The sequence below is a fragment of the Elephantulus edwardii genome, unplaced genomic scaffold (genome assembly GCF_000299155.1).
Source record: "Elephantulus edwardii isolate Elephantulus edwardi_28Jun2011 unplaced genomic scaffold, EleEdw1.0 scaffold00008, whole genome shotgun sequence".
NCBI classification, from domain to species: domain Eukaryota; kingdom Metazoa; phylum Chordata; class Mammalia; order Macroscelidea; family Macroscelididae; genus Elephantulus; species Elephantulus edwardii.
The window spans coordinates 38095842-38167930 of NW_006399758.1; the positions used below are offsets into that span (position 1 = coordinate 38095842).

The 72089-nt window shown below is 36.7% G+C and overlaps 2 protein-coding genes across 2 annotated transcripts in view; one reads left to right on the forward strand and one right to left on the reverse strand.

Annotated features, from left to right (window-relative positions):
- The window catches only part of DECR1 (2,4-dienoyl CoA reductase 1, mitochondrial), a 74976-nt gene extending 52842 nt beyond the window's left edge, over window positions 1-22134 (forward strand). The window contains exons 7-11 of the mRNA XM_006880561.1: window positions 9548-9647; window positions 17203-17275; window positions 21333-21479; window positions 21900-21962; window positions 22075-22134. Of these exons, the coding sequence (XP_006880623.1) occupies window positions 9548-9647; window positions 17203-17275; window positions 21333-21479; window positions 21900-21962; window positions 22075-22134 (443 nt within the window). The remainder of the gene's footprint in view (window positions 1-9547; window positions 9648-17202; window positions 17276-21332; window positions 21480-21899; window positions 21963-22074) is intronic.
- Window positions 22135-31517: 9383 nt separating this feature from the next.
- CALB1 (calbindin 1, 28kDa) lies at window positions 31518-58373 on the reverse strand. The gene is made up of 11 exons (XM_006880523.1): window positions 58295-58373; window positions 57697-57773; window positions 53675-53749; window positions 42808-42891; window positions 42641-42697; window positions 38271-38348; window positions 34019-34074; window positions 33878-33917; window positions 33711-33764; window positions 32202-32273; window positions 31518-31867 (listed from the first exon to the last, which is right to left on the reverse strand). The coding sequence occupies exons 1-11, from the start codon at window positions 58371-58373 to the stop codon at window positions 31754-31756; spliced, it is 786 nt and encodes a 261-aa protein (XP_006880585.1). The 3' UTR covers window positions 31518-31753.
- Window positions 58374-72089: the final 13716 nt, after the last annotated feature.

Consider the following 72089-nt stretch of genomic DNA (forward strand, 5'->3'; position numbering starts at 1 on the left):
ATACCTCTGTGGAACTTTACTCTTTACAATGTATTTTCAAATACTAGGGTGGAAACAGTATGAAACTCGAGATTGTTATAAGCAGAGAGAAAGAAATTTAAGAATAAGATAAAAAAAAAAGAATAAGATTAAACAATGCATGATGTAGCTCTAATATATTATTTTTGTTTGTTAAATGTAAGTAAAATTTATACACAGTGAAATATTTGAATATATTTTGTATGTATAAATTGGTGACTTTTAATAAACGTATGTTGTCATAGGAATTTGAGTCAGAACTGAGTCATAGCTGACGCTCAGCAGGTCTTCAGAGGCTGGAAGTCTCATGGAAAGAGATCATTCATATTTTTCCCATGGACCAGCTGGTTGATTAGAACCACCTACCTTTGTTGGCTGCACAACTCCTTACTCCTCAGCCACCAGAGTTCTTTCTAAGTATAACCATAGATACTTATGTAACTATTACCCTAATCAAGATACAGCAGGATATAGTACATTTTCATAACTTTCAGAAGTTCTCCTTTTTCACCATCAAATCAATCTTCACTATTTAAAACATGAACTCATTTAAAAAATGGTCTGTATGTCCTTTTGTATCATCTACCTACCTACCTACCTACCTACCTACCATCTAAATTCTGTGTGTCATTTGGGTTGACTACTCAATCAAATAAATGTATCTGTTAAAATTTCCTCCCAGTCTGTAGCTTCCTTTTTTATTTTTTAAAAGTGTCTTTTGATGACCAGAAGAAATTTTAAATTTGGATGACTCTGCCAAACTATTTTCCAAACTGACTGTGCTATATTGTATTTCCAACAGTTTATAAGTTATAGTTTTTCCACATCATTTCCGCATCATTGTGGGGAACAATCTACTGCAGTCGCTCTTTTCAAATTTTAGTCATTTTTTGCATAACAGTTCTTTGTGGTTTTAACCGATTTTTTTCCTAAAGACAATTTTGAGTATCTTTTTGTGTACTTACTCATTATTCATAAGTATTGTTTGAGGGAGTGCTTTCAAAGCTTTTGTCCATTTTTAAACTGAGTTATTTGTATTCCTAGTATTTAGTTGAATGAGATATTTTGAAAAATTAATACTGAATGCAAGTCTTTCATAAATTACATGTTTTGAAAATATTTTCTCTCAGTATTCTATGAAAATTCTTTCAATGATTTTGTATTTTGTGTTTAACAAAGTTTTCTGAAGAGGAAGAGTTTTTAATTTTGATGTTGCCTAACTTGAGAAATTTTCTATGCTTTTTGTGTTCTAGCTAAGAAATCTTTGCCTAGTGCAAGGCCACAAATAATTCTCCAATTTTTTTTCCTGAATGTTTTGTAGTTTTGAATCTTACATGTTGTGTTAATGTTTGCATATGATATAAAGTTGCCTCTCATTCTCTTTTGCATATATTGTTGTTGTTTGTTGTTATGTGCCGTCGAGTCGCTTGCGACTCATAGCGATATAAAGTTGCCTCTCATTCTCTTTTGCATATAGCTACCATTTTTTCCTTATTGAATCACCTCGTGAATTTTGTGGAAAATTTAAGTGAAACAGTTTATATTGTTCTTACAGCTAAGTTAGAATAAATGTTCAGAAAACAGTTTTTGACCATCCTGCTAGTCCCCTAGATTGTGTTATATGTAAACTATAAACTCAAATAAATTTAAAAGCATTCTTACTTTCCAGTTTATGAACATACAAGTACAAGTAAGCTGTCAAGTCAATATAGACCTGTATTGAAGCTGTAAATTATACCAGAGGAGACTGTTCACCTTTCTCCCCCAGAGCAACTGGTGGAGTCAAACCAGCTGCCTTTAGTTTGGGAACACAATTCCTTACCCACTTGGCTATCAGAACTCCAGACCTATGTTGTTGTATACTGTTGAGTCAGAACCAAACCACACGATAATCTTCTAGGATGTTTTCTGAGGTAGTAAATTGCATGAGAAAAGATTGCCCATCTTTCTCCAGTGGAGCAGCTGGTAGATTTGAACACCAAGTACCTTTGAATTGGCAGTGCATTTCCTTACCAGCATAACACCAGAGATCCTTAGGACTGTAGTGGCTATTACTCTCCCCTCATTCTCCCTATTCAGATTCGCAGCCTGTCTAGACTCATTTCCTTCTGGAATCGTTACATATCCTCAAACAAGAACCATTATTCTTTCTCTGTCTAAACTGTTCAGAACATTCCCGCCCAACTCTAATCCTGCCCCTCTATGAAGGAGGTTGTAATGCACGTTTTAGCATTTATGAACATGCTCCTCTGTGTTCCAATTTAATGCGTGTAAGCTCTTCTTCCTACCCAAGGCTGAAAATTCTCTTGTTGTTGTTATGTGCCGTCGAGTCGCCTGCGACTCATAGCGACCCTATGTACAACAGCCCTAAACTCCGCTCTGTCCTGTGCCAATCGCACTGTCTCTGACACTCCATCCCAATTATCCCAGTCACTGAATCAGTCCACCTCATAGAGGGCCTTCCTCTCCTGCGCCGTCCCTCCACGCTCCCAAGCATGATGTCGCTCTCTAAGGACCGATCTCTCCTCACAACATGTCCAAAGTAAGTTAGACGGAGCCTCAGAATCCTTGCCTCCAAGGAGCCACCCGCTTTAACCCTCTCCAGGACAAATCTATTTGTTTTCCTAGCAGTCCATGGTATTCTCAATACTCTTCTCCAGCACCACAGCTCAAAGGCATCAATTCTCCTTCTATCCTCCTTGGTCATTGTCCAACTCTCTGATGCATAATAGGTGATTGCGAAGACCATGGCCTGTATCAAACGCACCTTAGTCTCCAGAGAGACACCACTGCTCTTCAGCACTTTGGAGAGGTCCCTAACAGCAGACTTTCCCATGGCAATGCGCCTTTTAATTTCCTGGCTGCTGGTGCCAAGACTGTTGACTATGGAGCCAAGCAAACTAAAGCTGTGTACAATCTCAATCTCTTCACCATCCATCCTGATGCTGCCAATTGGTCCAGTGGTGAGAATCTTTGTCTTCTTGACATTGAGCCTCAATCCATATTGTAGGCTGCAGTCCTTGACACTCTGCAGCAGGCGCTTCAGGTCCTCCTCAGTTTCAGCAAGCAGGGTTGTGTCATCCGCATAATGCAGATTGTTGATAAATCGTCCACCAATCTTGACCCCACATTTCTCCTCATAGAGCCCAGCCTCCCGGATAATCCGTTCTGCATATAGGTTGAAGAGGTATGGAGATAGGATGCATCCCTGGCGTACGCCCTTCCCAGTTTTGAACCATGCAAGTGTTCCCTTGCTCTGTTCTGACGACTGCCTCCTGGTCCAAGTATAAGTTTCACATTAGAACGATCAAGTGTTCTGGGATTCCCATTCTTCTCAGAGTTAGCCACAGTTTGTTATGATCTACACAGTCAAAAATTCTCTTACCTGCCAAAATACACTAATTTCTTCAATTCTTTCCTCATTCTTTTACCACCTTTTCTAAGTCAACACTAAAGCAAAAAAGATAGTACTTTGTCTTCTAAAGGAAGCATATTTTTGAGACCCCTAAAACAAAGATGTGTTAATAAAGCTAATTAGCACATCTTTCTTTTATGATCTTCAGCTTAAGTATTTTGAGCAAAAGAGATGGACCAGTTATTTGACATGATGAAATGAAATGGAGGTTTATACATGCACTTTCAGAGGTAGCAAGGGAAAAACAAGAGAATAATAAGGTTTTTGAATTTGTCAGTAGCATGAGTGCAAATTGTATGTTGTTATTGTTGTCAAGTGCCATCGAGTCATAACTGACCCATAGCTGATCCTCCAGCGGGTTTTCAGAGGCAGTTAATAACATGGGAGGAGATTGCCCATCCTTCTCCCACAGAGCAGCTGATAGCCTCGAACTGCTCCATGCCTTCAGGATTGCAGCACAGCTTTTTTGCCACTAAACTGCCTTTATGTAAAAAAAGAAAAAGATTATGAGAACAATATTGATATATTGATACTTTTCTTTGTATTATTCTTAAAAATATGAGTACATTTAAGTAATCTTTCAGAATACATTGGTTAATTAGTTAGACTTTATACTCTGCCATCAAGTTGGAAACAACTCGTTGCTAACCGTCAAGGAGGCTTTCAGAGGCTGTAAGTTGCAAGGGAGGAGGAGATTGTTCATCCTTCTCATGAGGGACTGCTGGTGGATTTGCACCACCAGAGAGGCCTCATCCTTGGTATAGCAGGACAATTCCCGTTGGGCTTTATTAGGACGCTTTAAAACCAAAATGCATGTGAGTTGTTGTCAAGTCGATTCTAACTCATGGTGACCTTGTTCTTGTAGGACTGTGATCGCTAGTTCTCATTAGCTGAGTTTTCTACAGTCAATTCCCCAGCTTTCCTGCCAGGATGTTCTTCAAACCTTTCCATAAGATCTGCTTTAAAAAGAAAAAAAAAATCACTTCTTTTGCTATATTTATCTTGCTAGTTTAAGAAAACATTTTGCCTCATTATTTTTTTATTTTGTTAGATAAGGTAAAGGTAAGATGGCTTAGGAATTTTGAAGGGATTTCCCCCCTCCCCCCTAATTTGTTCTTTATTCTTTTGAACTATAGAATTGGAAATTTCCTAGAGAAGTAATTTTACATAGTGGTTAAGAATGTACGCTCTAGAGTCAAATTGACCCACTTGCATCACTTGTTATTTATGCAGGCTTGTACATGTTACAGCTCTGTGCCTCAGTCTCTTATATGGTAAAATAGGAATAATTAATACCTCTACATGTCAGAAGAGACTCTGAATATTATACTAGAATGCCAAAATGCCAATAAGCCAAAACAAGGGGAAGAAATTATAAAGTAGAAGAGTTGAACCAAAGATTTCAAAGGGAAGCTTGTGAAGACAAAACTAGTATTATTAATGAAACATGCAAAGAGCTAGAGTCAGAAAATCAAAAAGGAAGAACTTGCTTGGTATTTCTCAAGCTAAAGGAACTGGAGAACAAATTCAAGCCTTTAGTTGAAATATTTAAAGATGCTATAGGCAAAATATTGAATGATGCAGGGAGTATCCAAAGGAATACACAGAGTAACAGTACCAAAAAGAATTGGCTGGCACAGAACCACATTAGGTAGTGCATATGATCAAAACCCTATGGTAATAAAAGAGGAAGTTCAAGCTGCTCTGATAGAATTGGCAAAAAACAAGACCCCAGGAATTGATGGCATACCAAATGACATATTTCAACACACGGATGCAGCCCTAGATCTGCTCACCAGGTTGTTCCAAGAAATCTGGAGGACAACTGCCTGGCCCAACTGAATGGAAGAGATCCATATTTATTCCCATTCCCCCAAAAAGATGATCCAGCAGAATGTGGAAATTATCAAACAAGATCACTAATATCACGTGTAAGCAAAAATCTTGCTGAAGATTATCCAAAAAGGTCTAGAATAGTCAGCATATTGACAAAGAACTTCTAGAACTATAAACTGGGTTTAGAAGAGGTTGTGGCATTAGGGATATCATTGCTAATGTCAGATGGATCTTGGCTGGAAGCAGAGAGTACGAGAAGAAGGTCTATCTTTGTTTTAATGACTTTGCCAAGGCATTTGACTGGCTCGTGACAAATTATGGCTAATGTTGAGAAGAATGGGAATCCCAGAGCATTTGATTGTGCTCATGTGAAACGTCTACCTAGACCAGGAAGCTGTTGTAAGAACAGAGCAAAGAAACACTGCATGGTTCAAAATCAAGAAAGAAGTGCATCAGGGATGTATCCTTTCTCCATACCTATTCAATTTATATGCAGAATAGATCATCATTCAGGAGACTGGATTTTATGAAGAAGAATGTGGCATCAAGACTAAAAGAAGACTCATCAACAGCTTGCATTTTGCAGATGACATAACTTTTCTCTCTGAAAACTGAGAACTTGAAATGTTTGCTTGTAGAAGACAAAAGACTGCAGTCTTTAATATAGATTGTATCTCAACATAAAAAAAAACCCCAAAATCTTCATTAGTGAGTCAAAAGGCAGCATCAACATTGAGGTTGTTAATAATTTCTTCTTGCTCAGATCCACAGTCAACACTATTGGCACTAACAGTCAGGAAATAAAAAGATGAGCTATATTTGGAAAAACTGCTATCAAAGACCTCTCCAGAGTGCCAAGCACACTCTCCAGAACACAGTGGTGTCAGTCTAGAGACTAAGGTGTGCCTGATTCACCATAGTCTTCTCAGTTGCTTGCTATGTATCTGAGAGCTAGATAATGATTAAAGATGACAGAGAATAGGGGAGCTCTGGTGACCTAGTGGTAAGGAGCTGCTACTACAATCCCAGAGGTGCACAGTTCAAATCCACCAGATGCTCTGCCGGGGAAGGAGGGACAATCTCCTCCTGTACCAGTCAGATCTGATTTGATGGTACACTCACACAAAAATAATAAAATAAAAAAAATTAAAGATGACAGAGAATAGATGCCTTTGAGTTGTGGTGCTGAAGAAGAGTATTGATCATACAACAGACTGCCAAGCAAACAAACAGGCTTGTCATAGAGAGATTGAAACCTGGTTGTTCCTTGGAGGCAAGGATTTTTGGAGCTCCATTACACATACTTTGGGTATATTGCCAGGAGGAACCAGTCCTTGGAGAAGAATCTCACACGTGGGAAGATAGAGAGTCAGCATAGGAGAGGCAGACCCTGGATGAGAGGGATTAATATAGTGACTGTAGCAATGGAGTCACGCTTGTCAAAGACAGTGAAGTTGACTCAAGATAGGACAAGGTTCAGAGCCATTGTTTATAGAGTCGCTGTGAGTTGTAGTTGACTTGATGGCACACACTAACAGCACCAATACCCCTGAGTTGCTGCAGCCCTTAAATAGGATTTCCTACTGTTGTTATGTACTGTCAACATATTGACTCTGTAAACAACCAATCAAAATCTTGCCTATCCTGCACCATTGTCACAATCTCTACTATACCCAAGCCCATTATTGCAAGTCACTGTACTACCTGTCTCCTTGAGGGACTTCCTCTCTTTCACTGACCCTCTGTCTTTTTTTTGGAGGGGATGAGTAAAATAATAATGATAGATTTATTAAAAATTTACATCCCCAAAGGGATGAAGCCCCCTCCCTGAAAGAAGGTATGAAGGGAAGGCCTGATCTTGTTAAGAACAGTACACAGTCCAGACTAGTGTTCAGTCAATGTTAGCTATTAAAGAAAATGTTAGCTTCCTCCAGTAAGTGTATTTTTACCACCACTTTCAGAGGGACCATCAAGTGTCTGAAATCTAATTGATGAACTGTAATTAAAGCCATTTAGAAAACTAAAACCCTGCTAACATTTAATGTAATTGAGCATGCATGTTTAAGCCTATGTGAAGGATGCATTTATATTAAAGATTTAAATGAGAAAACTCTTCATATAATAGGTGATATTCTTTTAAGAAGATGGTTATTATAGTTTGGTGATATTTTCAAAAAAGTTAAGAATTCTTTTGAAAAACTTGTAGAGCACAGATGATTTTAGAAATACTCTGTGATCTTACTGAAAAATGTCCAGGAGCCAAGTGTTACATGATATACTGCAGGAGATTAGGCTAAGGAGTGGTGAACCCTTTGAAGATTGACTGTTACTCACCTGAAATCTTAAGAAGAGATGTATTCAGGGTGGATACTGAAACTTGATTAATTACCACTGAGGGAAGGGCCAGTGAAGAAAGGAGTTCAAGAAGAAGGGGGCAAAGTGAAAAGCAGTAAAAGCAACAGAAATGGAACAAGTGTTGGGAGGCTAACTGGCTTGAATCCACTCTGAGCGAGTAAGGAAAGCAGAGCAGATTCCTATCATTTAGATTTACAGCCTGGGAAACCATGAAGGAGGGTCATCATGAGTTAAGACTAACTAATGGTGAGTCTGGTAGCTTAGTGATTGAAGTTGTGCTGTCAACCCTAAGGCACACTGTTCAAATCTACTCATTGCTCCATGGGAGAAAGATGAGCAGTTTCTTCCTATGCCATTTACAGCCTCTGAAAACCCACTGGAGGTTTGGATGGATTCTGACTCAGTGCATCAACAGCAGTGAGTGTTAGGAAATGTGAATCAGAAACAGGAGTGATGGTGAGAATTCCCAGGAAATTCACAGACATCTTTCCGCAGGCTCTTTAACCATGTTTTGTCACTCACTCATTCACTCATTGCCTTCGAGTTGGGACTGACTTATATTTGACCTTCAGGTGGGTTTTTAGGAATCTGTATATATTCTACTAGAGAAGAAAGCCTGTCTTTCCCCCCACAGATGTACTGGTGAGTTAGATTCACCAATGCGGTGCCCCCTTTCGATTAGCAGCACAACTCCCTATGGACCACTTCACCAGTAGTCGCTCTTTATAAAAGGGAGAAAGAAGACGATGATTTTCATTTTCATCATCGATTCTATGTAATAATGGATTAATGCTTCCTCTCTAAACTACAAGGAATGTTGCTGCTAAATCGTAATCAGATGCTAGCATACTTTCTGTTGGGACATTTGCTGCTATAAGCTGTTGCCTGAAATAGTTTTTGCAGTGTAGCTGTACGAATGATGTTAACATCTGCTGTCAGTGTACTGTAATGGATACACCAATGTTCTACACCCCTCTTCTTTCAGAATAAGATTTTGGAGGCTAAGTAATTTTCAGAGATTTTAAAGGCTAAGTTTGCTATAAAAAAAGAGTTACCAGTATGACTAAGATAACCATTCTTATTTCTCATATCCTCAAAGTGGTGCTCCTGCCCCCTTCTCCCGCCTCCATGTGGTGCAAAATGTACCAAGTCTGGTTTCTACTCTGAAAAATATAATATTCAAGATAAATTTAATAAATGAAAGGAAAAAAATTGAGTATACTCCAAATTAGTTTTTTGTCCTTCACATTTCAATTTCTTGATGTATACAGAATTTTACAAACTGTATGAGCATATTTTGATCTATTTACACATAACAGCCTTACTGTCTTCTCCAGTGTTGATAAATAAAAGGTAGGGAATGTTTCTTTCTCCATTGTGTGAGGTCACTTTTTTATGCTTTCATCCATTCAGTCAGTTCATGGAGGACCTACTATGTGTCAGGCATTGTTGGTCACTGTATGTACAGTGTAATTTTTTGTATAATAAATTATTTTTAAAAGAAATTTAGAAAATAAGAAAAAATACTTCCAATTTATCTGCATAGTTATTGTTTTTGATAACCTTCATTCTTTAGAAGAACTGATTTCTTCTTTTCTTGAGATTTGTATATCATTTTCCTTAACCCCCAAGAACTTTGACTTTTTTCAAATGGTCATAAAAACATATATCACAATATTTGGTGATAATATAGGTGCTCTTGTGGTATAGTCTGTAGAGAGTTGCACTGTTACACAAAAGTAGTACCTGTCTGGCAATTTGTACCCACTATTGCCCCATAGGGAAGAGTGAGCAATACCTTCCTGTGCAATTTACAGCCTCTGAAAACCCATTGGAGGGTCAGCTATGACTCTGACTCCATGGCTGTGACTTCTGTTTTTCTTATTTTTATTGTTAATCAACTCTATCCTTTGAAAATTTTAGGAGCAGCATTTCTTGCTATTACAACTATCTATGCTGAGACTGGATCAGGTTTTGTGGTACCAAGTTCTTCAGCAAAAGCCGGAGTGGAAGCTTTGAACAAGTGAGTTTAACTCTTATAATCCTGCTACTGAAAATATACTTATAAATTCTGGTGGCTGATGAAAGTAACTTCCTGATTGCTTGTCTGAATTCAGTGAGCAGTGAGATAAAGACGGAGTTAGATTGATTGGTAAATGGTATATATCTCATGGATGAGTTTTATTTGTCTGTAGCAGCATTGTCTAATAGAACTTTCTGCAGTGCTGAAAATATTTTAGAATTATGGGCTCTTTCATAGCCACATGTAGCCATTGGACCTTTGGACTGTGACTGGGAGACTGAATTTTCAATTATATTTTTGAGTTCAGGTAGGCATTTGTAGTCTCTTTGAAGGTCAGATGAGACAATGCAGAACTATAGCTTTTTAATTTTACTCTACCTGGTGTCATTATCTGACCTCTTGTCATCACTGACCTCTTGTAAACACATCACTCTGCTTTTTTATACCTTCTGTACAAGATTAATAGTGTTAACACAGATCAGTGACTGCTTGCAAGGTCCAGTGGCCTTTTTGTAGCAGTGTGTAACTGCCTTTTGAATATCTTAACTGTTGGCCTTTTCTACCATCTTTGCCATTCTACAGACTCTTGCCATCTCTTGCCTAGCTTACTATAGTAATTCTAGAATATATTTCTCTGCCAGCAGTCGTTCTCATCTTTATTTCTTATTGTACTTCTACCATACCTATTCTTCTAAAGATTATATCTGATTATGATAGTCTCTTGCTAAAAATCTTGTCTTTTTTTCATTTGTATAATTTTTATGATATTTAATAGAAAATTATTTATTGAGAATGCTAGGTAGCTGGGCTATAATGGAGAAATAAATTGAACAGTCCTTACACCCGCTGAACATATAATCTTAAAAATTTCTGTGACTTAATTTGCACTAAAATACTTTCTGTTCAGCATGCCGTATCCTTCTGTTCCTGCATTATGCTATTAAAATGTACTTCTTGTTGCTTTGTTATGTGCCATCAAGTCGCTTGTGACTCATTGCGACCCCTATGTATAAGAGCCCTAAACCCTGCTCTATCCTGTGCCAACCTCACTGTCTCTGACATACCCACTCCCACTACCCCAATCACTGAATTGATTCATTTCATCAAGAGTCTTCCTCTCCTGCACTGTCGCTCTACTATCCCAAACATAATGTCCCTCTCCAAGGATTGGTCCCTCCTTGCAACATGTCCAAAGTAGGTCAGATGAAACTTAAGAATCCTTGCCTCCAAGGAGCAGCCTGGCTTCATCCTTTCCAGGACAAACTTGTTCGTTCTCCTAGCAGTCCACAGTATATTCAACATTTTTCTCCAACACTACAGCTCAAAGGCATCAACTCTCTTTCTATCATCCCTAGTCACTGTCCAGCTCTCTGATGCATAGCGCACGATTATGAAGACTATAGCCTGGATCAGGAGCACTTTAGTCTCCAGCCTGACGTAGTTGCTCTTCAATACGCTGGAGAATTCACTTATTTATTTTGCTCACCTCAGGGTTCTCATTATATCATCCTCTCTTAGATGTTTCTTCTCCTTTCATATGACATAGTTAATTTCTCTGTACTCTGTGCACTCTTAAGGATTTACATAGACCAAACCAGTGATATGACAGACTAATAATGTCATCCAATGTTGAAGATTCTCAGTTGAAGGCTATAAAAACAGTACAGTAAGGGCAAAGAGAAGGGCAGGGTAGAATTCTGGGGAGCACAACATTGAAGCTAGCTTCAATGAACCTATTCTCTCCACTACGATGTCTTTCTCATCTCTGTATCCTTATCGTTCAGTAGGATCTGGTACAGACTTGGTACTCAATATTTGTTCAATATTGTGGAATAAACAATTTTAATAGTACCTTTCTTCCAATAGACCTTGAGAGGTGTTTTTTTAACACTTAGATCAATAGTATAAATTTACTTGAAAGAAAAAAAAAATTGCTACTATAGCCAGAAGTTAAATCTTGTTCTGAAATGAGATCTTTGCCATTTTTTAAAGGCAAATGATAAATAGGAAATTAAAGATGCTGAGTAAGTCTGATAGTGTGGCATCTTGTTCTACTATCCAAACATCCACATGAATCTGTGGGTTCGAATCAAGCTCTGTGGAGGAAAAAGATGGACCGTTTCCTAATGTTAGGATTTGAGCCTTGACCCTGATGAAGGGTCACTGTAAAGCAATGCTACTCAACAGCAGTGAGTTAAACAAACTTATTTTATTAAAAAAACACAAAAAAACCACACTAAACTAAATTTTATAAAGGTATTTAAAGACTGCTTGTCAAATGCTGAGAAAAATAAGCACAGCAAACACTAATTCAAGAAATAACAAAAATAGCAATATTTGATAAGACAAACTTTAACACTAAATCAACCATAAAAGCTAAGGAAAAGTGGGAGATAAAGGATCAACTCACCAAGAAAACCTAACAATTCTAAATATCCAGTGACAAGGCACCAAAATATATGAGACAAACTCTAACAGCATTGAAGAGATATAGCTTCCCAATAATAATAATAGTAACCACTTTGGGTGAAGAACAGAACAGTTAAAAAGAAGGTCAATCAAGATACCTCAGTCAATCGAAATACCTCAGTCAGCCAATTTGATCTCATAGACTTACACAGAACAGCAAGAGCATCATGGTTTATGGTTTTTTTTTCCCAGTGCTTATGGATCATTCCTTAGTGTAGACCACATTTTAGGACACAACCAAATATCAATAAAATAAAAAACATAGAAATGATATAAAATTTTAGTCTGATTATAGCACTATAAAAGAAACCAGTAACAGATCAAAAGAAAAAAATAAAATGCATGGAAACTTAATAATACTTTGTTAAAAACAATTGAACATAAACAAAATCAAAGGTGAATTAAGAAACGTCACAGGGCTAAATGAGAATTAAAAACATGACATTTCAAAACCTTTCAGACACATCAGAAGCTGTGCTCAGCAGATCCGTTTTTGGCAGTAAATGCACCCATTTAAAAAAAATTCAAAACTAAAACATTAGCCCTACAATTTGAACGAATAGAAAAAGAGCAAGAAAAGTAGCCTGCAGTCAGGAGAAGAAAGAAAATAGTATGTGTCAGAGAAGAAATCAATGAAATGGAGAAAAGAAAAACAATAACTTTAACTAGACCGGAAGTTGACTCCTAGAAAGGATCAATATAGTAGGGAAACTACTAGTCAGAGTGACAAAAGAAAAACAGGAACAGCAAGGGACTGAAATATGAAATGATATTACAACAGGATTAATTCTAATTTTAAAAATACTTAATAGCTACACTATGAAAAATTTTACTCCCAACAAATTTGTAAACCTGGAGGAAATGGAAAATGTCTAGGAGGCACAGGGTGGCACAGAAAGGACAGCGTTCTGATCTACTGTTCGTAGGGTTGCTCCGAGTCACACTCTACTAAATGGCACCTAACCACAAGAATTTACACTAATGTGAAGTGAGGTAGTGAAAACGGAACAGACTCCAAAACAAAAGGAGAGACTGAAGAGGTTAGTAAAAACAAAACAACTCTCTTAACTCTCTTCAATAGCAAGACTCTGGCTGAGCTTTCCTGGAGAATTCTACCAAACATTCAGAAAAGAGCTTTACATCAATACTGTTCTAACTATTTAAGGCATAAGAGAGGAAGAAATACTCCAGGGTCATTCCATGGAATCAACATAAATGTAAGACCAAAGCCAGGCATAAACACCAGCTTGGGGAGGGGAAAGGAAAACAAGAAAGAAATTTGCAGATCAGTATCTCATTTGTCATAAGCGTAGATGCAAGAATTTCTCTACAAAATTCTAGACACTAGAATTTAAGATATAAAAACCGTGAAAAAGTATGTTGTTGTTAAGTTGTGCACTGTCACGTTGGAACCAACTCATAGCCGCCCCTCCAGCAGGTTTTCAGAGGCTGCTCAGGAAGAGATTGCTCATCCTTCTTTCACAGAGTAGATGGTGGATTTGAACCATATGCCTTTGGTTTGGCACTGCAACTCCTCACCACTAAGTCATCATTATGGCCAGGTAAAATTCATAACATATGCAAGAGTCATTCAACTTTAGAAAAGGAATCGATGAAGCAACCCCCCCAAAAAAAAAATCAGATGATCTTCTCAATGAAGCAGAAAAGGCATTTAATGATATTCCAAAACCAATTCTTGATGAAAACCCTTAGCACAACTGAGTAAGAGGGGAAACTCCTCAACATAATAAAAGTTTTGTAAAAAAAAAACAAAACAAAACACCTCAACAACATATTTTTAATCGTGGTTGTTGTTAGGTGTCATCAAGTTGACTGGGACTCAAAGTGACCCTGTTAATAGTAGATCTGAACCTTGCCCGACCCTGAACCATCCTCACTGTCTGTGTTGCGATCACGCCCACTGTACTAGTCACTGTGTCAGTCCATACTGTTGAGAGTCTTCCCCTCTTGCACTGTTCTTCTACTGCTCCCAGCGTGATGTCTCTCTCCAACGTCTGGTTCCTCCTGAAATATACTCAAAGTAAGTGACCAAGTTTCCCTGTCCTTAACGAACATTCTGGCTGCATTTCTTTTAAGACATGTTTGTTCTAGCAGTTGTTGTTAGATGCCGTCAAGTTGAGTATGACTCATGACTGCCCTATGAACAACAAGCGTGAACTCTGTCCCATCCTGTTCCCACCTTTACCATCTCTGGCACACTTGAGCACGTTGCTGCAGTCACAGTGCCAATCCGTGTCTTTGGAGGGCTTCCTCTCCTTTGCTGACCCTTCTTATTTATTTCCAAGCATGATGTCTCTTTCCAAGGAATAACCTTTCTTAGCAACATGCCCAAAGTATGAAAGATGAAGCTTCACCATCTTTGCCTCCAAGGAGCATACTGGCTGCACATTTCTCAAGATGTAACTTTCTTTTGCAGTGCATGGAATATTCAGTGCTCTTTTCCAACACCACAGTTCAAAGGCTTCAGTTCTTCTGTTATCCTTCCTTACTCATTTCCAACTCTCAGATACATAGTAAGTGACTGAACACACACGTTAAGTCATTAAACTCATTTCATTGCTCCTCAGTATTTTAAAGAGATCCCGACAACAGATTTTCCCAATGTAATACATCTCTTGATTTACTGATTGCTGGTACCAGGGGTGTTGATTGTTGATGAAATAATTGATAACTTCAGTTCTTTCTCCATCTGTCAGGATAAGGTTTCAAGTTCTTTTGGTAGCCCATGATATTTTCAGTTCTCTTCATCAGCATCACAGTTCACCGATATTGATTTCTTCTTCTATCTTCTCCAACTTTCAGCTGATAGGAAGCAGTTTAAAATACCAAGACTTGTGTCAGACACACTTTAGTCTTTAAAATTATTTTATCAATGGAAAAAGATTGAATGCATTTCCATTATGAAAATGAGACAAAGGTGCTCTTTCTCACTCTCTATTCAATATTTTTCTGGGAGCTCTAGTGAGAGCAATAAGTGAGGAAAACAAAGGGCATTCACATTGGTAGGGAATAAGTAAAACTATCCTTTTTCAGAGGTCATATCCAATATACATATGATCCTATATCGTATATCTAATTATACATAGAAGACCTTATATACAACAGGTTGAAAATGAGAAATATTACTCAAACAACTCCGGCTGGATTTAGAAAAGGTTGTGGTACTAGGGATATTATAGCTAATGTCAGATGGATCTTAGCAGAAAGCAAAGAATACCAGAAGAATATCTGTATGTGCTTCATTGACTATGCAAAGGCTTTTGACTGTGTGGATCACAACAAGCTGTGGCTGACTCTGAGAAGAATGGGAATCCCGGAACATTTGATTGTGCTAACACGAAACTTAACTTAGACCAAGAGGCAGTTGTCAGAACAGAGCAAGGAGACACTACATGGTTCAAAATCAAGAAGGGGTTCATCAGGGATGTATTCTGCCTCCATACCTTTTCAATCTGTATGCAGAACAGATCATCCGAGATTCTGGCCTGTAGGAGGAGGAATGTGGCATCAGGATTGGTGGAAGAGTCATCAACAACCTGCGTTATGCAGATGACACAACCCTGCTTGCTGAAACTGAGGAGGACCTGAAGCGCTTGCTGCAGAAGATCTAGGACTACAGCCTCCTAAATGGACTGAAGCTCAACATCAAGAAAACAAAGATTCTAACCACTGGGCCAATTGGCAGCATCAGCATGGATGATGAAGAGATTGAGATATTTAACAGTTTTAATTTACTTGGCTCCACAGTCAACACTCTTGGTAACAGCAGCCAGGAAATCAGGAGACGAATTGCATTGGGAAAGTTGGCTGTGAGGTACTTCTCAAGAGTACTGAAGAGCAACGATGTCAGGCTGGGACTAAGGTGCGCCTGATCCGGGCTATAGTCTTCACAGTTATGTGTTATGCATCAGAGAGTTGGACAGTGAATAGGGTTGATAGAAAGAGGATTAGTGCCTTTGAGCTGTGGTGCTGGAGAGGAGTGTTGAATATACCATGGACTGCTAGGAGAACAAACAGGTTTGTCCTGGAGAGGGTGAAGCCAGAGTGTTCCCTGGAGTCAAGGATTCTGAAGCTTCATCTGACATATTTTGGGCATGTTGCAAGGAGGGACTGGTCCTTGGAGAGGGACATCATGTTTGCCAGAGTGGAGGGGCGGCAAAGGAGAGGAAGACCTTTGATGAGATGGATCGATTCTGTGACTGGAGCGGTGGGAATAAGTGCGTTTGAGATGGCTAGGTTGGTACAGGATAGAACAGCATTTAGAGCTCTTGTACATAGTGTCGCTATGAGTCACAAGCGACTCGATGGCACATAACAACAACAACAACTCAAACAACTCAAACATTCCAGTAATCATGGAGATGGTTCAGGATTTGGAAGCATTTCATTCTGTTAGACATAAAGTGGCCATGAGCTGAAGCTGACTAAACAAAACTAATAACATCATCAGGCTTTTTAAACAGGCTGATGAAAGGTTTCATGCTTATATTTTGCATCAGTGTGTTTAGCAAGCTTTTTACAAGCTTATTACATTTCCTCTTTCCTTTCGAGCTCAGTTCAACAATTGCATTAAAGTCTAGTTTAACATGGATGTGGTTAATAGTTTAAATCTCTGCAATCCATCTCCTCTTCAATTAAAGCATTTATGATGTTACAGCCATTTTAATTCAATGTAGAAGGCTATAAGTCAAGTTATATTGAATTTTATAAATGCAGAGCTGAAAACATGGAAGCAACACAAATCTCTTTAATTATTGTATGAATTAATTCTCTGTATTGGTATTAGACTTGTTGCTCCTAAAATGCTAATGGTAAATTGTATAGCAGGGCTGTTGACGGTACAAATTTTGAAGGTCAACCACTTGAATTTAACTCACTATCCATGTAACTGAGCATTATTTTATCTCTCTGAACTTCGGTTTTTTACATGTAACATAGAATAGTAATAGTATTTACCAGTGGGGGTGCAGTCTAAGAAAGGTAGTAGGTTGCAGTGATTGTTGGTTATTTGTATTTTTAACATGTGTATATATATAATATTTGTAATATGTTGTTTAATTTTTAGATCTCTTGCAGCTGAATGGGGCAAATACGGAATGCGATTCAATATAATTCAACCAGGGCCTATAAAAACCAAAGTAAGTTTATTATCACACTGTGAATGATTAGGGGATGTGTTTATTATTATTTTATGAGGGACTTTCTAGTCATAACTGAATTTGAAACCTCAGTGATAGAGGAAGAAACCTTTATTACTATCTGCCTTATTATCTGCTTTAACAGAGAGGTAGTCCAGATGTCCAGCAACCATGCAACTTATGGTTTTTGTTAGATGCTGTAGTGCCATTTCAAACTTATGGTCGGACCCCATGCGTAACAGAACGAAACACTTCCCAGTCTTGTGCTATCCTCACAGCTGCTGAGATGTTGGAGCACATTGTTGCAGCCACTGTTCAGTCCATCTTGTTGAATGTCTTCCTCTTTTTCTCTGAAGAAATGAGTACAGGTGCCAAGATGACAAGAAGTGAATTGTTACAATTTACTTTACCAAGTATAGTATTTGAGATTGGTACCTCCTAATAACGTGTCTCTAAAGTACTGAAGAGCAACAATGTCAGTCTGGAGACTAAGGTGCACCTGATACAGGCCATGGTCTTTGCAATCACTTCCTCTGCATCAGAGAGCTGGACATTGACTAGGGAGACTAGAAGGAGAATTGATGCTTTTGAGCTGTGGTGCTGGAGAAGAGTATTGAATATACCATGGACTGCTAAGAAAATGAACAGGTTTGTCCTGGAGAAGGTGAAGACAGGCTGCTTCGTCTGACATACTTTGGACATGTTGTAAGGAGGGACCAGTCCTTGGAGAGGGACATCACAAGAGGGTGGAGGGACAACACAAGAGGGGAAGACCCTCTATGAGGTGAATTGATTCAGTGACTGGGGTAATGGGGGTAGGTATGTCAGAGACAATAAGATTGGCACAAGATAGAGCAGGGTTTAGGGCTGTTGTACATAGGGTCGCTATGAGTCTCAGGCAACTCGATGGCACATAAGAACAACAAAAACAACAACAATAACAGTGTGTCCAAAGTGTGTTGCAATCCTAAAGGCCCACAGCTCAGATCTAGTAGCTGCTTCACAGAAGGATGGGCAGTCTCCTCCCATGATGCCTCTGAAAACTCACTGGATAGTGTGCTATGAGTTGGATCTCACTCCACGGCATACAACAGCATTATATAATTTATCTTGTTTTTGTTGTATACGATCAAATCTGAATCATTCTCAGTATATATATTTCATTTATATTTATATTATTTAATTTATAGATATATTTTTAAAAAATTTATTCCTTTAGAGAACCCAACTTAAAATAAGAATTGTCCAGTGAAGTTGAGTCACTTCATTGAGTTCAATGACATATCAACTCCCTAATGCCTATGGTATCATTCTTCATACTTTGCATGTAATTTTTGACAACTTTCAATACTACATATTCTGATTGCTAATGGAGATTGTTGACTGTTTATTCTGAGTCTGACATCAGCAAATAAGGATTTGAGAAGCTTTATTTCATTCACATCCTTAACGTAGCTTCTACTTTGAGGAGGCCGCTCTTTCTAAGGCGTATTTTGAGCCCTTTCCAACCAACCCAAAGAGCTCATCTTCTGACATTGTTATCAGACATTATTTCACTGTGGTCCATAATGTTTTCACTGGCTTACTTTTTAAAAAGTAGATTTTTAGTTCCTTCTTCTGAGTCTGTCTTAACCTTAAAAGTCTGCTGCGATTTGTCTATTATGAGTGACCAGGATGTTACCTGCTGGCCTAACTTCCAGCATCACAGCAATACTAAAGCCACCACAGTGTGACAGAATGAGAGACAAGTGGTGGTGCATCTTCTTAATAAGGCCAATTTCAACATCTGGATTTCCTGGGATCTTTAATGCCATCTTTTTTTTTTTGCATTTTGTCCAATTTGCTTTAATGTTCTGTTATTGTATTTCCTAATTTTCATCTTCACTTTGAAGATTCTTACTTTGACTAGCATTCTTTTTTTTTTAAATCATAGAAATATAAGTATATTTTTAGCTTAAGAAATATTCTGGAAATGTATACAGGTTTGGTCTTGTTTTAGGTAGATATTCTTTGGCTCATGTCTGTGCCTTTTCACTTTCAAACCCACAATTATAATGTCATCGAACTCCCACGTCTCTCTGATTAAAATCCCTTCTCATGACATATATTTCTCCTCTAATCAATAATCCTTACAGGTACTCATTGCAACTCATAATTATCGTTAACACCCTGGCAAATGTTTTTCACAATGTCCACAGGTTCTCTGTCTCTTACAGTATCCCAAAGAGTTTAACTCTCACACTTCCTTATTACCTGCTCCCTCCACTCCTCCCCATGTAAATAAAGAGTTTATAATTCAAACAAGGATTCAGCCAGCTGAAGTTAGATAACAAGGAAGTTTGGGGTATTGTGTGTTGTGTATTATCTGAGATATTATGTATTAATACAGAAACAGCTACATTAGTTTATATTAGTTTTAAGAGGTGGAAAATATAAACAAAAATTACATGCATGAGTGAAATTTGTTTGACTAATTTATTGAAGTCTGATACTCAGCTATAGTTGTTGTTTTGTACCATTAAGACAGAACCAACTTATAGCTGACCTAGCAGGTTTTCAGAGGCAGTAAATTGCATAGGAAGAGATTGGCCATCTTTTGGAACAACTGGTGGATTTGAACTGGGTGCTTTTGGTTCACAGCCCACCTTCTTACCACTAGGCCAACAGACCTTCTTCAATAATATAATGGAATCTAATAAAAGTAGTGGAAAAACATCTGAAAAATGTATGTTCATGATTTAGGGTGGCACTGTGCTAAGTACTGTTTAAAAAGAACTCCCTAGTTAGAGAGCATCTTCTTTCTTGATCTTATCCCTGTGTAGTGGTAAAGGGTAATGAACTTGGCTGATAACCAAAGGTTTGAAGGTTCAGATCTGTTCAGAGATGAGTCAATAAAAATTCCTCTTGGTCTATTCCTAAAAAAATCCATCATTGAAGGCTCCATGCAGTGCAGTTCTATGCTGAGATGCATGGGGTTGCCAGGAATTCTAATTAACATGACAGCAATTGGTTTTCTCTTGGTATTTAGTAAGGATCACCTCACTACTGGGCACAAATGTACTGAGAAAGATACAAAACCTTTGAGATAGTGTTTGTCATCAAAGAGGTTATGGCATAGTAATAGAGATACAGCTTATAAGCAAATGGCTCGGGTGTGATTTTTAGAGACATTTAAAAAGAAAAACAATGCAGAGACTCTCTAGCAAGTACTGACACAAGCAAGACTGAGGCTGATGGTTACTTATGTTCTCTTTTGTTTTGTTTGTGTAGGAAGGATGGAAGGTCCCGTAAGAGTTTTTATGAGACTCTGTCTCAATCCTGTGTTATTGAGAAACATTGTCATCTAGACTTCAAAGCACTAGTATGGAAAAGGCCATTTGCTTTTATTAATCAGTAAACATCCTTTCTTCATTTTGATTTGTTCTTTTACACCATGATTATTAAAATTTTTGGTCAATGTTATAGTTTTCCTGTCTCTAGGATTTCTTGAATGTATTATTTTTACATACTTATTTTCTTCTTTCTTCTTTTTTGGAGAAAGGAGAGGGAAAGGATTCCCTCTTAAATGTTCCTTTGAAATAAGCTTAAAAAGTGATTTTTAATAGCAATAGCACCTCTATCCCCACCACTTTGAACTGTTTCATATATCTGAGTACCTTTATATATGCTTTTTTGTCCTTTTCTCCACAACCTTGAACTTTCACATATTTTAGAGTACCTTTACCTGTATTTTTCATTTGATTACAATTTTGTGAACTAAGACAGAAACCTTCATTTTATAGATTATGAAACTCGGGTTTAAAAAGTAACTTTTTTTCCAGTGGTTTATTGTGGGGTTTTTTAAAAGTACAGCTTAGGTAAAAAGCCTTGTTTTTGACTAGAGTGAGTGGGAGACTTTTGCAAAATTTTGTTACTTATGAGGCCTTAAGTATGAAACAACTGCCATGGTACTTAGTATTTTTGTACTTGCTATTCATTTATTAAGTAGAATGGGAGTTGAATTAGAAAAAAAAAAGAAACTTATTCTTCCCTCCCCCCATCGCTTTCCATTTTTAAGGGTGCCTTTAGTCGCCTTGACCCAACTGGAACGTTTGAAGGTGAAATGATCCACCAGATCCCCTGTGGGCGTCTTGGAACTGTGGAGGAACTCGCCAATCTTGCTGCCTTCCTTTGTAGCGATTATGCCTCGTGGATTAGTGGCGCAGTAAGCATTGATGCTTTTCTTGCATTTTTAGGGTAGACAAGCACTGGGGACATGTTGTTGAACCAATTCTGACAATGCTGAATGAAAGTATGGCTTAAAATAGTTATTTAACTGTAAATACAGTAAAATCTTTTATATAATATTCTAAATTTATGCTTATGTGTTATTACTCATATTATTTAGTCGATGAAGTGAATTAATTGACAACTTTATTAAGATCCATTTGCCAGGCAGCTTTTATTTGATCTTAGTGATTGGGAAAATTGAAAACAAAAGACAATCATTTTGGGTTTAATCATCAATTTTATTTTAAAAAATTGGGCTCTTGTTGAAAGTATCAATGAGATATGGATGGGAAATGGCTAGTGGTTTGTGGCAGATTATTTTTTTGTGGCTTTTTAATCCTCCTTACTTTTGCAGGTTGTAAAATTTGATGGTGGAGAGGATGTGTTTCTTTCAGGGGAATTCAACAGACTGAGTAAGGTAATGCCATTTTGTATAAGTAATACAAGATTGGCATCATTGATAGTAAGATTTAAAACATGAAACAAACATATACAATTGATATATTTATTTTTTTTTAATTCTCTGTTAGGTCACCAAAGAACAGTGGGACACAATAGAAGCTCTCGTCAGGAAGACCAAAGGATCCTAGATCATCCTGCTGGTCGTCCTTGGTTGAAACAAATAATCAATGAACACGGTTGATCCAAACAGGATACCCTTTTTCAGGTTTTGGTTTGTATTGGGGTTTCCCCCCCAAAAGTCTAATAAAATTGTAATTCATAAAAATTTATTGAGTATGTATTATGTGCCAGGCCCAATGGGAGACATTATATAGTCAAAGATTGTATACTTTTTGTTCCTCTCCACAGAAATCTTTAGTAAAACGAGAAAAAAATTCATACTATCTGAAGAGAAGCCAGAGTATGAGATTGTATATTTTTTAAAACTCAAATTAAATACCATCAAATCAGAACTAACTCATAGTTGAACCTCCTGTGGGTTTTCAGAAATTATAGATCACACAGGAGGAGATTTCTTATCTTTCTTGAGTGGAGTTAACAGTGAATTCAGAGCAGTAGAGAAGTGTCACCTTTTGATTAGGCCAACAGGCCCCCTGCATTTCCTTTCATGTATATGAAAATGTAAGATGAGAGTCTTGATAGAGGTAAAAAATGTTTGCAAGTATAGGTAAGGGAACACATAAAAAAAATCAGAAATTTCATGGACTATAGACTATTCAAACTGATAATCCTTTTTAGCACTTTGAAAGGTCTTTGGCAGCAGATTTCCCCAGTGGAACACATCTTTTGATTTGTTGACTGCTAATACTTTAAGTGTTGATTATAGATATAGGTAAGAAGAAGTCAATGGCAATTTCAATCTTTCTGTATCTATCATGATGTTGCCCATTGATCTACTGGTGAAGGTTTTTGTTTTATTGTTGCTGAGATGTAATCCATATTGAAGGCTTGGATGCTTTGCAGCAACTGCTTTAAGCATTCTTCACTTTTAGCAAGCAAGGGTAATGTCATCTACATAATGCAGGTTGTTGATGGGTCTGATCCAAGTCCTGGTATTTTCAGTTGCTTCCTATGTATCTGAATGTTGGACATTGAATAAGGAAGACCAGAGAAGAATCAATACTGTTGAGCTGTGGTATTGGTGAAGAATATTGACTGTCCAATGGCCTGCCAAAAGAACAAACAAATCTCTCTTGGAGGAAGTGCAATCAGGTTGCTTCTTAGAGTCAAGGATGGTGAGAAGTTCATCTCACTCACTTTGGGCGTGTTATCAGGATGGGCTGGTTCTTAGCAAAGGATATCATGTTGGAAAAAGTGGAGGGTCAGTAAAAGAGAGGATGACCTTCAAATGTTGTTGTTGTTATGTGCTGTTGAGTCATTTGTGACTCATAGCGACCCTATGCACAACAGCCCTAAACCCTGCTCTATCCTGTGCCAATCGCACTGTCTCTGTAAGTGTAAGAATGGGCTGAAGTGTGGCAGAGGTCATGAGGATGGTGAAGAATAGGACAAGGTTCAGATCTCTTGTTCATCGGGTGGCTGAGTCATAGTCAGTTCAATGACCCCTGTAAGGAACGTGTGAATTAAATATTAAACCATTCCTATGGTAGTAGAGCAGAAAAGAAAGAAATCAGTGAATCTCCACTAAACTTAATGGACTCTACCTTTTACATTTACTTCCTTTTCATTAAGATTATGGATGGTCTTTAGCTAGCTCAATATTAATACAAACTAAAATATTTACCAACATCAATTTTGTAGCTATGTATTTTATTTAGTACTGAGGGGTGGGGGGAAGAATCTCTTGCCCTTGCCTCTTGAAACCGATTATGCAGAGGATAGATGAACTAATAAATAATTATTCATGATACAGTACAATAAACATCCCTTTAGTGGTATTTAATGTGTAAGGAAAAGTAATTCATTCTATCTCCGAAGTTTAGTGAAAGTAATTCCTGGGGGATGGCATTCTATCTCCACAGTAAGAGACTAGAGTTCTTTAGATAGAGGAGTATAACTTATTAAATATTTGTATGTATAGTTTCATTCCATTCCATATTTGGTCTGGCTAATTAATCATCTTGAGAATCAGACAATAAGAAAACCAAAATCTCAGGTTTATGTAACGTTCATTGAGTTTGTATTTTTTCGAAAGCATTGCCTAAGTCAGAATCACTCATAACATGCTCCTTGGACTATTGCCATTACCCAGATTACCTAGAGAGGTGATGGCTTCTCTGAAAGGACCTGCAAAGAAATATGTTTTCCTTATTTGAATTTATATGCTTTATGCCCCATAGGGAGTTGTGGTGGTGGAGAGCAGAGGAATTGCACTGTTGACCCAAAGGCTGAGCTTCTCTGGTGGTTGGAATCCACCCGCTGCTCTGCAGGACAAAGATGAGTGACCATCTCTCATGTGATTTACAGCCTTGGCCATCCAATCGATGGTTGGCTATGAGTCAGTCTGGACGCAGCAGCAGTGACACAGAGGGAAGCCCTTCAGGCAATCATTTTATTTTCATGTTGATAGATATTAAGTACATAAATCACATTTATTACACTTAATTATGTATAAATAGATAAAGTTATAGATTTAGAATAAGTAATCTTGTCATTTCCAGTGACATGGACTTTCTCTCGATGTTTTATGTTACATCTTTATTTGCACTCCTTTGTCACCACTGAATCTCTATTTTACCTTCTTAACACCATTGCTCATTTTCTCCCACTTGATAATGTCATTTCATTTTTTCCAAATCTCTTGTGGTATAAAGAAAGAAAATGTCTTTAGTTACATGATGCTGAACAAGTCTCATAATTTTATTTTCTATGCAAGTCAGGATTATAGTATCCTCCTCCCTGGGTTTTTATGAGCTTTTTTTTTCTTTGTGTGGTGGGGGAGGTACCACAAAAGAGTTAACATTTTACAGTAAAGAGTTTTACAGTTACAGATAACAGTTAACAATACATTTAATAGTCAATTCAGGTGCTAATTGAAAGGTTGGAAATTTGCAGCCACCCAGAGATGTCTTGGAAGAAAAGCCTGACAATCTAGTTCTGAGAAATCAGTCTTTGAAAAGCCTGTGGAGCCCCTTTCTCCACACAGAAAACACAAGCAGCAGCAGTATATATGCTGGAATCAACAAAACCAAGCTGCAACTAGTAAAACACTTAATGAAATGTAAATCAGACAATTGAAAAGGCTGGTGCCCTCTTGTCTTTGTCAAAAACACTCACTTTAAAGATAGGAAAAGCATGAGAATTCGGGATGCTTATCAAGGACAAAAATGAGAATATTGGGGGGGATGAATCTCACAGCAAAATAATTGACTGATCTCCCAACAACCCCTTCTGTTAACATTTTATGAAAATTTATTTCAGCTATTTACTTTTATAATGTAATTTGTCCATAAAATTTAGGTAACAAATACTAAAGCATTTATACTTTACTGTGTTATACTTTCAGAGCAGATTACTTTTTTTACTATGTATTTATTTAAATTTTAGAAACTTGTTGACTGTCTTCCATGAATGGTGAAGGTTTAGTTGTTCTGTTCACTTTCTAAACCTACCCTCTACCACCCATCAAACAGACATATACATGTGCAAACTCTTTTCCTCCACTTTGGCAAAGTTAATATGAAGTATTTACATTTTGATAATTTTATTAATATTATTTCCCCAAAATGTCTTCTCTCTTCCCCCCTAGTTCTTCCCCCACACACACACATTCTTTTAAACACAGTCAAGGTTGTTTTATATATCAGATTGTGTTATTTTTATAAATATGAGTTTCCGAATTTTTCCTCATGATAGATTTCTGGAAGCAATGTTATTAGTGAAAGACTTTTAAAGCCCTTGATACACATTTCCTTACTGTTATCAAAAGAATTGTCTGTCCCCAAAATTATTATTAAAAAGAATTTAAACTACCATGACAGTATTTGACAATTTCAACAAATCTTTGCCAGCACAGAGCATTCTCACTTTAAAATGATTTGCTAGTTGTACAAGTAACAAATGATGACTAATGTTCATTTGATTATTAGATTGAGTACTTTTCTACTTCATTATTTTCCTGCTTGTCTTTTTACCTAATGGCAACTTAATGGGTTATTATTTTTTTTAAAAAGTGACTTTAAATAGAATTTGTTCTCCTGTTAATCATTAGCTAGAGTTTCACGAGGGCGTTCTGGGGTTTTGTCCATGGGGAGTGGTGCTGCTAATCCAAAGGCCACACCTCTCTGGTGGTTTGGATCCACCAATGAGTGACTCTGGGAGAAAGATGCACAGTCTCCTTACTTGTTTTACTGCCTTGAAAACCCAATGAAGAGCCAGGTAAGAGTTGGCTCCCACTATGTGGCAACAAGTGAATGAATGTAGTTTCACTACTGTATGCTTTTATGAAAGATATAAGAGCTTGCAAACAGAGCCAAAAGTATTTTAAAAAAATAAATAGAAATTATGTGGTTAACCACTAACAAAAATTTTCCAGTGTCTTCAAGAAAAACTCAAACATTATCAATGAACGATTACTGGACTTTACAACAGACCACTTTTGGGCTGTAACCACATCTCCACTTCATTTCAAGAAGTATTGCATTGTTATTCTACTTAGTATTTCCTCTAAGCACTGCTTCTCTTGAAGAGAGTTAACAGTTAAATTAAGGTGAGGATTATTGGTAACAATGTCACTGATATTGTAATTAATATGTGAAAATGGAGACCTCTAGGAAATATTTCATGTGCTATGACAGCTGTTGATTTTTTATTTTTGTGGAAAGCTGAAGGAGCAAAAATTTAAGTCAGCATTTTAGAGCTAGAAACACCTTCAATCAGCAAAACAAAACCAGCTGTTACTGAGTCGACTCTGGATGACATAAGCAACCTCCTTTACAGTAGAGCAGAACTGGGCTCCTGAACCCTTCAGTGGCTGATTTTCGGAAGCAGTTCACCATGCTTTTCTTACAAGGTGCCTCTGAGTAGACTTGAACCTCCAGCCTTTCTATTAGCAGCCAAGTGTGTTAACCATTTACACCATCCAGGAAGTCCGGAAAAGCCTTCAGACATTACTTTCTAGTTGGAACCAACTCATACCTGACCCTCTAAGACTGTGCATCACACAGGAGAAGAGTGTTCATCTTTCTCCCTCAGAGCCATGGGTGGAATTGAATTGCCAGAGAGGTTTGAGTTGTCTTTGGGTTACCCGCACAGTTCCTTATGACCTCTACCACCAGCATTCCCTAAGAGATAGTAGCAGGGTCATTCTGAGATACACTTGGAGTTGAAAAGCCTTCAAAGGAAAAATAGCAAACTCTTTAAGCTCTTTGATTGAAGTATGACATCTAAAAGTTCACAAATCATAAATTACCACTAAATGGACATACCCACGTCAAGAAACAGAAGAGTGCCAGAAATTCAGAAACTCCTGTTATGTTCTCATCACAGATCCCCCCTGCACTCCTAAAATGAACCAATATCTTGATTTCTAATACCATAGTTGCGGCTGTTTTTTAAATTTATGTAAATCCAATGACAGAACGTGTTTTTTTCTGTCTGTGGGTTTTTTTCCAGGCGGTTTTAGTTAGGTGTCATCGTGTGAAGTACAGCTTACAGCAGCCCTAGGAACAATAGACCTGGAGCCTGTCCTATCCTGTGCCGTCCCCATCATCTCTGACACACTCGAACATTGCTGCAGTCACTGTGTCAGAACATCTCACTGGGGGTCTTTCTCTCTTTCACTGAGCCTCTACTTTTCCAAACATGATGCCTCTTTCCAAGGAGGAGCTTCTCCTAGCAACAGGCCCCAAACAAGAGTCAAAGCTTCACTATCTTTGGCTCCAAAAAGAACTCTGGCTCCACCTTCTCTAAAACATCTCTCTTTGTTCTTTTGGCAGTCCATGGGTTATTCAGTACTCTTTGCCAGCACAACTCAAAGGCATACATACATTCCTCTGTCATCTCTTCATTTTCTGGGTGGTAGTTGTTGTTATGTGCTGTTCAGTTAACCACTCATACCTACTCTTTGAGCAATAGCTCTGAACCCTGCCTCATCTTGATCCAATCTCACCGTCTCTGGCATGCCTACCCCAATTGCCATAGTCACTGAGGCAATCCATCTCCTCCAGTGGCTTCCTCTCCTGCACTGACCCTCCACCCTTCCAAGCATGATATCTATCTTGGAGGACTGGTCTCTTCTGGCAACATGCCCAAAGTATGTGAGACAGAGCTTCACAATCCTTATCTCCAAGGAGCAACCCGGTTTCACCTTCTCTAGGACAGACCTGTTTGTTTTCACCCTTTTCAGGGCATACCTGTCTTAGTGCATAGCATATTCAGTACTCTTCTCTTAGCAGCACGACTCAAAGACATCAATTCTTCTGTCATCCTTAAACGTTGTCCAGCTCTCAGATGCAGAGCAAGTAATTGAGAAAGTGATTTTTCTGGGTTGTGGTTACTTTCTAAGTTTCATTTCTATATTCCACTGTATGAATGTATTACAAATTAGTAATTCTGTTGGTAAATATTTTGGTTGTTTCTAATAACTATGGCAAATACATTGCTGATCTGAATATTATGGTTCTTATTTTTTGGTGATGTTTGTATACAATTCTCTATCAGGCTGATGATATTAAAGCATGACATTGTTGGGCTACAGGGTTTGCATTTGTTTGCATGTATTAGATCTTGTCATAACTGCTTGACACAGGGATTATAATTTCTCATCAAGTGGGACGGACGTAAGCATTTCCTTTGTGCTGCATCCTGATCATCAACCGATGAGAATTCTCCTGTGTGTACTCCATCCAGTATCTGAAATCTCTTTTCATTTTAGCTCTTCTGATGACTGTAAAGTAAATATCACTCAGTTTTATTTTCATTTCTCTGGATTATTAATAAACAGGATTACTTTTTACATTTCCTGGACTTTTATTTGTGAAACAGATATTTAACTTTATTACATAATTTTATAATTGTGCTGTCTGGTGGCCTTCTGCCAAACTGAAAGGTGATTTGAATCCACCAGCTGCTCTGAGGGAGAAAAATGAGCTTCTCCATCTATGTAAGTTACAGAATCTGAGAAACCAACACAGGGTCAATTATGAGTCCATTTTAACTCCATGGTACACCTATTTTAAATTGATTTTAGCAGTAATGTTTCTGTATCTAGGATGCATGCCTTATACCCCCAGGATCTGATTTTTCAGTCCCATGATAATTGTTTTCATGAACTGAAGTTCTTAATTTTGAAAATCAGATTTTTCAGTCTTCTTTCCCCCTCCCCCCATTTATAGTTTATTGTTAAGTCTTTCCATATACAAGACCCATGAATATATTCTCCTGCATTATTTCACAGTGAAATCAATGATACCTGGGAAATGAGTTGTATGTTAGGGTGTGAGGTCAGTGTTGAACCAAACATCTTAATTAGGCCTTTTCAGACTAATTTCCTTCTCTTCTTCTTGCTTTCTGCTCTCAGCCCCAAAACTTAAATGTAAATGTGTCCAATTTCGCTGACTTACTGACCTGTGTTTAGGGCTATAACCATTATTAGAATCAGTCCTGTAGGAGTCTCTTGAGAAATAACTCCCATAAAACTTTATTTTTGGCTTTTCTTTCCTTTTTTTCTACATTCCAGACCTGGTGTGGGTTTTGCATAAATATTGTAATAAATTGTTATTTTTTTAATGATAAAGCATAAGGAAATTCAGTCAGTTACTCTTACTCCTTTGGAAGATCTTCCTTAATTATTGACTATTTGGGGGGGGGCAATCCTGTATCTGGATATTTTTTTTTCCTTTATATAAGTCTTATTGGAGAGGGACATCATGCTTGGTAGGGTAGAGAGACAGCGCAGGAGGGAAAGGCCCTCTATGTGGTGGATTGATTCAGTGACTGGGGTAATGGGGATGCGTGTATCAGAGACGGTGCGATTGGCACAGGACAGAGCAGAGTTTAGGGCTGTTGTAATATAGGGTCGCTATGAGTCATAAGCAACTCAACAGCACATAACAACAACAACAATGTCAGTTGTACCCCTTAATCCAATGACACATCTAATAATTCATTGACTCAGGTTCTCACTTAGGTTTCTTAACTCGTTGTGATATGAGAATTTTATCTTTTCACTTTGGTTAATCACATAATACACGCCAATAGACATTTTATAGGGGGAAAAATACAAGAGATGAAGGTTATTTTCCTCTTTATTTATTCTTAATTGTTAAATTGAGCCTAAGGTCACTGCTTCTGTTTATACAATAGAGGCAAAGTCTGTCTACCACTTGCTTACATTATTTAGTCAATTTTATTTTTGGCAAATCTTTGTTGTTCTTTCATGGGGACAAGAGATAGCTCACATTTTTTTAAATTGTTACATCTTTGAGAAAATCCATGTTAAATTTGTAGAATGGGGGCATTAAAGGCGATTGTTGAATCATCATCAATTCTTTGGTGGTAATGCATTAGATTTTTATTCCAAGTTACTGCTCATGACTCTCTGCTTCACAAAAGATCAGATACCACCACCAGAACATGTCAACTATAACCAGTATAGAGGACTCTACCCACTAATATGTGAGATGGTGACTTAAGTGTGGGTCAAAAGAATGCTTTAGTTTCCCTCACTAAATAATATAAATGATTACATTAACATTTCCCTTCAGATACAGTTTTCAACTCATTTGAAACTATTTGCAGATATAAATAGAACTATTTTGAATGCTGATCTCAATATGAATACAAGATCCACAGAATATACACAAAAGTACTGATGATATAACATCCAACGATCAGACTGCTATGAAGTTTACATTAAAATTCACTTATGTAGTAAAAAATAGAATTGTTGTAGCTAGAAAAAAATATTTTCAGAGGCAGCAGATACCCTTGGTGAAAAGAAACAGTTCTACATAGAAAGAAAATTGAGGAAGTATGCGAACTAGACACCAAGATACTCAGTATATTAAATTTAATCAGATAGAACAGAGAATATGATGTAAAAACAGCAGTTTACTAGAATAATTATAATTTGCAACACGTGAAAACAGTTTAGAAAATGGATTAAGATCATACCTTTATATAGTAGGCTTACTGGAAATACAGGTATGGAATCAGATCAATTCTGATACCACCTTTCCTGATCACCAAATCAATTTGAACCAATACCTTGGTATAAGTTTAAGGAGTAGGCATGTTACTGATTAGCAAGTGAAATCTTTTCTAGTGAGACTGTCAATTTCCTAGGGCCGCAGTTAACTATTTTTTTTTTATTTTTAGTGACAATTTTAGATGTAAAATTGTATTTCTCCTCATAATTAGAAATGCTGCTTAAAAAGATTTTGTAGGACAACCCTCAGACTGAAATAAAAATGCTTGGCCCACTATATAATAATTCACCTATTCAAGGGCAAGTGTACATAAACTATAACTTTAGAAATTAATCCTAATGGGACTTTTAGGGAAATTTTTATTTCTGAAAGCAAGGATGTATTAGACAATTCTTTTTGAGTTGGGTACATTGACTGGCCTAAGCATAAACATTCTCTGTATCAATCATATAGTTACAAAAACTGTACATTACAAACAGTATAGAAACAAGCTGAAAAGAAAGAGCCACACATCCTGGATAATTATCTATATGCAGTTAAATTTACAGATATAAAAGAAAATACAGCCTACTCCTTTATAGTGCACAGTTATTTTTTAGATAAAATGTATCACTAGTTAAGTGGTTGTGGTCACCAGCTAGTTGTCACCAGCACTGAGAATAAGAGCGAGATCTGTTCGGTACAGCTTCCCTCCATCCGACAAAGCCATTATGCTCTTCTTGTATGTTGGAATATTATTAATATCTAGTTCCTGTGTAGACATAGACAGCATTGTAATCCAGTTAAAAATGGAATTCAGTTAATCACTGTCAAATGATAAAATGTGGGCTGATAACTGCTTATTACATCAATCCATTAAGAAAAGCTGGTTTAAATTCTTACACAAATGCAGGATAATCATAAGATTTTTTTTTAATCTATTCATGACAGTTACCCTGATTTAGGCGGTAGAAAATTGCTTTAAGAGTTGAAACCTACTTCCACTTCTCTACTAATGCTTTAGTAGATTTTCAAAATGGATGTGGGGTTAATCTCTGGATGGAGTTGTAGGACTTGCTTAAAAAATGTCACCGTAATTAAGTTACCTGCTTGTTCTTCTCACACAGATCTTTCAGCAAAGCATCCAGTTCATTTTCATCTATGTATCCATTTCCGTCCTGGGAACAGGGAAAGAAAGCTTTCAGTCAGTTCCATACACAACAAGGAGCAAGAAACAAAATGGAAATAGTTGAAATCCTTGGCAATTTTCTCCATTGACTATGTAGCAGATATTCCAATCTCTCGGACCTTCAAAATCTTTGTTGTTTACTCTTAAATTGATTCTGATCCATAGACACGCCAAGGGAATAAAGCAGAACTCTTCTAACATAGACTTTTTTTTTAAAAAAAAACTTTTCTTCTTTTCCTTTAATTCTCATGTCACTCTCATTATTGAGAAAGTTAAAAAATACTACTTAACATAATAACATTGCAGCTAAATCACTAAAAAATTTTGCAAAACCTGAGATTATAAAAATACCTGCAAGCAATAAAAACAGTTTAGGCTTGTTGCATGTACAGAGGAAGTGACATGATCAGAAGCATCATTGTAATTGAATAATAAAGACAAATCTCTGAGCAGAATACAACAGAAAGTTCATAAAATAATGAACATAGGGTTTTCACCCAATAGCTATATTTATGTGTAAACTGGCTTTACAAAAAAGTATTTTTCTTGTTCTAACTACAGAGATACTTTTTATTAATTTTAATGAACGTTTACAGAAAATTTGGATATCCATTCATACATTGTTGCACTTTTCTCCCTGCCCAGCCTCCCCCTCAGTTTGCACTTCTTTTTGAAAAGTAAAGGGATTGTTATACAATCCCTCCCTCCAAGTCCACTCCACAGAGAATTTTTAAGAACTTTTGAAAGCATGTTTCCAGACCCTTCAAAGTTGCCTCTCAACTCAGATTTCCTTGCTATCAAGTCAAACTAACACATAGCTAACGCTGCACTGAACTTCCGAGGCTATAAATCTCACAGGACATTGTCCATTTTTCTCCCTCTGAGTCACCAAAGAATTTGAACCACCTAAGAGTTGTGGCCTTTGGATTTAGCACAAAATTGCTTCTGGAGGGGCTCAAATTGCCAGTTAGTTGAGTGCTATGCTACCATGTAGTTAAAAACCTTAACTGGTCCATAATTGCAAAATAAAGTAGGAGTTAACTTATCATCTATCACTTACATTTATAAAGCACATTGAACTTTTTCAGTGTGCTTTCACATTTACTGATTTACACAAGACTGCTTCATGTCAAAGTAGTAATCGTATAAATAAGATTATCCCAAGTTGAGAAATGATGACATTGAGGCTTTAAGAGGTTTGGTATCTTTTTAAAAACCTGATAACAGACAAATTATGGTGGAGAGTTGAAATAAAAATGTGTTCAATTTAGACTATACTGTAGATCTTTTCATATAGAAAAGATTGGTTATGTATTTTTAATGCACCATGTTTCTTTTAACCTAGAGTTTGTGGAGGAGTTTTCCTTTGTGACTATTTTCCAGATTCTTCTAAACATTCAAATTGTAGATAAGAACAAACTTTTACCTGGTCATATAGTTCAAAAGCCTTATTGAACTCTTTTCCACACATTTTGATTCCCTAAAAGATAGAAAAGATGAAAATGCTTTATCATAATAGTTTAGTATTCTAAGTTCCCCCTACCATATTCTAAGATTTCAAGAAAAATACTTGTGGCAGAAAAACTTAAATACCTGAAATTTAAGAAGAAAATTCTCCTGTACTGGTAGTAACCTTTTGAGAGAAAAGCATAACAGTAGTATATTAGTTTTGTGTTTTCTTCGCTCCTACATGATCATCTTATTACAATTATAGTTGCATACACCTAAACTCACCTGGCCATCTCAGTTAATTCCAGTTTCCCATCATTATTTGAATCAAATAATTTCAGCTGAAAAACAGAAATCATTATTCGAGCCACTGAAGCATGGTGTGTAGGCCACAATTTTCTAGAAACTGGCATTCTTTGTTAACTTCAAAACTAATGTTTATGTTAATTGTCAATTTTTATCACAATGATAGAGTAATGAAAAAGTGATGATAAAAATAAGTCATTTTACAAAGTTTAATGGGACAGCAAGTAATACATGTTGGAGAGGATGTGGCAAGACAGGAACTCATGCATTGTTGGGACTGTAAAACATACAACCACTTTGGAAGGCGGTTTGGTGTTTCCTCAAAAAAGCTGAATATAGAAATTCCAGATGACTCAACTAATCCACTGCTTGGAATATACCCTGAGAAAATGAGAACTGAGGCACAAACGAGGTTTGAATTCTAATGTTCCTAGCAGCGTTATTCACCATCACAAGAACATGAAAACAGTCCTAATATCCAATCACAATTGAATGGATTGAGAAATTATGGTACATTCACACAATGGAATACTACGCAGCACACAGGAGCAATGATTTTGTAAATGACTGCCTAACTTGGGAGGGATAGAAGAGCATTATGCTAGATGAACTAATTCAGTCCCATAAAGACAAATACTATGTAAGACCATTAGTGTAGAACATGTATAAAGATCCAAGAGGGAGAGGGTTAGGAACAGAGTCTTGGTGAGGATAGGCATAGGGGTCTAGGGGTAGTTAATCATAGGGTCACACAATCTGATGGATGGAGTGAGGGGTGGGTACAGGAAATGGGAAAGATTTGGTGTGAAAAACAACATATATATACGAACTTCATAAGTAAATCAACATAAAATAAAAATTTTATCTAAATAAAATAAAAATAAGTGGCCTTAGCTAGATATTTAAAATATCATTTATTGCTTTTTTACTGTATATGTGTAGCAAGAGTAGAAAAAATGGAGTCTGATTGTGATATGAAAATAGTCCACGTAAAAAAAAAAAAAGAAAATAGTCCACGTGTCTTTAAAACATGAGAGTACAAATAGGAGCAATATGCAGGTAATAGAGATAAATACTTAGTGAATCAAACTTTTGAGTGCATTTGAATTGCTTTATTATCCACTAGATAGTGCTCAAAAAAATACTTAGTGTTACTTTCCTGTTTTCATCTACATGAAACACCAAAAAACATTGAAATGTGTTTTTGAGATGCAACATATATATGCATACTCTAGCATGCTTATATTCATATCCAAGGTGCAGTCACATTTTTAGAAAACAACTATTGCTATATTGCTATATTATATATGAGTACTATATATAAAAGAGAGTATATTGAATAAAATATTTTAGATACTGTATATAAAATATAGTATATTGAATAAAATATTTTAGGTAAGTACCATTTTTGTTTTCTTTTTTTAATGATAAGGTGATAGTTGGGGTAATCCTGGCAACAGGATAGAGGAAGCTTCTTTAGGAAATAAAGGAAAACCATTTCTGGTTTAAGTTACTTTAAGTATCTTTGAAGAAGGCAGGTTTCTTCAGGGGCTGACACAAAATTTTTAAATCCATTGAACATAAACTCTGATATTGTTAAACTATTCCAAGCTACTGTACAACTAGATCATGGAGTTTAGTGCCCATAGGGAAATATTTCCCCAAATATATATTTAAATTTTAATTAGTTCTTGATTAACTTGCTTCCTGAATTTGAACTGGTTTATGACATTTAATCAGATATGTCAGGCCAATCCAACGGGGGGAAAACTCCCATCTGAGTGGTTCTTAAAAGCCTACTTCAGCTGTCTACCTGGAAAGGAGTCATTACTTTAAATAGACATCTCTTAAAGGTGGAACAAAACTTGAAATTGTTAAATGTAGGTTACTTCCACCACCTAAAAGTTACTCATATTATACCTCTGCCTCTGAGACATATAGCAAGGAAGTTTGCCCTCTCACATAAAGACATTTTTATAATTAGGAATTTACAAACTTAGAAAATGTCATTTCTTTACAACCTAAAATCTAAAGATTATAAAATGGATAATGCAAAGGTAAAATTTTAATATTCCCCAAAAAACTAGAGTAGGAGAATTGATGCCTTTGAGCTGTGGTGCTGGAGAAAAGTATTGAATGTACCTGGACTGCCAAGAAAACAAACAGATTCATCCTAGAGAGGGTTAAACCAGGCTACTCCTTGGAGGCAAGGATTCTGGGGCTTCGTCTGACATACTTTGGACATGTTGCAAGGACAGACAGGTCTTTAGAGAGGGACATCATGCTGGGTAGAGTAGAGGGACAGCGCAGGAGGGGAAGACCCTCGATGAGGTGGATTGATTCAGTGACTGGGGTAATCGGGATGGGTGTGTCAGAGGCAATGAGATTGGCACAGGATAGAGCAGGGTTTAGGGCTGTTGTACATAGGGTCGCTATGAGTCGCAAACGACTCGATGGCACATAACAACAACAAAAGGTTGAAAGTAAGCTTCACATCAAATATAATCAAACTCTTTTATAAAAGTGGTCCTCAAAGTAATTGAAAAGTCAAACTCCAAAAATCTAGTATTATTAGCTTTTATGATATATGATTACATTTTACTGGTTTATTTCTTTAAATTCATAGGGTAAAAATTGACTATTTTTCATAGTTTTTTTTTAAAAATTTTATTTTATTTTGTGTGTCTGTGTACCATCAAATCGGATCTGACTGGTACAGGAGGAGATTGTCCCTCCTTTCCTGGCAGAGCATCTGGTGGATTCGAACCATGCACCTCTGGGATTGCAGTGCAGCTTCTTGCCACTAGGCCACCAGAGCTCCCCTTATTTTTCATAGTTTTTAAGAGTACTTGTAAGTATATATAAGCATTATGATAGATGGTGAAGAGATTGAGATTGTTAACAGCTTCAGTTTGCTTGGCTCTACAATCAACACTCTTGGGACCAGCAACCAAGAAACTAAAAGATGAAATGCAATGGACAAGTCTTTTGTCTGAGAACCTCACCAAAGTACTGAAGAGCAACAATGTCAATCTGGAGACTAAGGTGCACCTGGTACAGGCCGTGCCGTGGTCTTTGCGATCACTTGCTATGCATCAGAGAGCTGGACAATGACTAGGGAGGATAGAAGGAGAATTGATGCCTTTGAACTGTGGTGCTGGAGAAGAGTATTGAATATATGATGGACTGTTAGAACAAACAAGTTCATCCTGGAGAGGGTGAAGCCAGGCTGCTCCTTGGAGGCAATGATTCTGAAACTTTGACTTAATTTGGAAATGTTGCAAGGAGGGATCAGGCCTTGGTGAAGAATGTCATGCTTGGGAGGGTGGAAGGACAGTGCAGGAGAGGAAGATCCTTGACGAGATGGATTGATTCAGTCACTGGGGTAATGGGGGTAGGTGTATTGGAGACAATGGGATTGGCAAATGATGGAGCAGGATTTAGGGCTCTTGTACATGGGGTTGCTATGAGTTGTGGGCAACTCGACGGCACATAACAACAACAACAACATATAAACCTATCCATCTAGATTATTTAAAACTTCATTTTCATTAAAAAATGGGATTATATTCATTAAAATGATGTTAAACTTTAGGCCCACAAATTAATATTTTTTAACAAGGACTTTATGATAGTCCTAATCCCATAATGAATCAAAATTAGTACATGTCACTCAATTGGTAAAAACTAATTTCATGGATCCTGGATAATATTTAATCTAGAACCGCATTCATTTATTTGTGCATTATTTAAGCATTACGTGCCAGTTTTATCTTCCTATCGTCAATAATTTACAACTGATCTTGGTTATACCATGTACCATACAATCAGAGTGTTTATATTTGGATTTTCACATTTACAGCGTAATTCAATGAATAAAATAAAAGTGTCCTAACTCTGATGGTAGTATATGATTTCCAAAGCTATGAGGAAAATGGATTTAAGACTTCTACAATAAATTATTCTTAGAGAGATAATCACACTGAATTTTTAAGAAAAGCAAGCCATCTTTTGAGAAAATGTACATGGTTTCAGGAGAAAGAAATCCTTGTATATTGAACCTTAGAGCCCATTCCAGCAGATCTTGATGTCACTGTTCAGCTGAACCAATGCCTGTATGCTTGTGATGGCCACACCATGGGATATTTATTACATCCTGTACAGCTACAGGACTTAACACAGCAATATTTCATTCATATTTTGGCTACAGTGTTCTCAAGACCAAGCTTACCATTAGATCTGTATACTCAGCTAATTTTGTATCATCAACAGTCTTGTTTGCTTTTTCTAGCAAGTCCTTTAGAAAGTTCTGTTAAGACAAAGAGAAAGCACATAAATGTCATCAGTGATGTACAGTCTGCTGCCATTTCAGCATGTCTCCAAATGGAATGACCCGAGAATGCAAAGAAAGTCTCATTTTTAGGTTAGAAGGAGCAAGGAGAGAATTTTCAAAGTGAAAATTCACTTGTGCTCCTCTTGATATCCATCCATCCTGCAAGTCACCTTAGATGTGCTAGTAGATGGTATGGTATTTCCTTTTTAATGAGGCCAGAAGTGTCAAAGTCCATGCTATATTTTATTTTATGACTTTAATTAAAGGAGGATCTGTGATGAGCATTGTTTAGGAATTTGAATTAAAACCTCTTTGAATCAGTGAGCTCCCTGGATGCATTTCTGTCATGAATGTTCAGGGGTTACATTTCTACACAAAACAGACATCCTCTCTCTCTGCCTTCATAACCTATGCAAAAATGTATCAGTAAGTCATATGGAGAGATAGCTGTTTGACTTGATTTCTAGTATAAAATGTGTTTGTTCACAAGCTGTATTTGCAGGTTGATAGCCGGAATACAGCTCGTTTCCCAGGTTGCTTGGTCAGGTTCGTTGGTCAGCATTTAGTCTTAACCAGTCTGCAGCACCTCGTGAGAATGCTTCAGCAAACTTCAAATGAAAATTATTTGCCACAGATGATTTCATCTAATTTTTGAAGAATACATGAATAATATTAAAATAGAGATTAATGTGGGTAGGATGAAAAAAGGGATGATTATTAGTTTGACAGTTGGAGTGAAGGAGTAAGTTTAATTTTTTAATCAGAAATAAATCCAATAAAAGCTTTGCAAAATCATGCCATGCAAAATGACAATGCAAATATTTAAACTCATAAAAGTTTTTCATTTTCTCTAGTGATGTTCATTTGAAACTCTTTCATTGTTCAAAATAATAAAGTTAACACAATTATAGAAAACTGAACAGAGATGGTGGCCAGATATTATTAAGTAATAGCTTAATTTCTCCCTTGCATGCCTCAAATTGATCAATCTTGTTGGATTGATTTCACTTCAATCTTCCAATTGACAAAGCCCTTTTTCTTGGTTTGATCAATTTATTTTCACTTCAAACATTCCATTTCAAATTCAAAGTGAAGCATGGACATTTCAAAAGAACCTGCTGGGAGTGAATTTTATTTTTGAGCCTTATGAGGCTTTTGTCAGAGATTAATTGGGTTACAAAGCCTCATCAGAGACTAAAATGGTGGTCACAAAAATAGCCCGGGAGAGACCTCAGGACTCTGAGATTCAGAGTTGTGTCTGAGAGCAAGAGATGTTTTACTCTATTATACATCTTAAAATTAGCTTTCTTGAAAGATCCATTAAAAAAGAATGCCAACTTATCTTTAAAAGTCTCTAGGGAAGAGGACTTCTATTTAGAATCTCTTTGTGAGAATAAAATTTAGAACAAAGAAGGAGACTTTTAGAATATTTTGAGGTCAGTGTTGGAAATGAGATTAGGTTTTTATTATGAACGTGGAAAGATATTTTTAAAAAATGTCTGAGGTAATAAGAATACAATAGCTTAACTGCCATCTTATAGACTCGAGGTTACTGAGCGGCAAGTTTGTAAAAACCATTGTTTAAGTGCCTTCGTATTAAGAATGCTTATGTTTTAAAAAGGCTGTGGTTGAATATCTTATAGCAATTTTGTAATGGGGCAGATGTCCCCACTCCGTCTCTAAAATTGTACACAACTCAAAGTCGTGTTCAACTCCGACTAGGAAATGGTTTTTGATGTTTTTCTTTCTCTACATAACTGTAAATGAGATACTCTTGATGAATGAAGCTTGAAAGATCATGGTCTTGTGGGGAAGGACCACAGAGGTTGTTCTAGAGCATTTAGATGTTTTTGAGGAAGCCACACAACCTTGAGAGATGATTTATCTCAAGAAACTCCTGTTTCTCTATGTAACAGGAATGATAATGTCAGCTTGGTTAGTTGTTTGTGAAGACTCATTTTTAAGACACCTTTCTGACATGGAGTATGATGCCTTTCATATCACCAGAGCTCAGTAAATATTCACTGTGCATTCTAAAGACAGACAAAAGAAGATTTTCCAGAGTGAAGAGTTTTGAAATCAGTCTGAGAGGGAAGAATGAAGATTTCCTATTTCTGAAAGACTAATAAATTATTGAACTCACATTTGTGGTGCTTTGTTCAAAAACATCTAAATGCTCTAGATAGAATATTTGATATGCTACAACCCTTGTGGTCCTTCCCCCACAAGTTCAAGACCTTTCAAACTTCATTAATCAAGGGTATCTCATATACAATATCTTTTTTCCCCTTTCATATACAATATCTTATTTGAGCATCCCAATAAATCTGAAATGAAGATATCATTACTTCCTATTTAAAGGGGAAAAAGGAAACTAGATGAAACAGAGATTTTCCCTTGCATAAAGAAGACTGAAGAAGAACTATTGTTTTTAAATTGTAGAATATAAAATATACCATGGACTGCTGAAAGAACAAACAAATATGTCTTGAATGACATGCAACTGAATGTTCCTTAGAAGCATAGATGGTGATACTTTATTTCTTGCATGTCATAAAGAGGAGCCAGTCCTGTGAAAGGACATCAAGCTTGGAAAAGTTGAGGGTCAACAAAGGAGAGGAAGCGTCTCAACAAGATGGACTGACACAGTCACTGCCTCAATGGGCGGTACCACACACACTGTGAGGGTGCGGAAGGCTCAGGCAGTGTTTTGTCCTACATTGGGCTGCAATGGGTCTAAAATGATCCAACAGCCCCTAACAACAACAACAAAACTCAAGTACAAAACCTATTGCCTTTTCCTTTATCTTGTTCCCTTCCCTGTCCACTTCTTATGTGCATCTGCGAATTGGCAAATTCATTTTCAAAGTTGCAGTTTCCTAGAGAAGTTTGTGTAGGCTAAGATTTTCTTATTGTTGTTGTATAGAATGTCTAGGGGTTTTGAAGTAAACATGTCTGGGTTTAAAAATTGGAACTTTGTGTCTTATCATTTAACTTTAAAAAAACCCCAACTTTCTATTGCAGTTTGAGTGAGAGTCTATAGAGCGGGTTGGTTTTCAATCCAATCACTCATGCACATTTTGTTGCATGTATTTATTGCAACTCTCACAATGGAACTACATTCTTCCAATTTTCCCCTGTGATTCTTGTTTGCATTCCTACTTCTCTCATCTCCCTTCATGCTTTCTAAGCTTTACCCCTTTTGCTATTGTACAGTTGATTGTACGCCCTAGTGTTATCATTCACCTTATTGTTGTTATTGTTGCTAGAGGCTGTTGAATCAGTTATGACTCATAGTCAACCAACCTATGAACAACTGACCTGAACCTTTCCTTATTCTGCGCCATTCTCACTATCTCTGATATGTTGGAGCCTGTTGTTACAGTCACTGTGTCAATACACTATGTTGAGGGTCTTTTCTTTCTCTGATCCTCTGACTTCCTAAAAACATGCCCAAAACATGTGAAGTTTCATCATTTTCACCTCTAAGGAGCCACCCAAGGTGCATGAGCTATCTGCTGGAAGCTCTGAAAGTGGTTACAACAGGGGGCTTCTGGATACAGTTCCAGGTAAACATGGAGCGAAATTCAATATCATAAAAATGATTAGGATCAAAAAGAGGCGAATGGAGCCTCTGATAGCCTGGGATTGCCTTCTTCCTGTGGCACAGCTTTGAGCCAAGCAGCAGACAGGCCAACACAGTGTCCGGTCATTTATTTCCCTTTGTCTTTCTTTACAGATGTTTCATTTACAGACTATAATTTCAATTACAATAAAATTATTCATAGGACTGAATAAATAGTTATATCTATCCCTCTATCTATCTGTCTACCTTACACACCTTACACACAATGAATGTACATAAAGGGAAATGCTCATTTCTGGAATTGCATAAAGGGAACTTCAAGAAGTACTTGAAATCTTAATCCCAGAGGCGCGCAGTTTGAATCCACCAGATGCTCCGCTGGAGAAGGAGGGACAATCTCCTCCTGTACCAATCAGATCTGATTTGACAGTACACACACACACACACACACACACACAATTATTTTTTTTAAAAATTCTTGAAATCTTTTCTTTGTAATCTGATAATTCATTAACTCTATAGAAGAGTGAGTGAACATTTGCATTTGCTCAGTATCAATATATTTTGTGGAAAGTTTAGAAAAAAGATATGAAAGCCTTAGCAGTTCATAATTGTATTTGAAAGAGAAAGACAAAGAAAAGGGGAAAAAATCCTAGCATAAAGGTGTTTTTTTTTTGCTCACCTTAAGCTCCTCAGTTTCTATGAAGCCACTGTGATCAGTATCATATTTTCTCCATGTCTGCAAGCAATTTTTGACAAGAAAATGGAACACATTGAGAAAAATCTAGTAATTTTTATACTTTAAGCAGCATCATGAAGGCGCCAGTCTGTGCCAGAGCTTTCTCATACCTTCATGAATTCTTCGCAGGACTTCAGCTGCTGGCATCGGAAGAGCAGTAGGAAGTTTTCTTCTGTGGGTAATACGTGAGCCAACTGGAAAAGATAAAAAAGCACAGGGGTTGTTGTCAGGAGCGTGGAAGCAAGTCTCTGGGGTCACCTGCTGCTTTGCTTTTCTCCAACACCGTTCTCTAGGAATGGTCTCATTGCCTATTCAAACCTCAAAACCCACTGCTGTGGAGGGCAGGGAGTGAGAGGTGGGCAGGGAGAAAAGTGCAGCAATGAATGAAGACAAATCCAAAGTCTCTGTAAATTGTTTAATAATAATAATAATAATAATAATAATAATAATAAAAGTGTAATTAAAAAATTAAACAAAAACCACAAAAAACTCACTGCTATCCAGTCAGAATCAACTCACAACTGACCATCTATTGGGTTTCCTGAGGCTGTAAAAATCTCCCTCAAGGTGATAATAGATTCAAACCGTCAGGGAGGCCCGGCCTTTGAGTTAGCCGTACAATTCCTAATGGACTTGCCATGTGCCATTCAGTTAGAATTGACTCATTGGTGACCCTGCAGTAGGTTTTCAGAGGCCGTCAATCAGGTAGGAGGAGACTGCCCACTTCGTGTCCCTGATTTGGCTGTGCAGCCCCTTATCCTGTGTCCATCAGAGCTCATGATGAGAGGAAAAAATGTTAGAGTCAATTTTCCCTTTCTGGTACTCTGTTTCTAGGAAGTGATTGCATATTTACAAACACTTACATGTCCTTGAGTACTCCCTTCTCCCCTTAGTGACAAAGCACACTCAAGCAGGACGTTTCTGGCCAGCACTGGTCAGCTTGCATACAAGTTCATTTATCTGATATCTGCTGACTGTCACTGATCAGCTGTCCTGCTGGACAGTATACTTTGAAGCCAGAAAGTCTAAGTGTGATGGGAAATAACTGTGACAGATAAGAATGTAGGGGTAAAGAAGAAGAAAAAAGAAAAGCACACCCCCCAAATCGTAGGAGAGGAAAGGGAAGAGAAACCAAAGGCAATTGTAAAGTGTGGGAAAAACAGACAGAGCAGCTTTATGATGAGCAGTGGAAAATTTAACAGTAATAGGAAAAACCAGTTCTCAAAGAGTCGGCTTCTGCTAAAAATGATGTCCACAGTGTGAGTTCAGCGCTTGGGTTTATTTTTTGATCAGTACTTGCCTAGCTCTAGCTCTATGACATTTCCCCTTAGATCTTATTTCATAACTTCAATGCACTTCTTTTTTTAAAGAGAAAAAAATGGCTCTGGATCCCATTTTAAGACTGATAATCTATCTGCTGCAGTGTGGGGAGGTAGGGAGCTGGATTGATGGCCCCACCTCAGACAAGGGCTCTATTTCTGGCTGAGCTGCTAATTAGCTATGATCCCCAGCCACTCTCTCAGCCATTTCTGGACTTCAGTGCCCCCTTCAGTAAAACAGGGAGTTGGAAAAGAAATGAGTGTTTCTGCAATGTACTGGATTCCAAACTCCTTTGCAAATCTCTTGAAGTTAAAGCATCATCACCATTCAGAAATGTATGCACTTAGTGTATTGCATTTGGTTTCCAGACCTTGGTAAATCCTATGGAACTCAAGCCTGAACTCCCACCCCTTGGTTTTAGGCCCTAAATCTAAGATTGTGGCCTTAACTCAAGATTGTGATCATCCTTAAACTTAGCTGACGTTTTAAAAGTTCTACCAAATTAGAGAAAGGCTGTCATTTCTTCCTTCCTTCCTGTCTTTCTTTCATGTTTCACCTTTTCATCAATTAAAAATGTTTGAGTTAATCTAAAATGTATAATTATCCTTTATCTACAAGCAATCTCATCTGTCTTATGCCTTTATAATATGCCCTTTAACTTATTTTGCTTTGAAATCTCAAAACAATATCTCAAATTAGAACCTGCTCAGCTTATAAGCAGTTCATGTGGGAGTAAGACCAGGTAAAGGGCTTAGCATCTTATTAAGATGGTTAGAAAGATGCACTAAGAAAACATATCCTTATTTATTTTTAAATAAATGTCATGAGTGAGGGCAGATGGTAATACATCATAAGGAGAAAACAGGGAGTTAAGAGTTTGTCAGTGAAGTTCTTTGGTAATCAACCTTTGATCTTTAAACACCGCACTGCCGTATGTGTGTCTGTGGGCACTCATATCTTATTCATGGTTTTCACTAAACTCAGGGTGTTCTCTGACCTTTGAACTCTTGACTCATAAAATTCTGTACCTCAGAGACAGTATTCAGGGCCCAAAGTTTAGAGTTGAAGAGGCTGAAATCAAAAGAGTTTGAGTGGTTTGAGTTGGTTGGTGGCTGACTTTAGTGATTATTTATTTGTTGGTTTTTAGTAAATCAAGTCACTACCTTGCTTATTGTAGAAATGGAATTTTTTTTTATTGCTTCATTCTCAGCCTGCTGATAATATGTTTATTGTAATATTTTACATAGTACAGAAAGATAGAATGACTGAAAGTCTTTAGTTCTACTCAATTGAAAACAAGATTTCCTACTTTCTTATAAGACCTGTATTTTTCCTCAGACTTTGAGTGGGCTGGTAGTGGAAAGTAGCTAGGCACAATTTTAATTACTGAAATAACCAGCTATCAGAAAAAGTGACCCGGAGGGTCCTTTTCTACTCCTCGTTGCTGAGGGAGGGGAAAGGAGGCCAGAATGAGGAGAGCAATGTGTGTGCTGCGCGTGGAGGGCCCTCTTGTAGCAGGAGAGGCAACCAGGCTTACAGGGTTCTGTCCTGTCTAGTGCAACACTTTCTTGAAAGGGCTTGGGCGATGCTTCTTTGAGGAACGCAAAGGAGGAAAAGAGGAAAAGACTACTAAAGAAAGGGAAGGGTAGAAGAAGAAAGACAAGACAAAGGGGGAGTGCTGAGGAAAGAAAAAGGAAGCATATAACTCTAAGAAAGAAAATACATACAGTGAGAGGATGACATTTTGCAGAGGAGATTGGATACGAGAACTAAATGGGAAATTTATATTGGGTGGTTCTGTATAATACAGAGTGGCCACATTATATCGTGATTCTACAATAACATAACCAGTTGTTCAATGACCAGGAAATAGCTAATACCAATGCTTCTTTATTTATTGGTATGGCTTCTCAGATACTATGTTAAGGTTTTATGGGCTCTCCCCAAAGGCCACCCATTTCAGGATAGTAAAGAATGTTCCTTGTGTTCTCGTAATACCAGTGTGTTGGCCAGTATTGTAATAATGTACCTAACTTAAATGTTTGCACATTATTAATAATTTTTATTCATTAATATGCTTAATTGATATGATTTTTAATGAATTCTTTTTTTTACTTTCTTTGGCCTATTTTTTAAAATTAAATTTAATGAAAGTTTACAGACTTTGGATTTCCATTCATTCATTGTTGCACTTTTCTTCCCACCCAACTCCCCTCCCCCACTTTGCTCTTCTTTTTGAAAAGTAAAAGAAAAATTATTTCATTGTTATGCAATCCCTCCCCCAAGTTCACTCCACTATGCAGCCTTCATTCTGGACTCCTGTCATGACAATAATACCTAATCATATATCCCTTTTAAACAGTTCTCTCCTACATCAGTTTGAATGCAGTATAAAAATTTATCCCATCTTTCTCAGTCTCTTCCCAACCCTGATGTCAGTTCCATTTTACAACAGTGGCACTATTCAGTATTTGTCCTTTTGTGACTGAGATATTTCACTCAGCATAATGTTCTCCAGGGTCATCCATTTTAAATAATATTTCGTAAGTTCCTTGTTTTTCAGTTCTTTGCTATATATTATACTCTAATTTTTAAAGTGAATGTCTGGCTTAAGACAAAATTTATTTAAAAATCTTACTTATTCAAATTTATTGAGTTAATGAAAACAGGAATAAAAAAGGAAATGTATTAGCTAGTAAAAGATGGCCAAAAGGAACATTAGTTGATTTTTTAAAAATCATTTGTGTTTCACAAATTAAAGTTTATGACCCTCACAAGATGTTCAGAGATCCATGGAGTGGAAAAATAAAGAGTAAAATTACTCTTTATGTATTTCTTTGCTCATAACATTAGGGTATCACCTGGTTTTACTCTTACCAAAAGTATAGATTGTATCTTCATGCACCATATTCAGTCTGCTTTGATTTCATTGAACTATTAATATTAAGCTGAAGACAACACTGTCCTATTTTAAAGACATTAGAAATGAGTCATAAAAATCACTACAACCCACAGGTTAGCATTAGGAGTAATAGCACCTCAAACTGTTGCTAGGCTTTATACTCTACAAAAATGTGTTAACATCTAACTCTTTTCTCCTTGCTTCACTAGGGGTGCACACCTCAAAATCATTGTTTAGTATAACCACAAAATGGGAACCATGCTATTTCTCAGCTCTTAATTACCTTGGAGTTGTTTAATCTACAGAGAGTTGTGTGTCTGAGGAGGTTTGCATCAATCACGGATGTGTATATATGTGTATAATGATCCAGCTCTCTTGAGGCATTTCTGAAGGATCTTCCCAGCTTCAGAGTTTGCTATATGGTCATCTGGGGTCTTGACTGAGATTGTATCATAGTCTCTCTCTCCATCTGCCTTGTCCTGCCCCATTTCCTTTCCTTCCAAAGCTTATGATTTCAAGGACAAAACTTTAACCAAACTTCCCATGGAGTTAATTTTAACTCATAGAGACCCAGCAGGATAAAACATAACTGCCATATTAGATTTCTAAGGCTATAATTTTAGGGAGCTCTGGCAGCTTAGTGGCAAGAAGCTGCGCTGAAATCCCAAAGGCACGTGATTAGAATCCACCAGCTGCTCCAAGGTAGAAAGATGGGCAATCTCCTCCTGTGTGATTAACTGCCTCTGAAAATCCACCAGAGGGTCAGCTATGGGTCAGTTCTGACTACAGTGCACAACAATCTTTACAGAAGCTGACTGACACATCTTTCTTCCATGGAACAGCTGGAAGGTTCAAGCTTCTATCCTCTCAGTGAGCAACTGAACACTTTAGCCACTGCACTACTAGAGATCATTATTGATTTCTACAGCATCCTAATAAACCTTTTTGTGCTAATCAACTCAGAATTTGCTTCCTGGGAAACCCTGGAAATGGGCAATGGAGAACTTAACATCTTCTTCTATTCCTAGTCACAGTGTTGAAGCTTTACGTTTCTAAATGAGCTGACATCCCTAACTATGGCCCACTGGCTGATATTTAGCACCTACTTCATATGAGATATCCCAGTAAACACTGAGGATGTACAGCCACTGCTAGTAGTAAGAGTTTTAGGAGAAGTCAGGTGAATAAATAGTTTCAAAGATAATACAATGATAAGGCTAAGCCATAGGAATTATGAAAGAAGACATGATAAATAACTTTGCTAGAGCCATAGATGACTTCAAAGTGGGCATGACATAGAATTCCCAATTCTTTTAGGCAACCATGGTATTTTGTTAACTGAAAATTAGAGAAATTTTTTCCTATCCTATGAAAGATGGTTCAAAACAACAGCAACATGAAAAGATTTTAGCAAGTTCACTGTACTGTGTGCTGTTGAATGGATTCTGACTCACAGTGATTTTGTATGTTAAAATAGAACTGTTCATTGGTTTTCTATGCTGTAATCTTTATGTGAACAGATCACCAGATCTCTTCTCCTCCGGAGTACGTGTAAACCACCAACTTTCCAGGTATATAAAAGGCAAATAAACTTTTCATAGAAATCTAAAGCTAATTTATTTCACTTGACCAAAATGAAATTGAATTTGACTAATAATATAAGCAGTGGGGAAAAGTCTTGACATCTAGCAGAATGGTATAATTTTTCCAGTTTATTACTTTTTACGTTAAATAATAATAGTAAATACATGTATTGGAATTTGCAGTGGGCTGGGTTTACCTGTTTGCTTGACTGTGTTATATTCCTTTGTGTCTATAATCCTAATAACTTGAGGATGTTGTCATTTCTGTTCATATATAATAAAACAGAAGCTTGGAGAGGTTAAATGATCTTTTATTACATGGCTTGTTGTTTTAGCCAGGTTTGAAGTTAAACTACTGCTTTTTTATATTTTAGGGGAAGTATTATTCCTTATCTTTATAACTCGCTATTAAAATATCCCATCAAAATGTCCTCTAATAAATCATCAAAATATCACTCCAGAGCAAAATCTTTAATCAGCTATCATGCCAGATATCATTTCAAAGATAATATGGTCATCTGAGATCTCTGTTGGGAATGTATTATAGCCCACCTTGTCCCTATATCCACTATTGTTCCATTACCTTCCACAGGCTATGTTTTCAAGAAGAAAAACTCAACCAAATCTGTTGCCATAGAGTTGATTCTAACTCATAGTGACCCTGCATGATAAAGTATGAATTCCGAGGTAGACACGTAATCCACATGGAAGAGTGGCACTGCCCCTGAGAAAACAAATCGCCTTGAATGGTCTGTGGAAGAGTGACAGAAAAGCTAGAGATGTGTTTGCTTCTCTGGGAAGGTTGCTAAAGTTTTAGGATTAAAATAGCTTTTAGATGTACTTATTTATTTCTTTAAATAAATTTACTGAACTGGACAAATGCAAACAACAAGACTGAGTAGCTTCCTACAACATTGTCTATAACATCAGGTGGAAAGCTTGCAGATTGACAGCAGTTAAGGGGTATATTTTATAAGAAAGTGAGCATCGAGGGAGAAAATCCTATTATCTGGTAAATCATTGAGTTTTCATCCATCTTCTCTGTTATGAGAATAAAACCAAAAATCAAAGCCTCTGCTGTGGAGTTGACTCTGGTTCATGATAACCCACCACGGGGTTTCTAAAAGTATATGTCCTAAAGGGAGGAGACCACTTCTCTTTCTCCCGTGGAGTCACTGGTAGATTCAAACTGCAAACATTTGGTTAGCAGCCTAACAGGGAATGCACAATGCTACCAAGGCTTCTTGCAATACAGCATAAGTGTGAATAAATTTAGAATCTTTCTGGCTGTCAGGTATTTGTTAAATTATCTTAGGATTTCAGTGCTCCCATTTTTTCATATTAAAAATCTCTTTGTTACAGTACTGTGCTTATGTGGATTTTAAAATCTCTCTAACATCTTGAAGTTACACATTTCTTAAGAAAACAAATCTGTACATTACCCTCCCTTTTTGCATATTTCTTGGCAAAAGCATGCTGTTGGAAAACTTTATTAGGTTAGAACTTTAAAATGAGTCATTATCTTTTTCAATTTTTTGAACAACATATTTCACTTAGAGCCAACAATTAAAGCAGACAGCATGACCATATTTTGGTTTACTTTCATTGGATTTTGATGTGCTAATCATCACCTATAGCAAATAGACTTAACATGGCAACAGATCCAGCTTTCTTTACTCTTTAAATACCAAGTTACAGTGCTCTTGAAATGAAGACGCAGATTAGTATATTTTGGGGGAAATGGGGTAAGACAGTTTTCTGTTCCTTCATAGTTGGCTGAATTTTGTAGATTTACGTCTAATATATAGGCTTTCTTACCAAGTGAGCATATATTAATTTGGAAAATGTGAAGATATACTTTTATAAATGTTCCTCTTTGCCCTTCTTCCATTTTCTACTTCATTTTGGTAATGTCATTATTGTTTTCCCTTACAGTAATTTCTCAGAACTTTATCCAACTTTGTTTATTCCTATTTATCCACTCCAGTTCTGTTCTGCTGTGTCTTCTAGGGTCATTAAGAGTAGGAAGCAACTCAGTGGCAAGAGTTGTTTGGTGATTTTGTTGTTTTTTATTTAGATGTAATTGACTCCTATTTTCTGTCCTCTAGCCCCCTTTTTTCCAACTAATTCTCACCATTACCCCCTCTGTGGGTTGATTATTGAGGTTAATAAACAAAACACTGTAATCACACTGAGATTTAGATTAAGATATACATTTTGCTACTCTCAGTCTGTAGAGTTGGGACAAATCATTGAACCTTCCTTTCTAGGTTTCAGTTTTTCATATTTAGAATAAGGCCCCTGGCTAGTAGTCCATTTTTTTAAAAAAAATTGGTTTGATTATAATCATCTGTATGTATTATGCTTTATATAATCATTAACATATATTGAGTTTTATTTAATTGATTACTATGTATTTATGCCTATTATCACCCTTTAAGTTATCACAGAATCTTTCCTATTGTTTTACCACCCTTCTTGCCCACTGACCTTTGTTGTCCTAATGATTTTTTTTCTCCTCGCTTCTTCTTCTACCCACTTCTCCACTTCCCCTCCCCATTTTGGGCTAGTTCTTCTTAAAGGACCTGTTTAGCAACAAGTTTCCTGTCCTAAAACACTGAAATCTTCTCACTGATTTTGATGTACCTCGCATGTTTTTTCTCTAGACATTTTCTCCTTGACCTGATCTGGACAGTCTTGCCTAAGCTGTATCTCAGTGTTTTGAACAAGTAATTTCTGCACACTTTGTACATCTTTACTCAAACAGACAAAACTCTAAATATGGGTAGCCAACCAAGGGAAACTTGAAAATCTTTCAACACACAAAATGCACACACTTTTTTCTCATTTTAAACGATAGGTAACTTAGAGCAATGTGACTGGGTTCTGACTTTGCCAACACTTATTTTATCTGACTTTAGGCAAATCCTCATCAGTCTTTTATATCCTAATCTAGGAGATAGATGTTCACTTTATATTTAGACCTATTTCATTGCTATAAGGATCAAATTCTATATTTGGAAATACTTTATCAATTGTGTAGTATCATACAAATATAAATTATTTTTTCTTGTACAATCCTCTAATTTTTCATCTCAACCTTCATTAAATGCTTCATTCTCTCCTGTTAACCTTCTTTTTCTTCCTTTACACTCAAACTCTTTTCTTCTACTATGACAAGCTTTCTTTTTAAAATTCTGGAAAATTTTCTATCAGAGTAATTTACATTTAATTAAATTACATTATAGTAATTTAACATTTGTTAAATGACTCTTCACCCCTCATTTAAAATAGACCTCAAACTAATTTATAAAAGAAACAACCATGAAAAAGTAGATTATATTAAATGTAAAAAACTTGGATTAATAATAGATATATCCATCTTGTCCTTAAAGAATATGTAAAATCCATGTGAATCAGATCTACATGTTTTATATTACTGTAAAACCTTATATTACTGAGAAATTAGGTGAAGTTAATAACTAACTGAGGTCATTGAAATATTTAGATTTGAAAAACATTATATGTAGGATTATAATCATCTGTCTCTAGAACTCTAGAATATACAAAACTCTAAAATAGTCACATTGATAATTTCCCTAATTTTATATTTTCCAAGTAGTTTTTTTATAATCAGATTTACCTTGTATAATTTCTATTCATTTTAAAGTTATTTTCTTAACTGTAGTGATTTCAAATCTTGATTAGTTGGCTTTGAAGTTAATCAGTAGGTCCCATTACTATTAATTTATCTATTTATATAGTAATTAACTACCATAGGCAAAGGAGAAAGTGTATACCCCAGGGAAGAAATTTAATTATAAGGATAATAATAGTATGTCCTTTCTTAACTCTATTTGTGGGATCTGCTTAAAAATAAGTGTAGTTCACAGGGGCATCACAGGTGTCCTATAAGATTGATAATGTGAAATCCAGGTTAGTTCTCAGAATGAAAGGTAAATTGTGACTAAATGTTGTTTGTCAGAATAGGTCATTATCTAATATGCCAAAAACACTCTATAAAGAATATAGTAATTCTTAGCATATTCTGAAATATTACCCTATTAACTTTTTCTGGACAGAGGTTTTCTCTCATTTTCTTCAGTAGGTTAGAGAGATGAAGTAATTTAACTATGAGAATTTGAAGAAGAAGAAGTAAGGGAAATAACAGCTATTTCACCAAGCTGAGACTGAGTTAAAAGAACTGGTACATTATCAATGTTTTGGTTCCTTGATTCATAGACAAAAGTTGTCCTCCATAGGAAAAGCTGATGTAAAAAGATAAGATTTGATATCCACTATCTTAATTTTCAAGACTCAAATCTAAGGTGAAAACAGACCATAACACACTCATTCACTTTAGTCAAGCTTTTGCATTTTTAATAAGGCCAATTGCCAATCTAAAATAGAACGTTTGAAACTAGAATGCAGATGTCTACCAGTATATTATCATAGGGACTGTATATATTTCATTTTACATTTTCAACAGAAAATTTTATTGCAATACAATAAGAAATATCAATTAAGCTTGTATGAGGTTGGGCATTTCAGTGAAATAAGGTTGCAACGAGATGAGCACTAAGCCAGAAGTTGGAATCTTGGCCTTCTAACTGTACTTGTGTCAGCAAACAGCTGCATAGACAGAAGCAAAACTTTTCACTTCTCTGTGTCTCAGGTTTTTAAGGTACTAAATTTAGATCCTGGATTAGGCAAACTCTCGTTGTCAGGTGCTGTAAAGTTGACTCAGACTTTGTACAACAGGATGAACTTCTGTCTGATCCTGTGCCCTCCGTCCAGTCGCTGTTGTGTATAAAGCCATTATTGTGTCATTGTGCCTATCTGTCTCCTAGAAGGTCTCCTTCCCTTCCCTGACCCTCTGCTTTTTCAATATGATACCCTTCTTCAGGAACAGAATCTTTCTCATAACATTCACAAGGTATATGAGATAAAGTCTCATCATCCTTTCTTCTAAGGATTGCTCTGGCCACACACTCTTAGATCTTTTTTATCTAACCATCTTAAATTTTATAGTTCTGAACAAAAGATACCAAGCCACTTAGAGGAAACATGCTACTTTGAACATGTATTGTATAACCATATTTGAGTTTCCCCAATTACAAAATAAAGCTCATTTATTAAAATGATAGTTAGAAAAATTCGTAAGTTTCTTACCTCTACAATTCCTATTTTTGCATCATCTCTCTGCCCATATTGATCCACAAAAGTCTTCATTTCAGGTGACAACTCCTGAAAGGACATGAAAATGGGTAAGAAGTTTGCTAAAATTAGTGTGTGTGTGTGTGTTGTGATGGCTTCACTAACTTCTTAGAAAAAGATATGGAACTGGAACCATTTAGAATTATACATGCTTATTAACTATTCTTATAAAAATTAATGATGTAATTGATATACAATGTTTATCTAAAATGAATGTGTTATAACTGTGATTATAATTTTAATCAATTACTATTATTTATTTTCTTTTATTTGTCTAAGAAAGTGTCATATTTTAAAAATATACTCAGATTTCTTTTTCAACTTTTGTAAATTTAAAAATAATGATCATTGTTAATGCAATTTAGACATTGCTTTCCTCAGTAAAGATCCTTTTATATTGCTACATCATCTTTTAATGTAGTTCCCCCATCTCTTACCATACTATTTTATCAAAATGACAATAATACGTGGTTTCAGTTTGAATAGGTGAAAAATGTAAATGTTGAAGAGTGTGAGCAAAGACTGCTTTTAGCATTTAAAGAGGCATTAATCTACTTTAGTAAACTAACAAATTAAGTATCAAAAAGATATGTCAGATAATAATTTGATCAGTTTATGGTTTATCAGACACAATGTCAATAACTTTATTTTATGCCACTGATTATATATATTTGGTATCTCTGCTATGAAGGGTAATATAAGGAGTAGTTTTCAAGTTTGTCTTGTTTTCATTTTCTAAGATGATACTCTTTGTCTTATATGACTTTGAAAAAGACATATTTAAGAGTGCCAAAGTTAATACGTTTTTTTCATTTGGCTTGTTTTACTATCTCTTCTATTGCTTATATAATCTCTTTGTTGTTGTTGTTATGTGCCGTCGAGTCGTTTGCAACTAATTGGCAAATCAAAAAGCTACAAATTGTAAACTAGGACTCTAAACATAGAACTAATATCCAGAAAGTTGAATTTTTACCCTTGGGTCTGTAACATAGCCCACTTAAAATATCCCTGTTGCATTAGCTGAAGCCTATTTAAAATAGGTCAGCCCTTACTAATGTCCTACTCTGCGTCCTTGAGAAAGTGAATTAAGGTCTCAATTTTCAGCATTACTTGAATGTTGATATTGTTTGTCTTACAAACTTACACTACTAATAGATAGGGTAATATAATTTAAAGGCTATATGGGAGGCTAAATATCATAGCTACTAATAATATACAATCCTTTTTAATTCAATGTAAATGTCTTTAGGAGAAATAAGATAAGAAATAGTAACAAAACAATTTAAATATAATATGGTCTTAATAATAAAACAAAAATACCTAATCTACTATTGATAAATTGAAATCTGAATATATTTAATTTATATTAGAGTAGAAAAGTTGAAATTTTGAAATTTCCCAATTTCAAAAGTGCAACTATCATTTTCTATGTTTTAACCCATATCTTAATGTAACAACAACAAAATCAAACATTGGTTCTAAAAGGTGTAGGATTGGGTAATACTCTAGCATAACCAGTTGTTGTTATATGCCATTGAGCATAATCAGTAGACTTGCCATTTAACTTGTGAACTTTCTGGGTGACAATATTTATATGTTTTAAACGTATATAAAATATTAAGCTTTATAAAAATGAATGCAAATTTCAAGACTAAGCACCAAGTTTCATATAAAAGGGTTAAAAAATCCATTGATTTCTGTTTCATTCAAATGTTTCACTGATATTGGTGAAATATAAAAAAAGCACTCCTGTGATGCAGTGAAATTTGTTATCATATCACAGGAAATATTAAGAATCCTGGTTTGTAGATTCAATTGTTGTGCTAAAAATATAGGAGAAATATATGAAAGTAAGTTTGGGACAGTGGAGTTGGTAATATAGTGAAACATGTCAGATATGTGAATCTCTCAATGCAGATATTCATTTATATTTTTAACTATCCAAAGCCTGTATGTATAAATATATGTATCTCAAGACAAATAATCAGCAATTAGGTCTTACCAACTTGATATAATCCTTTAAGTATGCTAACAGTTATTATTAGGATATAATATAACAATTGGAACTTCAAATACTCCAAAATTGGAGACTATAAAAATGAAAACAATAATTAAGCTGTTAATTCTTTAAAATTCCAACTATAAACTTTACAAAAATCTGTAAATACCAAAATTGAGGAATAAAATAGTGAAAAAATTTATTCTAAATATTGTAATTTCCAAGAAAAATAAATGTCAATATTGAAAAGACAAAAAAAAAGAATAAAATAGTCCTTTAGCATCTTGAAAAGTCTTCTTAGGTTTTAATTTTAAGGAAAACAAACATATTTTAGCAGATTATTTTAAATACATATTTTTAAATAAGAAAATAATTACTTTGTTTTATTATCTAAGATACATAGCATTATAATGACAGTATTGAGTGCATTTATTTATGGTAATACATTGTGGCAGAAGAGTGTGGCAAGTAAGAAAGAGAATATAAACATTTTCCATTTATTTGAGTCTATTGAATTAAAGTTTTAGTTTTGCATAATGTTAAATATGGATAAAGTAATCCCTAGAGAACTACATGGCTTTAAATCAATTTGGTCAACAATTTTAGCACCTGATAATTTAGTAGTACATTATAGTATATTCAAGTTTCTTTGGGTTTCCCCTAAGTATATAGCACAGAGATGTACATTAGACCTTTTTAAATTTATATACAGCATAAGGTCTCATTGTATTATACCCCCAGCTCCTGAGTCCAACTGTAGCTCATAGTCACCCTATAGGATTGTTCCGTAGAGCTTCTAAAGCCATATATCTGTAGAAGCTGATTTCCTCATCTTTTTTCCATAAGTGGTCATGGATTTGAACTACCGATCTTATGGTTAGCAGCTTAATGATTAAACCATAAGCAAATGATATATATATATATCTATCTCATTATCAATGCTAAAGGTGGTGATTTATTAAAGAATCTCAAGCACACACATTTTTACACATGAACACACACACACACACACACACACACACACACTCACATCCCTCAACTGTGTAATGTAAAAATCTCTTTGTAACAATAATCAGAAAAACTGAAGTTCATTAACCAGACAAAATCCATCACTGCCTTCTGAGAAGTCTTACAGAAACCTGAACAGATTAGTAAAATTGTTCACTTATTTTCCTTTGTACAGCATTTGCACATATCTAACACTGGTTATATTTTCTTTTTTATACTGACATCTTAACAGGCAAATTTATACTCCAAGGAAAGCATTCATAATTAATAAGAATATCATTTGCTTAATTAACTAATGGCTTAAATCACAAATGTAACTTATATTGCTTCCTATCAGAGTATCATTTTGCTTTTCAAAAAGATAGGGTTTTCTTAAAAATTACTTTTTAGCTTTCTAACTGCCTGTCAACAGATATGAAGACCTTTGCCTGCTAAATTCTTGTTAGTGGGTTGTAAGTTGTCTAACTTTTCCCCAGTGAGGAGGTTCAAAACAGGCCATTTGCTCATCTCATCAACATCAACACCAGTATAATAACTGACAAAGTGGCGATCCATAGTCTGCAGCTCTGTTTCCTGACCAGTAAGGGGCAGAAATGTATTTCTACCCCCTCACTTCTTACACAATAAAAGAGAAGTTTAAATTTATCTAACAAACTCAGTGGTAGAGGTGATGATCTGCAAAAGGATCTCACACACCCACACTTTTCCTTTTAAGAGCTATTTAAGAAAGTACAAGTATAGGATACATATTTTAAAAGCTCCAGCTCCAGACTTTATGGTATTTCCCGTTAGGAAATCTCTCTTTCTCCCCCTCTTTCCCCCTACCAATTTAGAAGGACTCTTTTTGCCCTCTCCTATCTCAGTCAATAGAAGTTTACATCTTCCTAGAAGCACTCCATTCCACTGGCTCTTCAGGAAAACAGGAGACTGTTGATTATTTTTTGGTTCGAGGTCCCTAACTTGAACCTACCAGTCCAGCCTTCTTCCGTGCCTGCTGGAGCTCTTGGATCAGGCTTTGGAGTTCCTTTCCTTCCAGGTAACCACTTCCTGCAAAGATAAAGACGCACCCAGGTGTCAAACATCTCATTCAATTCACTTTCCAGGACAACTATTTTCCTGGCAACCTCTACGTTTGTCAAAGACTGCAAGAACAGGCAGAGGCTCTAATGCCTCAAAGCTCCTCTCCCGGGGTGTCGAACTTCAGATCCACTTAAAGCTGAGGGAGGATGTTGGGGTTCTGAATGCAACCCTAGAAACTCTAGGCAGCAAGACCTCTACTCCATAATCTCATCGCTTGCGGTCCCCCTCCTTATTTCTGCCTACCATTTACCTTCACTATTTCCATAGGCAAAAGTTAAAGGTTCTGGTTTACACAGAAAAAATATAAACTTTCAGACTTATGTTTTGACAGAGAGCTGGGAGAGAAGATTTGGGGTTTGGAGGTAGAAGAAAAGAAAAGGAAAGAAAAAAGGGAAAAGTGGAACAGGAAAGAGTGGGTAGGAAATGGATCTTTAAACTGTTAAAAAACAAAACAAAAAAATAGAGAGAGGGAAAGGGAAGATAATCACCATCAGCGTCGAAATGAAGCCAGATCTCGAAAAACTGTGAGGCTGAGATGAGGGGCGATTGCAGGTGGGATTCTGCCATTGTCCAACGGGGTGTGAGTCTGCGTGTGCGAGGGGCGTCCGAGTGAGTTTGAAGCAAGTGTGGAGCGAGTGAGACCCTGAGCGTGAGTGTGAGGCTGGGCTTGGGCGCGGGCGCTGCCGGGCGCTGTCCACGGTGCTGCTCAGTTCGCTAGTCTTCCCCCGGAGTTCTCACACTCCGCACTCAGTTCTCTGTATTTATTCCGACAGCCTCAAGCCGGGCCACGCCTCCTGCTGCCTCCCATCCCTCAATCCCCGCCTCCAGCTCGCATCAGCCTTCCCCTCCCTTACAGTTTTCTTCTTTTCTCCCAGCTGGAATAGGAGTTTTGGAAGGCAAGATGCAGCAGGTGGTGTGAGACCCTTAGCCCAAAGATTGGATGGAGAGAACAGAGGTTCATTTCCCCTCAGGTACTTCTGGTCAAGAAAGAATCTTACTCCTAAATATTACTGTAAAATAATATTACTGTAAAATAAAATACCTGGAAAGATTTTTACATGTCAGATGGAGGAGGATAGTTAATGATCTGAAGAACCTTATAAGCGATGATCATTTTCTATCTGTGTGTGAGTGAAACAGAGAAAGAGAGCTAACCCAGTACTCTGATATTTTAACAAAGGTAGGTAGGTTAAAGATTTGATTAATTTTACTAATGTAGGCATGGATTTTTAAATTGTTTTTATTTTTAATTTTTTTATTATGCTATTTTATTTACAAAATTCAAATACATTGTTTTCCATAACAGATCCTTGCAATTTTCCTCACCCCACACCCATCAAATTGTACAACTGCACAATTAATACCCCCTTCTCCCTGTACACCCTCATCTCTTTGCTTCCACCTCCCCCACTTGGATCTTTATTCTCATTCTATAATCATGGCTTTTACACTGTTTGTCCTGGTGGGATTGAGTTAGTTCACTCAGCATAATGATCTCCAGCCCCTCCCAAGTTAGGTAATAATTTACAAAGTCGTCGCTCTTGCGTGCTGCATAGTATTTCATTGTGTGAATGTACCATAATTTCTCAATCCATCCGCTTGTGGTTGGACATTTGGGCTGTTTCCATATTCTTGCAATGGTGAATAACACTGCTATGAACATTAGTGTACAAGTCTCTGTGTAGGCATGGATTTTAACGGATATTAATATTAATCGTCAGTCATTTTGTGCTTGTTAATACCATCCTGTGGGTGTCCCTTAAGATGGTTGATATGAATAAGGTTTGGGTTGTGTTTTTTTTTTCAAAATAAGAAGGCAGGATAATTGGCATTTTTTTAATTTTGGCATAGAATTATAAGAAGATAATAGAATCAAATTATAAAATCTTGAAATATTAGAGAACTAAGTAACCTTAGAGATCTTATAACTTAACTTTGAGCTTAGAAATAAGTAACTTCAAGCCAAAATGAGACCAAAGATGTGATTCAAATTTACACCTAGATGAGTTAGTGTCCCTGAGAAGGCCTCATTTGGTGACCTTAACATACACATCTCATTACTTCTCCTTCTTTATATGCCATATAATTTCTTCCAAGAAGTTTTTCCAAAAGTACAAGTCTCCAACAGAGTTGAGCAAATATTCTACTTAAATATTTAATATATTGAGAAGAAATGATGTCAGTTTAAAGACTAAGGTACATCTAATTTGGGCCATGGTCTTTCTGACCTGAGAGCTGGACAATGAATAGAGATGACAGAAGAAGAATTGATGTCTTTGAGTTGTGATGTTGGAGAAGAGTACTGAACATCCCATGGATGGCCAAGAGAACAAACAAGTATGTCTTGGAGAGGGTGCAGCCGGAGTGCTCTTTGGAGACAAAGATGATGAAGCTTCACCTCACATACTTCAGGCATGTTGCTCTGAGGGACTATACCTTGGAGAGAGACATGATGCTTGGAAAGGAGGAGGGTTAGTAAAGGAGAAGAAGACCTTCAACCAGAAGGATTGACACAGTGACTGCTTCAATGGGCTCCAGTGTGTCAGAAAGTGTGAAGATGGCAAGGGATAGGACAAGGTTAAGATCTGTTGTTCAAAAACAGTTGTGAGATATCGTCTCACCATAGTCAGTATAGCAAAGTTTAACAGAATAGCAAACAACAAATGCTGGCGAGGTTGTGGAGAAACTGGAACCCTTATTCACTCTTGGTGGAAGTGTAAAATGGTGCAACCACTGTGGAAGGCAGTATGGCACTTTCTCAAAAAGTTGCAAATAGAGATACCATTTGACCCAGCAATTCCACTACTGCGAATATACCCCAAAGAGACCATAACTGCCATCCAAGCAGATACACGCACACCCATGTTTATTGCAGCTTTGTTCACAATAGCAAGGAGTTAAAAACAACCTAAGTGCCCATCAACAAAAGAATGGTTAGGGAAGCTGTGGTATATTCACACAATGTAATACTATGCTGCATTGAAAAACAAGGAACTCATGCAATATTATTCAAAATGGGTGAGCCTTGAGGACATTATGCTGAGTGAACTCTCTCAGTCACGAAAGGACAAATACTGCATGGTGCCACTGTTGTAAAACAGGACCAACCTTGGGGTGGGGGTGGGGAGACTGAGAAAGATGGGGTCAATAGTGTATACTGCATTGAAACAGATGAGGGAGAAAACTGTTTAAGAGGGGTATGTGATTAAGTATTTTTGTCATGACAGGAATCCAGAGCGAGGGCTGTATAGTGGAGTGGACCTGGGGGAAGGGATTGTAAAACAATGACAGAATTTTTCTTTTACTTTTCCAAGAGGGTGGTGTACTAAGACAGAGGGTTGGGAGGGGAAAAAAGTGCAACAATGAATGAATGGAAATCCAAAGTCTCTGTAAATTTTCATTGAAATTAATAATAAATTAAAAAATCTGTTGTTCGTAGGGTTGCTATCAGTTGTACTCAACTTGATAGCACCTAAAAACAACAGAACAACAGTATTTTGTATAATAATTTTGTATTTTAAATTGTTTATTATTTACATATATATTTAAAGCATTAGGCTTTGGGATCAGTACAAATACCTCTCAGGCATCTTATCACAATGATACAAAGTAAAATATATAAATAAGAGGAAATCGAAACACAGCCAATACATATTTTAAATTAATTCACCAGCCTCCTTTTTCTTTTTACCTGTTTAATCAGATACTAGATCTTCAAATGTACATTTAAGAAATGTGTAGATTATTGACTTAAAGGTCCTTCTTTAAGTTTTCTTCCAATGAGCTCAGAATTTCAGAGCTAGGCTATTTCAACAATTTCCTCCATGGTGTCCTCCCAGAATATTTTGTAGTATATAAATTATTTCACATCATTTATCTTGTCTGATCTCATGTATCACTTCTGAGGATGGAAAGAAAAGCAATATTATTATTTTTGTTTTACGTAAGAGATAAATTATTAGTTGAAATGTTAAATAACTGTAGTAATTAAGTAGGCAACCTTTAAATGTCTATTCACTTAATGACCATACATTAGCTTCTAATAAAGAAAGCATTCTGCTAGACTTAGAAATAAAGATAATACATTGTGCCTGCTTTCTCAAAGCTTAAGTTTAGGAGAATACAGTTACTGCCAACACATATCACAACACATATAGTTTATATTGTGCAAAATCCACATAATCCTTGGAAAATGAATTCTTGAAAAGTAACTCTATTAGTATGTCAGCAGCATATCTTTGTATGAAAAGGGGAATCTGTAAACTGAGTTGGGTACTACAAGTCAAACTTTGAAGAGAGGAGCAGAAAACAATGACTGGAAATTATATTTGAGAAAACATTCTGACCTTTTTTATTTCATAGATTTTTACTGAAGTCTGAGGTAAGAGAAAAAAAAATTCATGATACATAAAATAGGAAAATGAAGAAATATGACCAGAAGTAAAGAAGTATTTCCAATCTTTTGATAATATTTAAGTTCCTTTCTCCAAAAAAAGTGGAAATAAAAACATCTAACTAGCTGCAAGACAAATTTTTAAAACAAATTTTAGAATTTCTTTTTTTAAATGGTGAATAATTTTATTTCATAATCTTTATTATAATTTTTTTTTATTAATTTTCATGAAAGTTTACAGAGATTTTGGATTTGCATTCATTCATTGTTGCATTTTTCTCCCTGCCCATCCTTCCCCCTCCCACCCCAGTTCGTTCCTCTCTTTGAAAAGTAAAAGAAAAATTCTTTCATTGATATACAATTCCAAAAACATTACGTCATAATTTTTTAAAGCAAAAGCAAAACCAAACAAACAACTCAAGAGTATATCAGAAAAAGCTATCTCTATTTTCACTTCCCCAAACCAATAGTAAGATCAGAATCTCTATAAAGAAATATTTAGGGATACTTAACCTTATCGGATGAGAGAAAGGGGGTCAGGAGGAAGAGAGGGAGCTTTCTTTGAATTGTTTGGAAATAGTAACACCATTTATTTTTCTGTTGTAGAACTGTTTTATGTCTGTACAGAGAGGCTTTTAAGGGAGCTAATACAGCTATGTTGTCGTTGTTGTGTTTACCATGGAGTTGGAATCGACCCATAGCTGACCCTCCAGCAGGTTTTCCAAGGCAGTTGAATCGCTTGAGAGGAGACTGATCATCTTTCTCTTATAGGTCAGCTTGTGGGTTTGGACCACGTGCCTTCGGGATTGCAGTTCAGCTTCTTTCCACTAGGTCACCTGAGCTCCCTAATACAGATTAAGAGACCTAAAACCACCTGCTAAGTGATATCTTGGAACTACCACTACTTTCTTTTAATAATAAGCAATCATTATAAAATAATCCTTATTAATGCAAATATATATTTTTGTTGTTAATTGATCTTAAAGAAGAAGAGTTAGAATTTATATATCATTCTTTAGTTTTAAATTATTAATGCAAGGCCATTTCATCAATATTAACTTTAGCATGAAGTTTATACCTTTTTTCCAGTGGAATAATCTAGTTCACTAATTAAATATAATTTTTGACATTTGTTTCTAGATTTTTGCTGCTGCAAAACTGTAATAAACATCTCTGTGCAGTTGGATTAGTGTGTTTTATCATACCCTGTTCCCAGCCTCGCTAAAATTAGGCATATTTTAAATTTCAACACCTGTTTCCTGAGTATTTTATCAATTTGTCGAGTTTTAGACCCAAATAAACTATGTTTCAATAAACTAATACTTAAATGCCTAAGGATGCCTTATCTTTGTTAACCTTTCTAACTTCCTGCCACTATCATGAATAAAAATGAGTTATAATCTTATTTTCATTTACTATTAATTTTTTAAATTTCCTCTTTTTTAAAAGATATCATTTTGATTTTTTTAATATTTTAAAATAGTAGAAATATTCTTTCACAGGAAATATTTTTCCTGAAATTTGTTGTTGATCCATTAGCCAATATTCTTGTCTTAAAGTTCCAGTATAGGAGTAGATGTTCCAGATCTACTGATTTGAAGTAACTTGAGAAATACTTCTCACTCTTGCCCTCAAGTCCTTTAGTTCATTAACTAAAGTGAAAAGAATATTGTTTCTTAGGAACTTGGGAGTTCTTTCATTTCTAAGATTCTAAGAGAACAAAAAAATACTCCTAATAAAGAGAGAGATTTTTTCCATAAGATTGGTGTTTCTAAAAACAGTATTGCAAACAAAGCATTTTTATGACTTGTTTTATAGGCCCCATTACCCAACATTAAGGTGACTGGGTTCATGATCCAACATTGTCATAAAAGTAGAAGTAATTTATATGCAAAAATCTCTGAAGTAATTAAATTTCCTTTCCCATTTCATGTTCTTGAATTACCACATATTGATTCACATTCAGGCTACCACAGCTTCAATCCACTATACAAATTGGGAGGCACAGACCTTCCTCAATCTAATGATTGTTTTCTTGATTTTCATTCAGAAAACACTTGGAAATCTTTTGCTTTAAGGCCAGATGCCTGCATAATATAATAAATTGTCTCTTTGCATCCTAAAGACTCATAGAAGAATCTTGGGTAAAAAAAATTCACTAAGCCAGAACGAATGTATGCACACCCATATTTATTGCTGTGTTATTCACAACAGCAAAGAGATGGAAACAATCCAAGTATCCAGCAACAAATGGGCGGACACAAAAAAAAGATGGTATATTCACTCAATGGAATACTACACAACATGAAAAATAACAAGCAAACTAAAAGAACTCCACCCCAAAACAAACATTACACAGCATGAGTGACCCTGGAGGACATGCTGAGTGAAATGTCTCAGTCTTAAAAGGAAAAATACTGCATAATACCACTGTTATGAAGCAAGAATGATATGAGGGTTTAAGGGGGGAATGGGGAAGGAGTGGCTAGATAATGAACTCTGTATTGGAAAAGATGTGTGAGAGAGAACTGTTAAAAGGAATATAAGACAACATTATATGTAAGGTAATGGTCCAGAATAAGAGGTACATTGCAAAGAGAACTGGGAAGGAAGTGGAGAAGGGCAGGAGGGAGGGAGTTGTGCAACAATGAATGAATATTTTTTATAAAAGAAAGTGAAGTCGGGGGGCGTAGTGGAGAGGAAGGGAGGAAAATGTGCAACAACGAATGAATGAAAATCCAACTTTTCTGTAAACTTTCATGAAAATAATAACTAAAATATTTTTCCCCAAAATACAATAAATAAAACCAAAACAAATCCTTTACTGCTGAGAAGATTGCAACTTTTGGAGACCTCACACTGTACATTGTTATTGTTGATTGCCTTCGAATTGAGTACTACTCATAGCAACCTTATGAACAAAAGGCCCAAAGCCCCTTTACAACCATTGACAGTTATCAACGTTCATGGAATTTCCAGAGGCATGTTGTTTAGGAAGTGGCTGCTACTCCTGCTTCCAAACCTGCCATAGTACTTTATTGTTGTTATGAGCCATTGAGTCACCTGCGATGTATAGCAACCATGTGTACAGCAGCTCTGAAACCTTCTCTATCCTGAGCCAGTCTCACTAATTCTGACACACCAACCCCTATGTGCCCCAGTTACTGTATCAATCCATCTCATCTGCTGTCTTCCTCTCTTATGCTATCTGTCAACACTTCTGAGCATGATGTCCTCCAAGGATGGATCTCTCCTGGCCACATGCCCCAAGTAAGTGAGGTGGAGCTTCAAAATCCTAGCCTTCAAAGAGAGACTTGGCTTGACCCTCTCCAAGACAGACCCATTTGTTTGGTTGGCAGTCTATGGTATGTTCAAGACTCTTCTCCAGCACCACATCTTCTGTCATTCTTAGTCACTGTCCAGCTCTCTGAAGCATGATAAATAATTGAGAAGACTGGCTTGGATTAGGCATAACTTTTTTTCTAGACTGACATCGTTGCTCTTCAGCACTCTGGAGTGGTCCATGACAGCAGATTTTCCCATTTGCAATTCATCTTTTGATTTTCTGACTGCTGGTGTTAAGAATGTTGATTGGGGAACTGAGCAAGCTGTAACTGCTAACAACCTCAATCTCTTCTCCATCCAATACGGTGCTGCCAATTGGCCCAGTGGTGAGAATCTTTGTCTTCTTGATGTTGAGCTTCAATCCGTATTGAAGACTATATCCTTGAGCTTTTGCAGCAAGTGCTTCAGTTCTTCTTCAGTTTCAGCAAGCAAGGTTGTGTCATCTGCATATCGTAGGTTGCTAATGAGTCTTCCTCTAATTTTGATGCCACACTCCTCCTCATAAAGCCCTTCTTCCTGAATGATCTGTTCTGCACAGAGTGAAAATGTATGGGGATGCATCCCTGACACACTCCTTTCCTAATTTTGAACCATGCAGCGTTTTCTTGCTCTGTTTTGAGGAGAGCTTCTTGGTTCAAGTTTAGGTTTCATATAAACAAGATCAAGTGTTTTGAGATTCTCATTTTTCTCAAGGTTAGCCACAATTTACTGTGATCCACACAGTCAAATGCCTTTGCATAGTTAATGAAACACAGATGAATATTCTTCTGGTACTCTCTGCTTTCTGCCAAGATCCTTCTGACATTGGCAATAATGTCCCTAGTGCCACAACCTCTTCTAAACCCAGCTTGTATTTCTGGCAGTTCTCTGTCAATATACTGTTCAAGTCTTTTCTGGATAATCTTCAGCAGGATTTTGCTAGTATGTGATATTTGTGATGTTGTTGTTGTTGTTGTTATGTGCTGTTAAGTCATCTGTGACTCTATGTACAACAGCCCTAAAGCCTGCTCTATCCTGAGCCAACCTCACTGTCTCAGACACACCTACCGCAATTACCACAGTCACTGACTGAATCGATCCATCTCATAGAGGGTCTTCCTCTCCTGCCCAAGCATGACATCCTTCTCCAAGGACTGGTTTCTCCTTGCAACATGTCCAAAATATGATGGATAAATCTTCAGAACCCTTGCCTCCAAAGAGCAGCCTGGTTTATCCCTCTCTAGGATGAACCTGTTCATTTTCTTAGCAGGCCATGGTATATTCAATACTCTTTTCCAACACCACAGCTCAAATGCCTCAATTCTCCTTCTATCATCCCTAGTCATTGTCCAGCTCTCTGACACATAGAAAGTTATTGTAAATACCACGGCCTGTATCAGTGAACCTTAGTCTCCAGAGTGACACCATTACTTTTCAGTACTTTGAAAAGGCCCCTAACAGCAGACTTTCTCATTGTAATACGTCTTTTAATTTCCTGGCTGCTGGTGCCAAGAGTGGAGCCAAGCAAACAAAAACAGTTAACAGTTTCAATCTCTTCAAACTCTTCACATCCATCTTGATGCTGCCAATTGGTGATATTGATAATTTCCATATTGTTGGGTCACCCTTTTTTTGGAATGGGCATATATATATGAATCTCTTCCAGTCAGTTGGCCAAGTAGTTGTCCTCCAGATTTCTTGGCACAACTAGGTGAGCACTTGCAGGACTGCATCTGTTTGCTAAAATACGTCAATTGGAATCTCATCAGTTCCTGGGACTTTATTTTTTCCAAGTCTTTCAGACTAGGCTGCACTTCCTCTTTCATCACCATGCCTCTTATTCAAATGCTATTTCTTGAAATTCTTCTGTCAGCCAATTCTTTCTGGTACAATGACTCTGCATACTCCTCTCATCTTCTTTTAATGCTTCTTGAATCACTCAATATTCTGCCCAGGGCATCCTTAAGCACTGTAACCCGTGATTTGAATTTATTCTTTAGTTCTTTCAACTTAATAAATACTAAGCGAGTCTGGCCCTTTTGATTTTCTGACTCCAGCTTCTTACACATCTCATTTCATATTTTACATTGTCTTCTTGAAATCTTCTATTCCGCTCCTTAATGTCGTGATTTCTTTGCTTTGCTTTGGCTTCTTGGAGCTCTAGTGCAGTATTCAGAGTCTCTTCTGACATCTGTTTTTTCCATACCTTTTTAACCTGTATGCAGAACAGATTATCCAGGAGACTGGGCTCTATGAGGAGAAATGCAGCATCAGGATTGGTGGAAGATCAATCAACAATTTGCATTATGCAGATGACACAACCCTGCTTGCTGAAACTGAGGAGGACCTAAAGCACTTGCTGCAGAAAGTCAAGGACTGCAGCCTTCAATATGGATTGAGGCTCAACGTCAAGAAGAGAAAGATTCTCACCACCAGACCAATTGACAACATCAGGATGGATGGTGAAGAGATCGAGATTGTTCACAGCTTTAGTTTGCTTGGCTCCACAGTCAATACTCTTGGCATCAGCAGCCAGGAAATTAAAAGACATATTGCGATGGGAAAGTCTGCTGTTAGAGACCTCTCCAAAGTACTGAAGAGCAATAGTGTCACTCTGGCGACTAAGGTGCGTCTGATACAAGGCATGGTCTTGGCAATCACTTGTTATGTGTTAGAAAGTTGGACAATGACTAGGGAGGATAGAAAGACAATTGATGCCTTTGAAGAATATTGAGGGTACCATGGACTGCTAGGAAAACAAACAGATTCATCCTGGAGAGGATTAAACTTGGTTGCTCCTTGGAGGCAAGGATTCTGAGACTTCGTCTGACCTACTTTGGACATGTTGTAAGGAGGTACAGGTCCTTGGAGAGAGACATCATGCTTGGGAGGGTGGAGGGACAGGCAGGAGGGGAAGGCCTTCTATGAGGTGGATTGATTCAGTAATCAGGATGGATGTATCAGAGACAGTGCGATCGGCACAGGACAGAGTAGAGTTTCTGGCTGTTATATATAGGATCACTATGAGTCACAAGCTACTCGATGGCACATAGCAACAACAACAACAACAACTTCCTTCTTAGTAATAACTTTTTGCATTCTTAATGAACTATATTCTTGATCTCTTCCCACAGCTTATCTGGTCTTCGTTCATTGGTGTTCAAGACCTCAAATCTATTCCTGAGTTGGTTTTTAAATTCATGGGTGATAGACTTAAGCTCAAATTTTGATTCCTGAGGATATGATTTAACCTTCTTTAGTTTTAATTTGAACTTGCATATGAGCAGTTGATTGTCTGCTCCATAAACAGCACCTGGCCTAATTTTTACTGCTGTTATTGAACTTCTCCAAAAGTTCTTTCCACAGATGTAATCAGTCTGATTCCTGTGCATACCATTAGGTGAAATCTACGTGTACAGCCTGTGTTTATATTTCTTAGAAAAGGTATTTGTTATGAATAAATCATTGATTGTACAGAATTCTATCATTCTCTCTCCAGCTCATTTTAGTCACCAAGTCCAGATTTTCCGACTACTGATCCTTCTTCCTGGTTCCCAACTTCTGCATTTCAGTCACCTATTATTATTAAAGCATCTTGGTTACATGTTTGATCAATTTCTAACTGAAACAGTTGCTTTGAATAATCTATTTCCTCCTCTTTGGCTCTGGTTGTAGGTGCATAAATTTGATTGATAGTGGTATTAACAGGTATTCCTTGTATGCATATGGATATTATCCTGTAACTCACAATATTGTATTTCAAGATGGATCTAGAAATGGCCTTTTTAACTATGAAAGTGACCACGTTTTTTTTCTTACTTTTCATCTCCAGCATAATAGATCGTGGTATTAAAATTGTCCCATGTCAATCCATCTCATTTCACTAATATCCAATATGTCAATATATATGTGTTCCTTTTTTCTTTACAATGCCCAGTTTTCCTACATTCATGCTTCTCACATTCCACGTACCAATTTTTAATTTCTCCTTACAGCTGTTTCTCCACCTTTGTGTTTCCAAATTTGAGGGCTTAACTTCAGTTGTCATATCTGTTAGTTTACTCTAAGTGTGCTCTGCTGTACATAGGGTTTTCAAAGGCCCGTTATATTTCAGAAGTGAATGGCCAATTCTTCCTAGTCTGTCTTAATTTGTATATTCACTGTTAGAAGAATATCTGACAGACAAGCATTTTTACCTATCAAATGAAAGACAAATCCCTAACAGAAATAAGCAATACACATTCACTGCCTACTCACCCCAAGCACATGTAACTTATCTCTACCCTTTCTGTGCTACCTTCTCATTCCTTGCACACAGACTTGGCTCCCCCAGCCACCTCTTAATATGATCACCAGTCACTTCTCTGATGCCTTGCACTACACACTGTTACTGGTCTCATGCTTTTCGAGAGTAAAACTATTCCACAGAGCTTTCTTGGCTGTGACTATTATGGAAGGTACTGCCATGTCTTTATTCTGGGTGGTTTTGATCCACTAACCTTTAGAGTAGGGATACAGTCTGAACCATTTGTGCTATCTAGGATACTTGAGATAGACTTATATTGCTGCAGTAATTCCTCTGGAAGGACATTGTGTCCTCACCTATTGCTGGTGTTCTCAGTGGAGTCCTCATCAGCTACTCTTTGTTATTTGAGGCACTTTTCACAATGTCTGAAAAACTTGCAGAGATTTAGTCAGAGAAGACTTTATATTCTTGACTGGTTTTGCAACAATGGGGGGAATTTTGTTTCTTTCTGCATGTCACAATGATTAAGAATAAGAACAAGACAAAGATAAATGACAATATGAAGACTGGTGAGAAATTGTGGAATGAAACTGGACAATTTTGCCTCAAGGAGAAATTGCTTACAAGGCTTATATATAGATGAAGAAGGGACAGAGAGAGGGGATTAAGGAATTAGGGAAGATCCAATGAGGATCTGAAAAGATAGAGTAATAGAGGGCATAGATAAATGGTGATATAAAACACAAGGGATAAGAATGATCATATAAAAAAAAAAAGAATGATCATATCAAACACAATTTGAATGAAAGAATGTTTGAAACACAATGTACATGGATGAAACAAATGTATATGAATTTTGCATTCAAACCCATATAAATTGTTTTAGTAATGAACTCTATTTAAAATTTTCTTTTTTAAATAATTTTAATGAACATTTACAGAGATTTTTGGATTTCCATTCATTCATTGCTGCACTTCTCTCTCTGCCCAGCCCCCCACCCCCAGTTCGCTTCTCTCTTTGAAAAGTAAAAGAAACACTCCCTTCCTGGTGCACAATCCCCCCGCACCCCTCCCACCACCCCAAGTACATCCCACTATGCAACCTTAATTGTGGACTCTTGTAATAACTATAATACCCTATCATACATTGCTTTTAAATTATTCTCTCCCTCATCTGTTTCAGTGCAGTATACACAATTTATCCAGTTTTTCTCAGTCTTACCCCAACCCTGATATCAGTCCCATTTTACAGCACTGGCACCATGCAATATTTGTCCTTTTGCGACTGAGGTATTTCACTCAGCATAATGTTCTCCAGGCTCATTGTGTGAATATACCACAGCTTCTCTATCCATTCTTTTGTTGATGGCCACTTAGGTTGTTTCCAACTCCTTGCTATTGTGAACAAAGCTGCAATAAACATGGGTGTGCATATATCTGCTTGGAGTCGGTTATGGTCTCTTTGCCATATAAAATTTTAAAAAGGAAACAGCAGATGACTCTCTGAGCAGTTTGTACAGACTTCTGTATACACTTGGGTTCTTCCACTCTAAGAATGGGGTCTGTGTTCACTCATATGAGCTCTCACTTAGTTATTAAAAAATAAATATTTATTCAAAACAATACAAAATGCAGAGGCTGCAAGGGTGAACAAGACAGAGTTCCTGTCTACCTGTGGCTATGGTCTAGCAGGAAAGAATGTAGAAGTTGTGATTCTGTGACTGATTGTGATGTTTTTGGTATACAGTCAGTAGTGTAAGGAGTATAGATTCTGACTCTCTTGGTGACCAAATAGCCTATTTAGGAAAATTATGAAGTCCTTGACCTCCTTCACCTCAATATCAATCATGAATCAAACAAAAAAGGAAATATTGTTAAAGATGTTTTCATTTTAGGGAGCTGTGGTGGTCTAGTGACAAGAAGCTGCAGTGCAATCATAGTGGTACATGGTTCGAATCCACCAGATGCTCTGCTGGAAAAGGAGGGGCAATCTCCTTCTGTACCAGTCAGATCCGATTTGATGATTGTTGTGGTGTTGCTATGTGCCAATGAGTCATTTACGACTCACAGTGACCCTATGTACAAGAGCCCTAAATGCTGCTCTATCCTGTGCCATCCTCACCATCTCTGACACACTCACTCTCACCACCCCAATCACAGAATCAATTCATCTCATTGAGGATCTTCCTCTCCTGCGGCGTCCCACCACTATCCCAAACATGACATACCTCTCCAAGTGTCCCTCCTTGCAACATGCCCAAAGTATGTCAGACGAAGCTTCAGAATCCTTGACTCCAAGGAGCAGTCCAGCTTCACCCTC

Bases quoted from the DNA above. Each gene is read 5' to 3' on its own strand.
- CALB1 (XM_006880523.1), bottom strand. From the start codon at position 58,373: ATGGCAGAATCCCACCTGCAATCGCCCCTCATCTCAGCCTCACAGTTT. The intron at 53,750-57,696 runs GTAGGTTCAAGT...ATGTCCTTTCAG, and splicing joins CACGGAAGAAGGCTGGACTG to GAGTTGTCACCTGAAATGAA. The intron at 33,765-33,877 runs GTATTTAAGTTT...TCTATCTTTTAG, and splicing joins ATTTTCTTCTTAAATTTCAG to GGAATCAAAATGTGTGGAAA.